Source organism: Lemur catta, chromosome 3 (assembly GCF_020740605.2).
Source record: "Lemur catta isolate mLemCat1 chromosome 3, mLemCat1.pri, whole genome shotgun sequence".
NCBI classification, from domain to species: domain Eukaryota; kingdom Metazoa; phylum Chordata; class Mammalia; order Primates; family Lemuridae; genus Lemur; species Lemur catta.
In genome coordinates, this window is record NC_059130.1 from 59,541,571 (window position 1) to 59,595,201 (window position 53,631).

Consider the following 53,631-nt stretch of genomic DNA (forward strand, 5'->3'; position numbering starts at 1 on the left):
TTGAAAAGGGGCTTATCTAAAAGCTTCTGTGGTTGTTAAGGGGATGCATATATTTTGCCTTTAAAGTATTTAATTGTAGCTTGTCCTATTAAAATCTGACAATGTTTTCAGGATGCAGTTTTGCATTGAGGTTTAATACGAATAGATTTATAGTTAAACAGGAATATAGGATTTAGTTCTAACAGCCCTGAAGGGGACTGCACTGAGCATTCAAATGTTCAACAAGCAGCTTCCCAATGTTCAACTACATTTCACAAAAGCTCATAAAATATTAAACTCTTTTCTGAAAGGTGACCAACTAAATAATTTATAAAAATGAAGGTTCAAGTCAGTGCAAGGACTATTATATCAAGTGTCTAGTCTCTTTTTCTAGTCAAGGAAATGCTACAAGTGTGTAGTGTCTTTGGAATTAGATAGAGATTTGAATGGCCCTTCACTTATTATGGTGAGCTTGAGCAAGTTACTCTATAAATCCCCAATATATATTAAGAGAAACTGAAATATCTGTGAATATTCTAAGACATTATACATTTCTAAGACATTATACATTTCTAAGACATTACAAAATACACGTGGTTTTATTTTTAGCAAGTCTTTTTCTTATTACTTTGGTTGGGAGGGGATGAGGTAAGGAATGTTGCAAATTGCTCCATGTTGTTAATCACGAAACAGTAAAAAAATGCTATATTGAGAACATGCCATCTTTGCTTCTCAGGGCAGTGGTAGTGTGGTCAGCTTTAGGCTGAAGTACTTTTTACTCAATACTGATGGAGCTGCATGGCAGACCAGGTTGGTCTCCACCAGAGGATCCCTGTGAGGCAGTTTAGGGAGAGAGAACTGGGCAAATGTCAGAGCTAAATTTGCCTTTGGTTCCACTAGACTATGCATAATGGACAACTGAGCACCAGTGAGACAGAAATGCACTCCAAATTGACTAGAAAATAACCATAACACACCCAAACACTTCCCTTCTGTTACTGTTAAACCTAGCCCTCTGCCTTAAACTGCCTGCTTTTTCCCTCCTCCCAGACTGAGTCAGTACTACCCCAGCCCTGGTTTGGCTCCCTGCCTTACTGGAGCTCTATCATCTCACAGTTGTTATATCTTTTGTGACAGTGCCAGCACACATAGTTGTTAATTCTTGGGGCATCAGAATGATTTCCAAGTCACTGAGAAACAAGTACAAACACTGAAAAATGTATTCCCACCCCCTAATTTTCATGGGAATCTGTCAATTAGAAAGATATGGAAATTGAGATAAGTGAAGGAATGGAGTATAAATTATTTAAAAAGATTTTACAAATTATAGCTTATGTTCATGTCTTGTCATTGTCTTAGTTATATCATGTATAACGTAAGTTCCACGGGCACTGTCTCCTTAGAATTTCAGTACACATTAGTTTTCTTGATGTGCACCGCACATACAGAGAAGTGGGATTTACATTTTTAAGGCCTTTAAGTAGTGTCACATGGCCATGACTGCCTTATTAATTTATGTTGTGAGCCAAAACATGTTTAAAATTGTGAATTCAGGTGATAGAACATTCTCAACTTTAGAGTAGCATTAGGTTCAGTTGTGGTGTGCTGCATCAGACTTAGTTCTGAATAATGACTAGAACAATGCACAGTATTGTATATTGGTCAATGTGTTTTACAAATCAACAAGTTGACAAGTTGAATTAAAGATGAAATTCAACCTAGACCTTCAAGGTCATATTTTTCTATTCACATATAAATGTACATATATATATATATATATATATACACACACACAAAACTTATAGTGTTCTTAACAACTATGTTAACTACAAAGAGTAAAATGATTTTGCAACAGAGTTGGAATGGAAACAATTTCTGAGATAGCGATCAAATTGTGTTTATAGAACCATTATTGGCAGCTTTGCTATCAGTCATTTCCTGTGGGAATATTTCACTGGGAATAATTTTATGCTTTGACTATTCATTAAATAGCCTTGGGTCCATGGAATGAAATATTTTAGAACTATAAATATTAATATATGTAAATTAGCATAACATTTCATAGTATTTTCCTAGATAAGAATTAAGATTATTTAACAAACTATGTTTCTTATTCATCATTGAAAGAATTTTAAAACAACACTAACATACTGTGGTCTAGTGGAAAGTTAGATAATAGACTGGAAATTAAAGCCATTTTTTCCTCTAAATTACAATTGATATTAATTCAAAAATACTTATCATGTACAGTATATAAGATGCTATACTTATACTATGTGGAGAATACATAGGTCAATTATATTAATAAACAGTCTCTGCCCTTAGGGAGTTTATGAATTTTCTTGTAAGTGGGATAGGGCGTGTATACAAATTTATTGTATAAAACAACAAATACACTATGAGTGGGCAGGAATAATGTATTATTGGAGTTTAAAAGAACTTGAGATTATGCCCATCTGGGAGATCAGAAGTGATTTCATAGAGAAGACAGCTGAGAAGAGTTTTAAAGAATGGGTAAGATTTCTGCAAATACAGATGCAGGTACAATTATTCCAGGAGAGACTAGGTACTAATAAAACGCAGTATGAATCAAAGCATATTTAGAGATTGGAGCCTTTGGTGCACACAACAACAAAACAACTACCACAGGAACATATACTATAGTTGGAAATAAAGGAAGTTAAATTATTTTTTTTATTCAGTAATGCAAGCACTTATTTATCCAGCAAATATTTCCTGAGTACTTGAGTACCAACTATATGCAGGTACTGTGCTGTTAGCACATTTATATATAACTCAAAGGCTCTTCCTAATATGTAAACACTAAAATATGTAACTTTGAAATCAGGGATAATGGCAAAACTGATTCTTATCAATCACTGATTGGTCAATTAATTTGTGGCAACAAGAGGTACTTTAGTTTACAACTGCTACCTAGAACACACGATTAAATGTTTTGGGGAGTTGGTATTTCCAGATTACATTGTTTCTCAGCTTCAATCAGTTGCTTTTGAACCCACTGCTTAAATTAATATGAAGTTTGTTAATTTTTTTATATTCAAAACCTGCAAGCATGTATTTTTATATGGTAGTCTTGTAAGCCAGGTGATGAGGGCCACTATGATATTCAGGGCTCCATTTTACAAATTTTGATTGATGTAAGAATTAATTTTGTTAATACACTTTAATTGAAAAGAAAAAAGAAGGAAAAATAGTTTTAAAAGAGAGACACCGGCGTTGCTTTTCTGGATAAAAGGATTCTTCCTTATTGAAGAGGAATTGCTGCAGATCTCCTTTACACAGCCAGCTCTGTGCAATTAAAATGATCGAAACATTTCTGTGACACATGCACTGAGATACACCTGCACTAATACTTCGTCCGTCAAAACAATCTTTGTTTTCTCTCAAGCTAGGACTTGCTATATCTAAGACATGCCTCGAGCAGGGGTGGCAACGGGGAGGAGAGTGGTGAAGGCGCTGGGGTGACAGCCTGGAGGGCACTTTCCCTTTCTCTGGCTCCTTAACCAAAATTTCGCAGCCCCTAGCCCAGACTTAACTTTCTCGCTCGTTCTTCCTCCTCCCCCCCCCCCGCCCCCCCGCCTCAACTCTCACTGCATCCCTCGCGCTCAATCCCGCTTGAGTCTGCCCACTTCGGCTAACCTGCTGTCCGCCCGCCTCCCGGCGCCCTCCGCCTCTACCTGCGCCGCCTGCCCACCTGCGAACGCAGCTCGGCGGGCGGCTGCCCTGGAGCCCCGTCGTGGCGCGCGGCTCCGGGGCATGCGCGCTGCGGCGCCACCGCCCTCCCCCGCGCCTTCCCGCGGCAGAGTTATGCCAAGTATGTGAGGAGCCGGCGAGGGCCAGCGCCGGTCATGGGGAGCCGCCGCCGCCGCCGCCGCCTGCGCGGCTTTCTCTGCAACCCGGCTCCGACCTCTCCCCGCGGCGGGGGCGAGCCTGGTTGCTGAGGCAGAGGGGATGGCTGACCCTCTGAGGAGGACGCTGTCCAAACTCCGGGGAAGGCGGGCTTCCCGCGGCGCCGGGGGGCTCGGGCTCCGGACGGCTGCTGCAGCTACGGTGGCGACTTCTTCGGTGGCTGAGGGAGACGCCCGGGGTGGTGCGGACTCCCCCCGACGCGAGCACTGCAGGGAAGCCCAGCCGAGCCTAACGCCGCCCCCGCCGTCGCCTGAGGTGTGGAGCCCCGAGGCGCGGGTCCCCGGAGGGAGCCCGGGGCAGGCGGGGGCGCTCGGGCCTCGGCCGCGCGGCGGGCAGAAGGCCGTCCCCCGGGGCCGCGGACTCGTTTGCGCCTCTTTGCACGCCCCGCCGGGCTCCCGGGGCAGCGGAGAGGAGGAGGAGGAGGAGGAGGAGGAGGAGGAGGAGGAGGAGGAGGAGGAGGACGCCGGGGACTACAACGCCGACTACTATGAGAACCTGCCCGGCGGCTCTCCGCCGGCGCCCGAGCCTGAGGGGGCGGAGGCGGAGCGACGGCCCCCGCCTCTCCCGGCGGCGGGCTCCTCCCCGGGGGCGGAGGGCGGCCGCCTGGAGACGGGCAGGCTGCAGACCCAGTTGCGAGAGGCCTATTATCTGCTGATCCAGGCCATGCACGACCTGCCCCCTGACTCTGGCGCGCGGCGGGGTGGCGGGGGCTTGGCGGATCACGGCTGCCCTGCGGGAGCCCGGGCTCCGGGCCAGCCGCCTTCCCCCAGCGGGCCTGCGGACCGACGAGCCTGCCCCCGGGACTGGGAGCGGGGAGGCGGCGACCGCCCTGGGCAGCAGGTGTCCCCGCCCCGGTCGCCTCCTAGGGAGTCGGGGGGAGGCCGGCTGCAGACTCCTCGGATGCGGCTGCCGTGCAGCAGAAGCCTCGAGAGCCTCCGGGTGTATGCCAAGCCGCCTCCCTTCCAGCGGTGGCCGAGCGACAGCTGGATCAGGTGCGGCGCGCGCGGGGACTGGGACGAGCCCCCGCCACGTGGAGGCAGGATGGACGGCTGGCGCGGGGGCAGTGCCCGGACTGTGACGCCCGCCGGCCGCCTGCCTCTGGGCTCCAAGGACCCCGGCCGCTCCCCGGGAACCCCTTTCAGGGATCCATCAGGGTCTTCTGTGTTACGCAGCGGCAAAGGAGACCGCCCGGAGGGGCCCCCCTTCCTCAAGCCGCCTGCGGTGACAGTCAAGAAGTTGCAAAAGTGGATGTACAAAGGGCGCCTGCTGTCCCTGGGAATGAAGGGTCGCGCCCGTGGGACGCCCTCCAAACTCACGGGAGCGCAGGCTTCCTCCCCAAATCTGGGTGCTTTGAACATGCGTGAAAACCGAGTCCTCTCAGTGCCTCCAGACCAAAGAATTACGCTCACAGGTATGATACTATGCAATCAAAATGCTAACACCGCGAGCCTTAATGTTTACCAACTGGGTTTCTGACTTAAGAGCCAAGAATAAAAGATATGCTTTTACAGACAGGTACGTTACGTGTGCCAAAGTAAGTGTCATGTAGAGTGGCAGCTTAAAGCGATTTCAAGGTTAGTTACTATAATGCGTTTACTTGTTTTGCCTTTTTTTTTTTTAAGACATGGCATGAAGAATTGGGGCTTTTGTGTTTTCTTTTCTAAGAACTGTATGCCTACTCCTTAAGTACAACAGTGAGCAAAGGTTAAGTTCACCACACATTTTAGAAGGTTTAGGAATGCGCGGTGCTGCCTTAATTTTTATCCTGTAGCTCTAGGCAAATCCATAGACTTTTGTGGAGTTTGTGAATTTGAACTTGAACCAAGATAGATTTTATAGGCGTCATAAACTGTCATTTTACTCATTACAACTTTTTTCTCTTTCTCTTAGGCGTGTGCACACACAGATACACACACAACCAAAAGCCAAAATAGACCAAACCAAGAAACCTACCATAAGTAAAACTTCTTTTTAGGCAGGTATAATTTCACATACTCCTTCTCTCCACCTGCTCCCCCTTCCCCAAGTACTAATCTTTTTATTGTGGAAAGTCAAGAACACTAGTATTTTACTCAAAAGAAAAATGTCCTTCATGGGCTTTTGGAAAAAAAAGTGCAGACACTCAAAGTCATTTGTAAACTTAAAGAAACTCTATTTATATTAGAAGTAAATTAGTTTTTAAAAAAATACATTCCTCCTTAGTCCTTATAATAGGATTATGCTTCCTTTTTGGTATGTGGATGATTTTTAATTGTCAGGAAAGTTTAGGTTATCAATTCTAGAAATCTCTTAATTATGTTGTAAATATAAAAAATTCTTTTCTGAAAGGAGTTTAATACCTTAAAAGTGAGCCAAAACAACATGGCCTTTTGAACTACGCTCTTAAATATAAAGACTTGTTAGTGATCATAAAGACTTAAATGTCAGTAATACTTTTAAGAACATAAATGCTGAAATGTAAAAGGTATTTACAGCACTTGGCACTTTCTCTGGTAAGAAGTACAAATCCTGCAGGACTGGGTTTGTACACATTAACTTTGTTTAACCAATAAGCACACAACGTTGGGGAGAAATAAAGTTCACAAAACTTCTAATCAAACAATGAGGACAACTCAAATTATTCATTTAAAGTGTGTGCCAACTTGAAAAGTGTTTTTGGATTTATCAATCTCTGATACATACCTGTCAAATTTTATCTTCAAATTTAAATATTCCATTTCACTTGAACTAAAGGATAGAATATAATTTTTTTGTGGAGAGAGATGTACTTTATACTAAATTCATATTAACCATGTGCATTTCCAGGAGTAATTTATAATCATTTGTTATATTTAATTGTCACAATATCTTTACCTCCTGTGATTTGGGTTCAGTTAACTCTTTCTATGATAGTTGAATTTCAGCCATAACAAAAATCTGTATAATAGTCAAATTTTTTTTACTCTTTTGTTGCAAAGGTAAAACATTTACCATTTGATGGCTTTTAATGCCCTCAGAAGTAAACAGTCAAGAATTTAAAAAGTAATAAGTGTAGTTCCTCTAAGAATGAATTTATTTTTCCATTAAGAAACTAATTGAATGAAGCTGCTAACTTTAAAAGAAATTAAAAGGAAACAGAATTACTAATGTTTTATATATTTTATAAGAACTCTAAGCCAAAGCTACTGTAATCTCTGGTTTAAACAACTTTCTCAGATGTTACTTCCTTTCAAATCACTAATTTGTCTTTTAGGAAAGATGAAAATAATTTGTGCAATGTTTACGTATCTGGTATAGATTTGGAGAGGTTTTTTTTTAAACTATTTTTCATGAGTTAGTTGGTCTTATTAAGACCATTCTGGATACTTTATGTGGTTCTCATATAATCTTTATTACCCCACCCCCACACATACAACGCTATTGTGATATGAGAGCTGTTATTTAACAACAGCAGAAAGAACAGAGGGATTAAGTAGTTTGCCCAGGGTTACTCAGCTGGTACCTGTATATGGATTCAAACATTTATGTGGATTCAAACTCAGATCTTCATGATTCCCAAGCCTCTGTTTATATAAGGTAAGAGAGACTCTCAAGTTCTTGAGGTTTGATTCAGTTAATTCTATTAAGTTGCTTAGACTGAGGAGATGGATGGAATTTCAACAAGGTTTAGAGGGGTAAGTAACTTACTTCTTCTAAATTGCAAAGAAGAGGGGACAATCTTAGAATAGGCTTTAAGACATTTTTAAGTAATCACTGTATCTATTTTAAATTGTTACCTTTAAGTGTTTACTTCTGATTGTTAATTGGATTCTATTAACACTTTTAAATCATATTTTCTAAAAAGTTATTTGGAGCAGTCTAAAATAAAGCAGTACATTCCTGATTGATAAAGACATTCAATATCCCAAAAGGTTTATATCACATTTTTCTGTACAATATTATTCATGAGGATATTTTCTTTCAAAATAAAATTATATTTAGAATTTATAGTACAGGATAACTATATAATGGGATAGAGAGACATAATCTACATAGGTATTTTGAAAAGTTTTGAGACTATGACAGATAGAAACCAAAATGATTTTCTATTTTGATTTCTGTCTCCTGCTAAGAACTTTTGATGGTATTATAATGCCAATGATTTGATGCAGTTATAGTATTCACAGATTGGCCAATTTGTTCTTAATTGAGGTGATTATTTAAGAAATTTAAAGTCATTACACATAGTAAATATTGTCAAGTTTCTGCAAGCCTTAAGATTAGGAAGGAATCTTAATCTATTTGCTAACTATACTTCATTATAAGTCTTTAAAAATAAGTCTTTTAATTAACATATAGTTCTCAGAAATAAATTCAAAAGCATCAGGTTGAGCTATTTCAGCCTTTTATTGTTTTAAAAAATAATTAGCCTACTTTGACTCCACTTTTTCTGATGCATGATCTCCGAAAGAAAAAATTTAGGCTGTATAACTTGTTAATATTTTGTCTAAAAATTTTAGACATTCCTTTTAAGGTAGTATTAGCTGGTATGATCTTCACCATCTTAAAGTGAAGTTGACACTGATTATGATTCCCATATACTTTTCTTTTCTCAAGTATTTGTATATCTGATTTCTCATCTTTATGAGCTATTAATCTTTATGAATTTTCCCAAGTTCTTTCTGCACTGGCCTCTTCAAGATTAGTAACAATAGGTATATAGTTTTTGATAGTCTTCTACCTTTAAATCCTTCTTTGAGAGATTCTGCCATTGTGGCACTAGAAGCAAGTGCAGTTGCTTTTTTATATTTTGGAAGAGTGCCATGGAACATTGGAGTTGCTGGTGGCTGGAAAACTTTGAGAATTACAAATTCAGCAGAAAACAGTGTTGTTGATTTAAAAGTCCTACATTTCTAGATCAATGATTTCCAAAGGATGTCTGGTATTTATTTTTTGAGAATCATGAAGGCTGTTTTCTAAACCTTTGCCATTCAAAGTGTGGTTCACTGTTTTGGAGCAGTGCTTTTCAAATGTAATATGCATATGAATTCCCTGGAAATCATGTTAAAATGTGGATTTAAGAGGTGTGAGGTAGGACCTGAGATTCTGCATTTTAACAACCTCCCAGTGTAGATGCTGCCCTTTGGTGGACCACACTTTTGAGTAGTAAGGTTCTAGAGTTCTCAGGTCCCCAAAGTTTTAAAAAAGCATTTTACCTTGTTCTGATACTTGATACTTAAGATAACAGCTATTAGAGCAAAGCACTTGAGCTCTTTTTGCTTCAGTTTTATATGTATGAATTAATACTCATTGCTCATTTGTGTTGACTTTGAGTAGTTCCCTCCACATTGGACTCATTTTGCACCAATAAATATTAGTGAGATTTTGTAATCTATGAGAGAGGAAGCCATATAATATAATGGTTAACAGAACAGAGATTTTGGGTTTCTGGTCAGATTCCATCACTTACCAGGCTTGTGACCTTGTATAAGTTACTTAACCTCCTGTAGCCTCAGTCCTCAGGTTGCTGTGAGGATGAAAAAAGATAATTCATTTGGTACTGTGCCGGGTGCTTAGTTAGCTGTTATTGAGAGGGAGGCAAGCACGCTTTGTGAGAGTGCTGCTTTGCCCCAGATCATTAGGATTCTGGATAGAGAGTGAAAAGATCAGAGTTGAGGAGTGCTGCCTTGAGGAGCATTGGGAATTGAGCTAGAGTACACCTTTTTAGGGGTACTTACTTATTCTACTCATCTTTTCTTTTGTGCTTATTTCTCTTGCTTCTCCCCGTTACTTTTGTGGAACTGAAAACAGTCTCAAAGTTTTCTTTTCTACTTTCCTGTCTCAAAAACTAGGACATAGCTTTCTTTTTTACGGGTTCTTATTATTGCTAGTCACAAGAGAAGAAAAATAAAAGAGAAAGTGGATTCTTTCCTTTTCATTCTACTTCTTTCCCCCTTTTAGATTTATCTAGGAAAGATAAATATGCACACATAAACACACATACACCCAGAAATCTAAGGCTTAAGTTTATTCTAGTCATTTTATCTGGGCTGCCAGGCTTGACTCTGTAAGCAGGGGATGGTTATATGTATTTAGATGTAAGATTTTAATAAATATTAAAATGTTTAATGCTGTTAAAACATAGATTTAAATATCTGGTACAGTGTTCGTAAGAATTCTTTTATTTAGTATTTTTAAAGAGAGGTGGGAAAAGCAACAGTTGGTTTCTGCAGTAGAATTTTTTTTTCAACATGAATTTTAGGGAGAAAACCCCAAGAAACAACAAAAAAAGAAATTTTCAAAAGATATATGTTGATACTACACATATTCAATGAGGGTTGAAATACATACTTTCTTAGAAAATTTGCTGATGCTTTTGAAGTGGGGGCACTAGTTAAATGTTCAGTAATAGTAAGTCATCTAGATTTATTATGAAGTAATAGTTGAGAAAACGAAATTGGCTTGAGTAGTTGACCACTGTGTGGAATGTTTTTCTGAGTGAAAAACTTCTAATTACTACTTCTGTATTCTCTTACAAATTTTCAAAGTAAAATGACTTTAATTAGAATCTGAAAATTATACCATACATGTATAGTTGCAAGAGAATAAGGATTTTTTTTGCCTTGTAACTTTGCATACTTATTTTCATATTTTTACTTGTACCTTCTTTCAGCATATATCTGAAGCTAAAAGTAACTCTTCAATTTATGCTAATAGAGTTAAACATTAATTTTAGCATAAAATGAGAGGGAAGATTGTAAATAGCTTTCCATTTCTGTAAATTTACATTCATATGCATCCATTTAATTGAGATAAAAATGAAATGTTTTAAATTATTTATAAATAATTGCTCAAGTAATCTTTATTGCCTTGAATAATGTGTTACTTAATTGAATTTTAATAACTGAATAAATTGGCCTTTATCAAAAATTATGATCATGTAGCATTTATCTATAAATTTAAACTTCAGCATCATGTGTTTTGAAATATTTGGCAATAGCAATCACACTATATAGTCTCAAGCTTTTATAGTTTGTTGTTTCATTGAAAATAGTTGTAGTGTGCCTCACAGTGTAATTATTCCTTTTAGTATTACACTTTCATTAAATGCTTATATCAATGGAAGTAACAATTTGCTTAAATCTGGGATGCTAGCAGCTTTATTTTTCTGATTGCTTCCTTGGAATGTAATAGAAGTGTGTTTAAGGAATCACTTATAGTATATGTCAAAAAACTCCAATAGGACTCAAAATAATAGCTGGGCACGGTGGCTCAATCCTGTAATCCTAATGACTTGGTAGGCTGAGGTGAAAGAACCGCTTGAGGCCAGAAGTTTGAGACGAGCCTGGGCAACATGGTGAGACACCCATTTCTAAAAAAACAAAAATTAGCTGAGTGTGGTGGTACATGCCTGTAATCCCAGCTACTCAGGAGGCTGAGGGGGGAGGATCACTTGAGCCCAGGAGTTCAAGGCTGAAGTGGACTGTGATCGCACCACTGTACTCTAGCCTGGACAATAGAGTGAGACCCTGTATCTTAAAAAAAGAAAAAGAAAAAAAAGGACTCAAGATAACGTGTCTAGCTATATAAAATTTTGGATGTTGTAAAAGATGTGTGGCTAATAGCTACCATGAGTTATATAATTTTATACTTTTTGCTTCAAATTTAAATTGTGTCAAACTATATGTAATATCCTGTGAAGGGCTGAAATGTTATTAAATAATATGAGATGTGGATTTAAATATGAAATAGATCTAAATTTCTGTGTACTTGGCAAAAGCATGTGATCACTGGAAACCCAAAAGCCCCAGTGATTCCTCAGTATGTGTTGATTATCAGTTCTTGATTTTAAGGGTAATGGAGATAGAACCAAAGATAGACTCTTGAATCTTCAGGTTTTCATTAGTTAAATTAAACTAAATCAATTCAAGCTATATATTGAATATTTGTTCTATGTTTGCATGTTAAGTCCTGGAGGGTGGAGGTAGATATCCCTTGGTGTATTACTAGAATAGGTGTACTACTATTGACACAAACTTTGGAGTCAGAACAGTTGGAGTGCTGCCTCGTCTATTTACCAACTAGGTGGTCTTGAGCAAGTTACTTGACTTTTTCAAGTACTACTTAATAGTTTTCAAAGTATTTTGAACATTATCTCACTTAATCCTTACCAGCAGCCACTTTATAAGATAAACTGGGATGATATTATCTCCATGTTCAGAGAGGGTTGCCTACTTTTGTTATGTTTATGGGTAGCATCGTATGGAGAAGGAGGGCTAAGAACATGGGTTTTAGGGTTAGACAAGCTTAAATTTGAATCCCAGGGCTAGCAACTGGACCATTTTTCTCTTATTCTTTGAGGCTCATGATGATAACAAAAGATTGTTATAGAGGTTGAATGAGGTAGGGGGCCTCCTTACTGCTTTATCTCTTGTGCCTGGCACATAATAGTCACTCATTTGTGGAGTAAATAAATGTCTGGCACAGTAGGTCTTCATGGGAGTGTCCTTCCCTTCTGATTCCTGGTGTAATTCCTGCATCTGGTATTGAACTTGAACCCTAATTTGTGTTTAAGTAGATTTTTGTTTCTCTTTGGTTGGTTTTTATTTTGTATTAATCTGCTTGGTTGGGTACATGTTTAAGATTTTTTTAAAAATACAAATTTACATTTTAAAAGGATATTTTTCAGTAGAAAGGAGATTACTGAAAGCCTTGATTATGTCTGAATCTAATTTTTCTGATTGTTATTAAGCTTCTCATGGCTTAGTGTGTTTTATCAGTTTATTATTAGACCATTATTTTTTACTTGCTATAACACTAAGATTAATCAATCATAATTCCATAATTTATAAACCTGACATGATCTTAGATTTTTACAAAGGTGGTTTTAATTATCTATGTGCAGTGAATTATTATGATAGTTATATATTTAGCTTGTTGATTGTCATTGAAGTCTGCTTTATGCACCTTTTTGGAAGCATAAAAAATTTTCTTCTTTAGATCAAATTAATGTTATATATGTATTTTTAGAATCTTATCACATTACATTAAGATATGCACGTATCTAAGTATTTGAGGTTTCCCACTGGACTTTCTTAAGAGAAAGGGCTATTTTGTTCATTCTTATTTCCCTTCTGCTTAAGTTTATGGCAATAATAATAACTGTGTTGTACTCTCTGTAAGGCAGCATATCTGGTTCTAATCTGAGGCCTTCTTAAGAGATTTTTATTGGTATTTTTGCCCTAGATATTTAGAACCTAAACCCTACTTAAGGTGCTACTATTCTATATGGTTAGGAAACCAATGTTATGTTGAAATTTTAATAATCAGTAAGGCACATTTTTTTTGTTAGGTTATTGAAACAATTTTTGTTTGAAAGGGTAGGAGTATTACTTGTATTTTCTAAAGACTTCTGGTCCCTGTAATTGTTTAAATTTATTCAAATATTAATTAAAGCCATACTATATACAAAAAATTCTATATAAGCTTTTTCTAAAGTATGTTTTACTTAAGATAAGGCTTTGTTAGCAGTATAGTTTTTATAAAGAGAGTCTCAGAGTTTATCTTTTAGAATTCTTGGACACTTATACTATCAGTCTGATTTGTAAATCATAGAAACCATATTTAGATAGAAAATTCAAAATTTTTCTAGTTCAATTTTAGTCTCTGAATGTAATTAATAATACTTCTCTTTTTTTTTTCTTTTTAAAGATTTTAATAACTGGTCTGAAGGTGACATGTCTTTCCTGATATGCCAGGCTTTATATTCTACCTTCTGTTCTTCTTTGAAACAGATTTATTTGAAAATGTCTATGAGTCTTCAATGAAGAGAAGAGAACTTGAAGATCTGAAGGATAATATTGAATTCAGAGGCCATAAGTCACTTAACAGCATCACTGTTTCAAAGAAGCGCAATTGGCTATATCAGAGTACTCTGAGATCTCTTAATATAGAAGAAGAAAATAAGAAATGCCAAGATAGAAGCCAGTTATCCATCTCACCTGTATCTCTACCTAAACATCAGCTATCGCAACCTTTCCTCAAATCGTCTGAAGAATACTGTACATATATGGTGTGTAATGCTACAAACTCTTCATTATCAAGAAACTGTTCTTTAGACTTTAATGAGGAAAATGATGCAGATGATGAAGGAGAAATATGGTACAACCCCATTCCTGAGGATGATGATCTTGGTTTATCGAGTGCCTTGAGTTTTGGTGAGGTAAACTCTGCTGTTCTGAAGCTTCCTGCTGTCAGTTTGAGCATGTTGTCTGGTAGTGACCTGATGAAAGCAGAGCAGCATACTGAAGACTTGCTGTGCTCTTCTGAACACACAAGTGATGTTCAAGCCATGCCGTCAAATGTAATGAATCCTATAGATTCCGTCCATTCCACAGAATTTGTGCAGCAGTACAAGCAAAGGATAGGACACAAGACACAAGAAGCTATAATGGTGGAGGATAGTCCCATGTTAAAATCTCCTTTTGCAGGTAAAAATGTTTATATATTTGCCTTTTCTTTCTTATTTCATTTTTCAATTCAATTGATAGATAAAACTGTAGAAGTCTGTTATGTTTATGTACTTTTTCTTACAAAATGAATATATTTTCATGACAATAAAACTCAAAAAGATTTATATACATTTTTATATACATGTTGGTTTAATTATTTCTATCACAGATTTGATTTTATAATCTGGTATGCTTTAGTATGTTGATCCTTTGAGACAGTAATTACTTTTCTCTTAGTTGAAAGAATGGAACCATGGGGAGTAGAAGAAAAAGATATTGTCTTTACGTAAATCTTATTTTATTTCATTCATTCATTCATTCGTTCACAGCTGGCCTAGCCTCAGCTGGAAAGTTGTATTTTCAGTGTACCAGTGATCATTAGTTTGTGTTTTTATGCCTAAGTTTCCTTATGAGCTAAGGAAAGGGAGAAGAGGAAAAGAAATGAAAAGTAGAAGTAAAGACTTTGCAGATAGGGCTATTATAGTTATGGAACTGAAAAAGGAAATAATTGAGGTTGAACTATATGAAATTGCTGATATTCAACAGTTTTTTGATCTGCAAAAGAAAGCATTTCATATAGTTAAACTTAATGGTTTTATTCTTCCTTGATTGCGTTCAATTTTCTGATGTGTTTCTTTTAGTCTCAGGTACACTACCAAGGATGTAGAGCATAGGGCACGTTTGATTGCAAATACCAAATATAGAAAGAATAGAAAGCAATTCTGACTTACATCAAGTCATTTTAATTTATACAGTTCAAGTGATGCAGAATATTTAAAGATGTGGGTCATAGCAGATGCCGTCAGTACCTTGCCCCATATCCCTTGGGTTTTACTGCTTTACTTACTATTTAAATGGGGGAAGCCTATTTCCAGCCACCAGTATCTGCATCTCTGATTGAGGACTCTGAAGTCTTAGGAAATTTCTGTGCAGGGCAGCCTGGGAGTACCTCGCAACCAGTGGCTGATAAGAGCTGGTATATAACCGACTACCCCAGCTCCCTCACTCATTGGGAGGGATAATTCTGAATCCATATTTTACGTTGTTTCTCAGAGTTTTCTCATGAGGTTAAGCTCCAGTTGCCCATAGTGGTAGCAGGCTTGATAACTCACCTTGAATTTCCCCCTGAATTTTCTCGCTTCCTCACTGGTGTTTCTGTACTTTGCAAATAAGCTATTTACATTTGAAACCTTTTCTCAGGGACATGAGGAGGTGGAGTAAATGTTATAGTAAAAGAATGAGTTCCAAAACAGTGTGTACTATGTGATGGCAGTTTAGAAAGAAACGCTGAAAGCTATACTGAAACTTTAAGTGTTTTTTTGTTTTTTTCCCCAGGTGTTGGAGTTGAAAGTAATTAAAATTTTTTGCTTTGTGCATTTCTAATTGTAGACTAATTCTCCAGAGTGAATGTGTGTTTCTTTTGTAATCTGAATGGAGAGAAAAACAAACACTATATAAAATGATACTTTGGAATGCAGGTTGTGGTCTGGGTAGAGTGCTAGGGAAGGCTATAGTATCACACAGGGATGAGTGTGGAATGGTGCAGAGAAGGCAAGAGGGTATGTAAGGATAAGAGCAAAGTTAGAAAGCCGGTGTCTGTTAAGTGACACATATTTTAAGTTACTGTCCTTAACCTTATTTTTTTATGTTTGTAGCAAATTATAAACTTGGAAAGACAGACATTTAAAAAAAATAAAACTTAAAAGTGTGATATGGATGTCATTTATGTTTCCTTTCTTACTGTCATTCTTCTGTAAAACATGTAATTAAAATATAATAAGCACAATCCTAAATTTACCAAGGGAAATATTTAGACAGTTTATTTATATGCTATCTTTTTTTGTTTTATATTGATAGAAAGTTTACCTAAAGTGATATGTTTTTCTTGGCAATATTGGCAGAAAGTTGTTGAGAAGTTGGCAAAAAGAACGTTTGAATTTCAAAATAATTTTTTGATTAGAAAACCAAAAAGCTAATTTATAAGTATTTTGAATATGAACAAAAATTTTTTTTTTTTTTTGAGACAGAGTCTCGCTTTGTTGCCCAGGCTAAAGTGAGTGCCGTGGCGTCAGCCTAGCTCACAGCAACCTCAAACTCCTGGGCTTAAGGATCCTACTGCCTCAGCCTCCCAAGTAGCTGGGACTACAGGCATATGCCACCATGCCCGGCTAATTTTTTCTATATATATTTTTAGTTGGCCATATAATTTCTTTCTATTTTCAGTAGAGACGGGGTCTCACTCTTGCTCAGGCTCGTCTCGAACTCCTGACCTTGAGTGATCCACCCGCTTCGGCCTCCCAGAGTGCTAGGATTACAGGCGTGAGCCACCGCGCCCGGCCTGAATATGAACAAAAATTTAAAAAATCATCCTAACATAATTATGCCTTGTGTTTTGCTTATTAACTTCTCAACGTATATGTATCTTTTATCTAGTTGCAATCATTAGTGGATTTTGTTGCTGTTTTCATTTAGTATGTTCATCTTTCATTGTTACATGTGGATTAACATGATTGTTTTTCAAGCTTTATAGTATAATATTTAATTGGGCCTATGTGCCCTAATATTTGACCTGTTTCCCTAATATTGGGTGTTAATAGATTGTTTCCAGTGCTATTGCAGTGATCTTCATCATTGTATTTTTTGTTTCATTATTTTTTGGCTCAATTACTAGTATCATTACTTGGTCTTTATGGCTGGTTACTATTATTGGGAGTTCCTGTATTGTAGTTCCTAAAAGGTTTACCATTTACAGTTGGTTGGTTGATTAATTCATTTATTTACTAAATATTGAATTCCTGCTATCTGTCAGTTACTGTTCTAGGTGGTGAAGGAGCGTGCCAGTTTCACTTGACTCTAGCCTAGTTTATAAACTGTTATTTAAAGGTTTTCATTTTGTGCTTTCTTCTTAAAGCTAGTATATCATTTGATTAGTATAGTTGTAGTTTAATTTTAAGTGATTGTGGAATTTGGTAATATTTCAGCTCTTGGATTTTATAAAAACAAAACATTTTTGTTTTAATAAATTCTTGTCTACAGAAGTTGCTATTATGTACAGTATTTCATTTTAGTAATTAGTTAAGGACTTCAGTAGGAATTATTTACTGTCAATGTATAGAGTCAGAATGTTAAACTCAGTAATTTCATAAAATCTAGAACCATTCAATATATAGGATGGCTTTTCTAGGCTAGGGAAAAACAGATTAATGGTTGTAGACTAAACAGTACCCTGATTACTATACGATGTTTAGTAAGCCAGTGGAATTGTACTGTGATTAGCAGTACAAGGGGATGCTTTGTCCATTTTATTAAACACTCTATTTTTATTAGCTGCTTACCAGAAAAGCCCAGTGAGCATACTTAAAATAGTCCTCTCTCTATAAAGAAACTGCTTCTTTGTCATTAGGACACATCGAGAGGGATGGAGGGAGAATATTAATACTTTAAAGAAAGGTTATTTCATCTATCGATTTTTTTAAATGAATAAATACTTTTTCTCATTTTACTTGTGAAATGCCATGTTACATAGATTAGCTTCTGCTATAATGGTTATTAGATCTTCCTCTATAAGGAATAGTTAGATGAAGTATGAAAAATGAATTTAAATTTTACATAATTGGGATAATATAGTATTCTCCCTGAAACCAGTCATGGAGTTTGACCTGAACATCTAACTAAATCTCCCCATTGAGATGAAACAAGGGAATAATTTCTGTCCATGTGAGGGCTTATTTAGTTGATGGTTTATAAAATAGGAAGAAAAGTAGAAGTCAAAACATATCACTTTATAATATCTTTTTTTTTCTTGTTTTTTAAAGGTCCTGGGATCCTAGCTGCTACAAGTAGGACTGAATTGGGAGTTATAGAACCGTCTTCTCCAAACCCTAGCCCTGTGAAAAAAGGCAGTTCAATTAATTGGTCTTTGCCAGATAAAATAAAATCTCCACGAACTGTGAGGAAACTTTCCATGAAAATGAAAAGATTGCCAGAATTTAGCCGAAAACTGAGTGTTAAGGGAACCCTGAATTACATAAACAGTCCAGATAATACTCCTTCTTTATCTAAATGTAACTATCAAGAAATTCATCATACTGTTATTCTACCTTCTGGGAACACAACCACAGCTGCTAGGAGGAATGTTATAAGCCGGTACCATCTTGATACCAGTGTATCTTCTCAGCACAGCTACCAGAAGAAAACCTCTGTGAGCTCTAAGTATTCCTGCAAAGGAGGTTACCTCAGTGATGGAGACTCACCCGAACTTATAACTAAATCTGGCAAACATGGATCTGAAAACAAATTTGGAAAAGGAAAAGAAATAATTTCTAATAGTTGTATCAAGAATGAAATAGATATTGACGCTTTTAGACATTACAGCTTTTCTGATCAACCTAAGTGTTCGCAGTATATATCTGGGCTCATGAGTGTGCATTTCTATGGTGCTGAGGATTTAAAACCACCCCGCATAGATTCAAAAGATGTCTTTTGTGCAATTCAGGTAGATTCGGTAAACAAAGCCAGAACAGCTTTGCTCACATGTCGGACAACATTTTTAGACATGGATCACACTTTCAACATAGAAATTGAAAATGCGCAACATTTGAAACTAGTAGTATTTAGTTGGGAACCCACGCCAAGAAAAAATAGAGTTTGTTGTCATGGAACTGTTGTTCTCCCCACATTATTCAGAGTGACAAAGACACATCAATTGGCTGTCAAACTTGAACCTAGAGGTCTTATTTATGTGAAAGTGACTCTTATGGAACAGTGGGAGAATTCTCTTCATGGGCTAGATATAAATAGAGAACCAGTAATATTTGGAGTTGATATTCGAAGAGTTGTAGAGAAAGAAAATATAGGATTGATGGTGCCACTCCTGATACAGAAATGTATTATGGAAATTGAAAAGAGAGGCTGTCAGGTATTATTATTTCACTATGTTTCTCTACTATCTCCTTTATTCACTGATTAATTAATTGATTGTAAGTCTTGGGGGAAGGAATTCAAAGTAAAGTAAAAAAAAAATCTAGACATTTTCCCATTCCTATTCTTTATTTTTATTCTATTACTGTTTTTTTTTTTTTTTGTGGGGAGACCCCAAAGTTCTTGAGAATTTTTTTTTTATTTCAGCTTATTATGGGGGTACAAAAGCTCAGTCTATTACTGTTTAGAGTATAATTCATACCTATGTTGTCAATGATTGAGAGCATGCTAGATGGTTCCACAATGTAAATTGTGACAAAGCACTGCATGGGTCTTATAATTAGAGGTCAGGATTGCTTTCTAATTGCACTTCCAGGAAATGCCAGAGCTGATAACATAGGTAAAGGCTAATTTAGCTATGAAATGTTTCTTCATATTTTGACATTCCTGTGAGAGAAAGTTCTAACAATGAATCCTGTAGCCCTGCTTCACTCCCAAAATTAACTCCCTGCCATTATTCCCTACACTCTCTCAGTTCCACTCTTTAGAAGGCACAAAATTATCTGTCTCTTTACTTTGGGATAGCAGGGAGGGTGAGGAGAGATCCTACTAACAGGAACACATCTCATTCTCTTTTAAATAAGAAGGCAAAAAAGGCAATCCATTAAAACAAACAAAAAATCTGATGTTATTTGTAACAAGATATGTAAATGTTAATTAATAGACCTTATCTCTATTTTTCTTAATACTTGTGGACTATGACAATAAGAAACAGCATATCATTGAAGATATTATTCTGAGGTATAAGTATTAACAATAGTTTATACTAGTTTTCGTGATACATGTTAAAACTAAAAGTCATTATGTTCTAAGTTATTTCTGCTTCAGTGCTATTGGAATTTACAACATTGGTTAAAAAGATAAAAGACAATGAGGGTAAATATCACAAAATCTGAAATATGACTTCTTTATTTAATAAACTCACTTTGAACTTAACATGGAAACTATAGAAACAGCACAAGTTAGTGAAGTTTTGCATTAAGATGCAGAAGACCTGGATTCTGGTTTCTCCTCCATTATTATTTAACTGTGTGACCTTGGGCAAGTCACTTAATCTCTGTGGGTTTTATTTGCTTATATCTATAAAAATAGATAACAGTAGTTTCCTGAGGCTAAGAGGAATCATCTGAGCTTTTGAGACTTCTTGTAACTCAGATACATGATTCTATCTCTAGTTCATGTTGGTTATGTGGGAGTGAGGCCTTTACTTTCCAATCCAACTTTTGGTCACTTATTTTTCTTTCTTAAGGTTCTCTGTTTTTTCCTTCATTTTTTTCTTTTTTCAGGCAATGTGTAGAGAGTTCAGAGATTAGGTAGACTTTAAAGCTAATTATTAAGCAGAAACTTTTGTAGTTGAATATTAAAATAAGTAATTCAAATGGCACTGTACTTTTACAGTCTATTTTCTGAAATATTTATAAAGAGCAGGTGTATAAAGACTGTTAACACTTATTTTAAGTGCCCCAAAAGACCATTTTTAGCAATGCTTTTATTTCTATACTTAAAGTTTAGAAAGATTTATTTTAATAAAGATTTCCTGTGAACTAAAAAGTAAGTTTTAACTGTTGTGCATTTGTACTTTTTAAAGACCTTTTTTGTTTTGTCTCTTTTGCTTCTTCCTTTCCCCACCTACACACACACACACACACACACACACACACACACACATTTACACATACACACACATAGAAAGAGGCTTATTGTGCCTACATTTTACAGGCTGGCATACTACTTAAATTTTGAGTACCAGCTAGGCATAGTGGCTCATGCCTGTAATCCCAGCACTCTGGGAGCCTGAGACAGGAGGATTGTTTGAGGCCAGGAGTTTGAGACCCAGCCTGGGCAACAGAGCAAGACTCCATCTCTACAGAAAAATAGAAAAATTAACTAGGCATGGTGGTATGCATCTGTAGTCCCAGCTACTCTGGAGACTGAGGGCAGGAGGATTGCTTGAGCCCAGGAATTTGAGGTTGCAGTGAGCTATGATTATGCCACTGCATTCCAGCCTGGGTGACAGAGTGAGACCCTGTCTTAATTAAAAACAAAGAAATTTTGAATATTTTTTATTCAGTTAATTATTGTTTGTTCACCATGTAAATAGGTTTTGATAGTCATACAAAAATAGTTGGTAGCATGGGTCTTTGCATCTTCCAAATGTTTTGAATGCCACTGCTATCCATGTCCTGCTTCCTATGGAAAAATTACTACAGTAATCACACTTATGGTCCACTCAGTACAGATTCTGTCTCTGATAGAGGCATCGAGTGTGTACTTCAAGGGTTTGATTCAAGATGTCAGCATCTGAAGTTAGGGATATATCCTTACATATCTTTTCCTTAAAATATCTATGTTAGATCTTTCTTTATTCATCTTTTTAAAAAATTATATTTGTAGTTTTAGCTTTTTAGGATAAAATGTTCCATTAATTTACTGCCTACTATTTAACTAGTACTTCCTTTAATTTGTTCTTGGTGCATTTCCTTCTTAAGTTCAAGGTGATCCTTATTATGGGATTTTATGACACTTAAATGTGCCCACACCAAAAGGGCTATAATCAACTTAGTTTCTTTCATTGTGGTAGCATTTCCTTTGATCCATTTATTTATTTATTTATTTAGAGACAGAGTCTCACTCTATTGCCCTGGCTAGAATGCTGTGGCGTCAGCCTAGCTCACAGCAACCTCAAACCCCTGGGCTCAAGCAATCCTTCTGCGTCAGCCTCCCGAGTAGCTGGGACTACAGGCATGCATCACCATGCTCAGCTAATTTTTTCTATATATATTTTTAGCTGTCCATATAATTTCTTTCTATTTTTTAGTAGAGACAGAGTCTCGCTCTTGCTCAGGCTGGTCTCGAACTCCTGAATTCAAACAATCCACCCGCCTCTGCCTCCCAGAGTGCTAGGATTACAGGCATGAGCCACTGCGCCCAGCCCTTTGATCCCATTTAATATTTTAGTTTCATTCTCTGGGCCATCTACATTTTTACCATGTCTTTTTTCAGATGATAACATACAGTTCTCAGTGTGGATGCATCATGAATGTGGGTAAGAGTAGGAAATTTGAATTTTCTTCTTAGTAGAATCCTTGGTTTCCCATATTATGTTGATACATTTGAATGTAGGAGAATAATATACGTTATTGTCTTTTAGAAATAGTTTTAGGTTCTTTACTATTTTTCAATTAATACTTACATCTTATCATCTCAGATATTTTGGATAACATTTCCCTGTGTCCATTACTGACAGTTTCTCATAGTGAGACCTACCTTCTATAGTATATTCTATCAGTTCTTTAATAAATCAGAAGAAATTAGTGTCATAAGAAAATCTGGAAATTTCATGTGTGTTCTGCTTCCTCTAGATCATTTATAACAGTTTACAGTGATTCCTAGTTCAAATCCTTGAGGATTGTTTTTACTTTATTTCTGTCTTGAAATCATGTCTTTTTCCATAATTTTCCCTTCAATTCAAGGTGGTTGAATTGTCTATATAGTCTTTGATGTGGAAGTGTAGGTGACAACCACTCATTCTTCTTAATTTTTTTAAAGGTTTATTCTTTCAAAGAACTGTGATAGCTTGATCAGGCATGTTTTCTCTATACAGAGACCACGTTGAATTCCTCACAGTGAATTTATAGTGAATATCTTGAGACTTGATATTTTAGAATGTATATAGATTAACAGTGTTTAAAAACCAAATCTTTTCAATGCAGGTTGGTGGGATGGTAGTGTCTGCATCTTATATAAATTTTGAACTGGAGGTTTTATTTTATCTTTAATATATTATTTTAAATTTCCTTCATCCCTTTACAATCTGTTACTTTGACAAGTTAAAAAAAAAAACCTAGGTTTACTTTTATTTCTTTCTAAGAATCTTTCTTTCTTTTTTTTTTTTTCTTAAGAAGCTTTATACAAGTAGTATACTGGAACCTTATTTCAGTCATGTACTAATTTTAAAGATACAGAAACTGAGTTTTAAAGAGATTAAATAACTTGCCCAAATTCACCAAGGAAAGAGTGAAAGAGTGGGGCAAAATCCTTGTTCAGCCTCTGTGCTGTAGTACTTCAGTGTCTAACAAAGATGTGAAAGGGCACATGCTTGGAGCGTGGAGATATTGACTGAGCATATAAAAACTAAAGAGAAGGGATTGTATCTTTGCTTTGTAGTGATAGCCAACACTACAGAAATCACAGTGTATTGTTTGAATATAAATGAAAAAGGATATTTTTATTAAATGAATCATTGCCAAGTTCATGTGATTTTATACTGTACTGTTATATTTTCCCTTTATCAAATTTACCATAATATGGCCATAATTTTTTTCTAGGTAGTAGGCCTGTATCGATTATGTGGTTCGGCAGCAGTCAAGAAAGAACTTCGAGAGGCTTTTGAGAGGGATAGCAAAGCTGTTGGTCTGTGTGAAAACCAGTACCCAGATATAAATGTAATAACAGGTAATAAATAGATTTTATTTTATGTATTCATTCTGGAAAGACTACATCTGCAAGAAAGAGAATTGAAATACTGTTTGTAGCCTAAACTTTATTGGTTTTATTCTGAAGTCTTTTCTTTCATCACAAACACTACTTACTGTGTTATTTTCTGTGGGGAGATATGAAGCTATTGTCCCTTACCCTCAAACAGTCAACAAGTGGTAGGGGAAGTAAGACCTACTTTAAATTAGCTGTAGTAGCTAGCAGAAAGGAAAGGGTATTTTCACAGAGGAGTAGATAAAATACCATGGCAGTTGAGTTTGACTGGAGCTTAGGGCATTGACTATCTGATTAGAGAATTTGGATTTATTTACTAGCCAGAGGGGATCCATGAAATATTTTTGAGTAGAGGAATAAAATTATTAGAGATTGTTTTCAGGAATATTAATTTGGCAACTCTGTGATGGACTGATATTAGAAGAGGCGAGAGGCAAGAAAATCAGTTAGAAAGCCTTGGCAGTAGTCCAAGAAAAGAGGTGATAAGAGCTAAGGGAGGCTTGTAGCAGGAGAAATAGGAAGGAGTAGAATCAAAAGGATGTGAAGAAATAGAGGGCTCAGACAAATATGACTTTGCGACCTAGTTGATTGGGTACCGTTAGCAGAAATGAGACTTCAAGGAGAGCTCCTGCTCTTGGTCGGGAAATGTTAACAGAGATTATGAATTGGGTTTTGAATATATTGAATTTGGAGTATCCAAGTTTGACATCCAAATGGATATATCAAAGTTGAAAGTGTTCATTTGTAGCTAAGGAGAGAATGCAATAAAATTTGAGGGGTCTTTTGTTTGCCCAGGTGATGATTATAATCCAGTATATAGCATTGGAAATATACTTCAAATATCACTGAGAGATGGGGTGGGGGAGTGGGGAATGGCAATTTGGGGGTTACTGGCATATAGGTGTAATGAAAGCCTTGCAATTGTCCATGAAGTTTGAAAAGACAAAAACTTTGAGAATCTCCAAACTTTGGAGGCAGGCAAAGAAAGAAGAAATACCTAAAGAGTTTGAGGAGAAAGGAGTCAAGTTTGGGAAATAAGAAACAACAGAGTTTAAGGAAAGGTATAATGCAGTGTCATTCTGTGGAGAGATTACATAAAATGAAAATAGAAAAAAAGGCCTTTTAATTTGGCCGTTAGGAGATTGTTCATAACCTTGTTGATAACCTTCAGGGCTACTGGCTAATAATTCAATATTTGCTTTTGTTGTTATTTTATTTTTTTATTATCAAAGTTTTATGGGAAAGTAGAATAAATGATAAATACTCTTTGTCACCTGGTTTCCATGATATCAGCATATAACCAAACTTGTCTTATTCATACCGCTGCCATTTCATCCTCCCCAGCCTTAGATTATTTTTGAACCAAATCCCAGACATCATATCCTTTTTTTTTTAAATTTATTTCAGGATATTATGAGGATACAAACGTTTTGGTTACATTTTATGTCTTTGCTTCACCCAAGTGAGGTTTAGAGGCATGCCCTTCCCCTCTACAATACACACTGTGTCCGTTAGTTGTGAGTTTCCACCCCCAACCCCCTAATCCCTGGAGAATATTACTACTATGCGAGCACCATAGTGTTGATCAGTTAGTGCCAATTTGATGGTGAGTACATGTGGAAGCTGTTCCTCTGATCTTGTGATACCTCACTGTGGATAATGGGCTCAAGCTGAATCCAGGAAAATATAAGAGGTGCAAGATCACTGTTGTTTCTTATAATTGAGTAATATTCCATTGTATACATATACCAAATTTTAATAATCCACTCATGAATTGACGGGCACTTGGGTTGTTTCCACATCCTTGCAATAGTGAATTGTGCTGCCATAAACATTCAGGTACAGATGTCTTTATTATAAAATGTCTTTTGCTCTTTTGGGTAGATGCCTAATAGTGCTATTGTTGGATCGTACGGTATTTCTATTTTTAACTCTTTGAGGTATCTCCAAATTCTTTTCCACAGAGGTTGCACCAATTTGTAGTCCCACCAGCAGTGTAAGAGTGTTCCCATCTCTCCATATCCTCACCAGCATTTGTTGTTTTGGGATTTTTTGATAGAGGCCAATCTCACTGGAGTTAGGTGATATCTCATTGTGGTTTTGATTTGCATTTCTCTAATGATTAGAGATGTTGAGCATTGTTTTATATGTTTGCTGGCCATTATTCTGTCTTCTTTTGAAAAGTTTCTATTCATTTATTTTTCCTTTGCCCATTTATTGATGGGGTTGTTTGATTTTTTCTTGTTGATTTTTTTAAGTTCTAGATAGATTCTTATTATCAGCCCTTTATCGGATGTGTAGAGAGCAAATATTTTCTCTCATTCTGTAGGCTGTCTGTTCGCTCTAATGATAGTTTCCTTGGCTGTGCAAAAGCTTTTTAATTTGATCATATCCCTTTTGTTTATTTTTGTTGCTACGGTGATTGCTTTGGGAGTCTTCTTCAAAAATTCTTTGCCTAGGCTGAGGGTCTTCTTTAAAAACTCTTTGCCTAGGCCGATGTCTAAAAGGGTCTTCCCAACATCTTCTTCTAGAATTCTTAAGGTTTCATGTCTTAGGTTTAAGTCTGTTATCCATCTTGAATTGATTTTTGTGAGAGGTGAGAGGTGGGGATCTAGTTTCAATCTTCTGCATGTAGCTATCCAGTTTTCCCAGCACCATTTATTGAAAAGAGATTCTTTTCCCCAGTGTATATTTTTGTCTGCTCTGTCAAAGATTAGATTACCATATGCGGGTGGTTTCATTTACGGATTCTCAGTCCTGTTCCAAAGGTCTATGTCTCTATTTTTGTGCCAGTACCATGCTGTTTTAGTTGCTATAGCCTTGTAGTACAACTTGAAGTCTGGTAGACTGATACCTCCCAGTTTGTTCTTTCTACTTAAGATTGCTTTGGCTATATGAGGTCTTCTTTGGTTCCATACAAAGCATAGAATTATTTTTTCTAGATCTGTAAAGAATGATGATGGTACTTTGATAGGGATTGCATTAATTCTGTAGATCACTTTAGGTAGTATGGAATGGACATTTTAATGATATTGATTCTACCAAGCCATGAGCAGGGTAGATTTCTCCATCTATTTACCTCTTCTACAGTTTCTTTTCTTAGTGTCTCGTAGTTCTCCCTATATATGTCTCTCACATCTTTCATTAAATATATTCCTAGATATTTAATTTTCTTTAAGGCTATTTTAAAAGGTATTGCACTTTTGATTTGAAACTCGGCTTGACTGTTACTGGTGTGTATGAATGCCTCTGATTTGTGTGTATTTATTTTGTATCCTGAGACTTTACTAAATTCATTTATCAATTCTAGGAGTCTCTTGGTTGAGTCCTTGGGGTTTTCTAGATATAATATCATAGCATCAGCAAAGAGTGAGAGTTTGAGCTTATCTGCCCCCATTTGGATACCCTTAATACCCCTTTCTTGTCTAATTGCTCTAGCAAGGACTTCCAGCACTATGTTGAATAGAAGTGGAGATAGTGGGCAACCTTGTCTGGTTCTGGTTCTTAGTGGGAATGGTTTCAATTTTTCCCCATTCAATATGATATTGGCCGTGGGTTCATATCCTTTCATCTATAGATGGCTTCAGTATGTATCTCGAGATCTTCTGTGTATTTTGATAGTTCTCTTCTCCCTACTATCAACTGCTGTTTTTTCTCGCTATAATGGTGTTTATCTCTTCTAATTTGCTTTCTTATTTTACACACAATTAATTGTCTGGATGAGAATTTAAAGAAGGTTCACCTTGCACATATTAAAGAATTTTTTTGTTGTTGAAATCCTTAAAGCTTACTTTTAGGATTGAGGCTTTCTAAATAGTTGAGATTCCCACTCTGAACGCTGAATGACTGTATTTTCATAGAATATTAAATATATACTGTTGGATAACCAAAGCATTTAATATTAAATACTAAGAGAAAACAAACCAAGGCACTTTTTCTTTCTTATGTATTTTAGCAAATCTGAAATAATAGGTTTTTTTAAATAGAGGAAGAGGCTTATTTCTACCAAAATATGGGCTGTCTTAACACATAGAATGTTCTTTCTTTGTTAATATGTCATTTTAAAAAAGTCAGCAAAGGACATATTTTATGAATTCATGAAAGAGAAATTTTATAAATACCAATTTCCAGAAAAGTATACACTATAAGTAAAAGTAGATTTTGTCTTGGGAAAGCCTTCTCTTAGAAATAAAAATTATGTTAAACATATATAGTTTAAAAAGATGAAGAGAGGGTCCTTAGCTTTGGAAATTTGCTGCATATGCAGAACATATGAATAGGTCAATGAATGTTAGATTTATAGCATTCCTTTCTAAAATTGTGAGTTTCTGTAATTTGTAAATTGAGTATTTCTTGGCTCCATTCTTTGTACTATTCCTTTTCAGTAAAGCTATTTTTCAGAAGAATTTAGAGTTATTTTCTTTCTTGATAAAAAGCCAATGAAGTGATTTAAGATTTGTCTGAGAAATATCACTGGAATTTCATGATACAAAGTCATTGTGGCTCAAAGTAAAGGATATTGTTGATTTGGGAAATTGGCTGGTAGTGGTGTTGTCCCATGTGTTTGTTCCACATGAACTCACATTTCTGAGCAAACATTGAAATATTATTAATAGTTCAGTAGGTCTAAAAAAATGAGAAATTAATGAGGTGAGTGATAGAGTTTGTTCACAGTTTAATGTATTTTTGTTAGTTTGGTTTGTCTGGATCCAACACAGAATGAAATACTCCAGACAAATCAGGTTTTTTTCATCACGTACTAAATTTAAGGTATGAAGCCTACTCATAATTGTTTATGGGGCTTAATTACCAAAGATAACAAGAGGAGAATGTAGAAAAGTCAAAATACTTATTATTTAGGGATTACTAAAAACGAATTAAGTCTTCTGAGGAGAAAATTTATTTTAATTTTTTTCTAATTTTAATTTTTAGTTATTTTTATTCTTCATTCCTTTTATTTTTTAAATTTATATTTTATCTTTCTTTTTCTTCTGCCAGTGACTGCAAGTGGGATGAGGAGGAAATTCAGTTTAAATGTGTTCAGTAAAATAGATTTCATGTCAGTGCAACACAATCAGTATCCAGGTTTAGTACTTAAAAATTCATTTGGCCATGCCTTTTTCTGATTTAATCCTACTTTAATCGTTTTTATCCTGCCTGCCTTCAAGAGAAAACATGATCAGAAATAAACCAGAAATTATCTTTTAAACATTAACATTTTTCTTCCTTTTTACATATTAAATATACATTTCCTATCATACATATTATATTTTCTCTGAGCTCTGGCATATTAGCTTCCAAATTATTTCTGTTTTCCTTTACCTGGATTGAACATAGATGTTGAAACTGTATAAAACACCAAGGAATGTGAAAAGCTAAGGAATGGTCATATATTTAGCAACCCAAATCTACTGAGGTTGTTTATGAGAGCCATTTGGTCTGAGTAACATGTATAGAGCATGACTAAGTTAAATGATAAGGTCAGAAAGAGTAAGTGAGGTGAAGTAAGGTAGGTCAGGTTAATAGAGTGTAAAAATTAATTCGTAGTTCTAACTTCAGAAAATGTCAATGATTTAACATTCAAATCTACCTACTCTAAATGTATCTTTTTACTGCGTATATAAGTTTTACCTGTAAAAGAATGATTTTCATGGTTGTGATTGTGCATTTTCAGTGTTCTGGATCCAGTGTGTTAATTTTTTGTCATGCTAGATGCCTGTAGAGGATAAGGTCACTTTCCTAGGAGACAGAGTCTCACTTGAAGAATGAAGTTATTTAACATATTAATCTTCATAGTCCTGGTAGGAAGGATGCTGGTAGGAAGATGATATCCATCTATCTAGTCAGTATATATTGAGTGTTTACTATATGCTAGGTATTTTGCTAAGGCATTTGGAACACAGTGATTCATAAGAGGTCATCTCCACCTTCAAGAGTATTAGTCTCAAGGGAAAGACAGACTCAGAAACAGCTAATTATAAAATGTGAGAAGGAGCACCTAACTTATCCTGGGAAAATTAGGGTAAACTTCCTGGAAGAGGTGACTTCTCAGCTAACCTCTGAAGTGTGAGCTGGACTTAGCCAGGCGAAGGTAGAAGGAGGGCAATCTATTGGCAAACACTTTGAGATGAGAAACTACATGAAATAGCTCTTGCTAAAAAGTAAAGCACCAGGCAGGTGAGAATGGTGAGCTATAGCTGGAATGCTCTTTCAGATGGGAACCCAGGACTGACAGTGAGGCTCATTTGGAAAAATCAGGGCTAGAATATGATCATTTTTGTACTTTTCTTTTCTTTTTTTTTTTTCCATGAAGTTAATTGGGTAAGTTTCCATGTAGTAGGTGATAGACTAGGACTAGCATTGAGACATACAGGTAGCTAGGAGGACTGAAAGAATAGTAAGGAGATGGTAATGTGCCTACTCTTTGAGGTGAATGTTTGTAATTCTGTGATTTTTTTTTTTTTGGTATTCCTGTGTATTTAGTTAAAAAAACTTTAAAAAATTATCCACTTATGTTGTAGCGCTAAAAAATATTTGTTTTGGTTTTTTTTTCTCCAAATCAGAACTGGTATTTTTAACCCTAGCACTGTATATTCCTGGGGTTCTAGCATGATGGTGGTAGTAGGAATCAAAGTAAGAATCCCGCAGGAAAAGGGGAGTCTGATTATATTTCTAACCCAAGTCCTGCCATAATCCTAGGTGACTTTATTTTACAAATGAGGAGTTCAGAACCCTAGATTATCAGTTCCTCAGATCAGTTATAAAGATATCCAGTGACCTTTACATCAACTCTACTGTAGTGACCGACCTACTCCTAAGATCACAACTCGGTTCTTATCACCTAGAATTGTTTTGGCTCTCAAACTATGAATTCATTTCATTCTAGAGCTATAGTTTCCTATCCCTCAAGTTTTTTCCTACTGCTTTTCACTTCATTAGTTATCCTTTGATATATTTTTGCTTCCTCAGTTCCCCTCTCTTATCATTTCCTGCTCTAGTTGTATTAGATTTCATGTTTCTTCATTCCAGCCACTCTCATGCAAATGTCCTCAATTTCCTTGCCCTATTGTCCTTATTTCCCACCTACCTGGCAAAACCTTTGTAGTTAGGGAACACACTTCACAGGTCTTAAATGCTTTTGTATTTATTTGGGCTTATTTTAACACCCAGAATATGGTTTTCTTGTGGTAAATGTTCCGTTTGAGCTATTGAAAAGGATGTGTATTCTGGTGGCTTTGGATGGACTGTGCTATAACTATCAGTAAAGTCAAGTTGGTTAATAATGTTGTTCCAGTCTTCTATATCTTTCTTTTCTTTCTACTTGCTAATAGGATTGTTAAAATCTCTAACCATAAGTGTGGTTTTGTCTGTTTTTTTCAAATTATTTTTGTTTCTACCCTACTATCCCCCTCCCCACCACTTCCTCTACTTTGAAAATTATTATACAATTACACATATATTTGGCCCTTGAAGTTATTACACAGCTCACTGATAATCCTATTTTTTAAATTTTTTTCCCCCCTATTTCATTTTGGATTGTTTCTGTTGTTGTGTTTTCAAGTCACTAGTCTCTTCTGATATTAATCTCATTCATTGCATTTTTTAGTCTCAGACGTCCTAGTTTTCACTACTAGAAGTTTGACTTGGGTTTTTTTTTTTTTTAATATTTTCCATGTCTGTACGTAACACATTCAATCTTTATTCTAGCTCCTTGAACATATGAAAAACTGTTATAATAACTGTGTTCGTGTATTTTTCTATTAATTCTATCGTCTGTATCTTTTCTGGATTGGCTTCAGTTGATTTTTCTCATTATAGGTCATATTTGCCTTATTCTTTATATGCCTGGTACTTTTTAATGGACTGCAAATGTAAATTTTACCTTCTTGGGTGCTGGATATTTTTATATTCCTCCTTTATTCCCTATTTCAAGTAATGTCACTAGTTTCCACCTAGATGCTCAAGTTCCAAATGTAGGAAAAAAGCATGCTTTTTCCTCAGAATTACAAATGCATTTTTGACTTAGCAGTTCATAACTGCATACATACAAAGTGATGATGTACAAGGTCATTCATTATAGCATGTTTTGGAATAACAAAAGATTAGCAATAATCCAAGTATCCATCTGTAGGGGACTGAACAGATAAAACTGTGGGACATCCATACCTTGGAATAATAATGATGTCACTTTAAAAATGATTGAGGAAGCTCTCTATATATTGAAAAGATCTCAAGGATATGATGTTAAATGAAAAAGCAAAACAAACCAGGATGTACACATTGAGTATCACTTATCTGAAAAGCTTGGGACGAGAAGGGTTTTGGATTTCAAATTTTTTTGGATTTTGGAATATTTGCATTATAATTATTAGTTTAGCATCTCTAATCTAAAAATCCAACATCCAGAATGTTCCAAAATCTAAAACTTTTTGAGTACGAACATGATTCTCAAAGGAAATATTCATTGAAGTATTTCAGATGTTGGATTTTTGGGTTAGGGATACCAACCTATGTATGTTATCTTTTGTGTAATAAAGGGAGACAAATAATATTTATATTTGCATAAAAAACCACTAGAAGGATGCATAAGAAACTAATGAACCATGTTACTATTTAATTTTTAAAAATTATCTGATGGGAAGCTTCCTACCTAATCATGTTTAAGTTCCAGCTAAGCTTTCAAACTAGGTTCTTGGCTAAGCTGAGAACATGTTCTGAATCAATATTGTATATACTTAGGTTTTTGGCATCATGAATAACTCTTGTTTCCCTTGTGATCACATTCCAGGCTTTAGCTTATTTACCTTACTTATATATAACAACCACTATTCTGTCCAATTTTCTCTGCTGTAGGTAATATCTCTTAGTTCAAAAGCACTTGTGGTGTGTTTGGAATTGACTTCCCTCACTACTATTATAGTGACAAGTCTTATGTTTTCTGTTCTTGACTTTTGGTTTCCTTTGTTTGGTTTTAGAAATAGTTTTTTTTCTTTTATATGATAGTGTAGCATTAGAGATTATCCAACCATCTAGTATATCTATTTAAGACACATCTCCAGTATTAAAAAGGAAATATGTTTATATTATTTGCAAGGGCTTTGGACTATTGGTACTTTTTCACTATCAATTAAAAATCTAGAAACTCAAAATTCATGTAATTGGAATAATTTGCAATTAACGTAAGTATGCCTTGCTTTCTTAACTTCTATTTTACATACATTTAGAGGAGCTTTTTACAGGCAGGCAGGCAGGCAAGATCAATAAGGGTATATTTATCAAGAATAACTTATTTATGTTTAACAAACCTAATATGTATGGTAACTATATATTATTATGTGTATTTTTAGCATGCCTTCAAAACAAAAGGTCAGTTATGGAGGCAACTTAAAAGAATACAAAATGCTAATGTTTTGTTCTAATACTTTCTTTTTACATTGTTGCTTTTATTGTTTTCAAAATATTAAAAGTTGGCTATAATAATACTTACATTTAAAAAAATTCACCATGGTTCTTTATTTCATTCTGAAGTTCAACCACCAACTGTTTGATTTGTTTGTTTTCTAAAGGTGTTCTCAAGGATTATTTAAGAGAACTTCCTTCTCCTCTAATAACAAAACAGCTTTATGAGGCTGTATTAGATGCAATGGCAAAAAATCCTTTGAAAATGTCATCAAATGGTTGTGAAAATGACCCAAGTGATTCCCAGTTTGCTGTTGACCTGCTAGATTGTCTGCCAGAGATTGAGAAGGTAGGCATAATTGGTATATATTTTTTCTGAAAGCCAGCTAATGATTTATAAACTTAGCTCCAGAGCTACAAATAATCTTTTAGGTATTTGACAGTGTGGCATTTATGGATTTAGGCTCTGCCTTTACTGCTTTTAAACAGTATAAATCTAGACATGCTTCTTAAACAGAATAAATCTAGAAAAGTTTCATCTTTTCTGTTAATGATTTTAGCCTAGGCATGAATAAATGCTCCCTATAAGTTTTTAAAGTGTATTGTTATCATATTATTACAATAATATATGTTCATTATAGAAAAACTGGGACTATATAGAAAAGAAGAATGTAAAATTGCAATTATCAATATCTAAAGGCAACTACAATTAACATTTTGGTGTGTTTCCTTTTAGTATGTTTTACATGTGGTAACTGTTTTTGCGTACATGGTTTAGCCTGAAGACTTAAGCAATACCATCATCCCTTGTTTTTTTCCTCCTTACCTTCTTCCCATTTGCTCCCTCCCCCAAATCTAAATCTTGGGACCAGCATCCTCAGGTATTGCTATAGGAGAGAAATAGGAGGATGGCTGTGTCTACAGAACCAGCCTTAGCTAACTTTAGCTGTTGTTCCTTGAACAGAAGGGGTAAAAATAGAAAGACATGGGCTTGTCCAGATGAGACCAGTTTTGCCTACATTTCTTATCATGTGGGGGCAGAAAGTGCAAGAATGAGTGGGTAGAAACTTTAAGCCATGTAACTATTCACTAGTTTACTGTGGTTTCCTGAATGTGCTCTAGTTTCTTTAAGGATTAAAAAAATAGATATTTTTTCAATGAAATTTTCTTTCATTTCTAACTGTATTATTCTTCCCATTGCTAAGGTTTGTCTACTTAAAATATTTATTAGTTAAGAAGCACGTTCGCCTTTCAAAAATATCTTTTATAATCTGGATCATTATAGAACCTGACCCTGTTCTGAAATGGTTAACTTCCTAAATTTAAGTGTGATAGCCCCCACTTACAAATACAGGACTTACCTGTACTTAAAAATGAACCCTCCTACCCTAATCCCCTTTCTCATCACAGCCTTTGCTGTTGCCATTTTAGAAGAGAGAAGAGAAGAAAGAGTTGATGATGCATTTTAACTCCAGCTGAAATTTGGAACGCATTCAAAAGCATTTTATAAAAAGTGTGTATTTTAACTATTTAATGGATTAAATTGTGTTGTTGGAACATAATTTAGGCCCTGTGCAATGTTTCTATGAGAAAATATGTTTCAGGCTCCAAATATCCAACTTATAAGCAAACCTTTGTAAAACCCTTTTAAAAGTGTCAGGATACCCATCTATATTTTCTGCTATAAATTGTGTTCTTGAATTTGTCCTTGTATGACCATATTAAGCGAAATTTAATTTAATTTAGGAAACCCTGAAGATGTTGTTGAATCATTTGAAATTGGTGGCTTCTTATCACGAAGTAAATAAGATGACCTGCCAGAATTTGGCTGTGTGCTTTGGACCAGTATTATTAAGTCAGAGGCAAGAGACTTCCACCCATAACAACAGAGTCTTTACTGATTCAGAAGAACTTGCAAGTGCTTTGGATTTTAAAAAACATATAGAAGTTCTTCATTATTTACTCCAACTCTGGCCAGGTAAATGATTCTATCAAAATAGTTTTGTCTTTCAATGATAAGGTGTTTGATTTAGCTAATCATTAAATATGTCCATATGTGATTGAATAAAATCTTCTCTAGATTTTACTTTTCCAAATAGTTATGGATGAATACCTGCCCTTTAGATTTTTTTCATTCAAATTTTCTGCATTTGCTAATAATATCGTAGACATGTAGCTCAATGTACACACATTTAGGTTTGGTCAGATCTGGTTTTAAATCCTGGTTGTGCCACTTATTAGCGATATGATCTTGGACAAGTTCTTTAATGTCTTAGAGCCTCAGTATCATTTTTTGTCATATGGATTTAATAATATATTTATAGACTTTATATGAGGATTAAATAAAAATTATGTATATAAGGTGCTCAGCACAGCTCTTGACATGTAACAGATACTCAGTAAATACTAACTTCTTTAGTCTTCTCATTTTTAGTTCAACAAGTATGAAACAGAATTCATTTTTCTCCTTGAATCAGTTCTTTCTGACACATCTTTACTGTATTCATGGTCATTTTTCGAATTATCCCAGGTTGAACTGGCAGTTATCCTTGACCTTTCCATCTTTTTTATCTGTTTATTTCAGTCAATAACCTAACTGAATAGTTATTTTCCTAATATATCTCTTACATAGTTTCAGAGCTAAAAGAAATATGTATTCAATTACATGTTCTATAAAGAATCCTGTATTTAAGTTCCAAAATTTTGTTATCCTATAGTAACCCCCACTGCCCTTGCTCCACACCACATAAGACCAGATGTGAAAGTACTTCGGTGCTTAGCATAGAGCACAGTGGTAAAAGTGCTTGGCCCTGGAGTCGGGCTTGGCTTCGCTGGGGCACTTGCCAGTAGGGTGGGCTCAGGCAAAGACTGACTTCTTCAACCTCAGTTTGCTTCTCTGTAAATAGTGCCTACCTCAGCGTTGTTGTGAAGATTGAGATGCATCCAAGGCAGTGAGTGAAGTATTTAACACGAAGTAAGCCCTCAGTGAATGTTCTCTGTTACTCACTTATTGATACATATGAGAAGGAAAGTCCAAAGTACAAAGAAATGCTTGATTTAGTCTTTTAAAATATATCTGATTAATTTTAAAAAGTGAATTAAAAAATAAATTAATAAAATGTTCAATTTTTAAATTTGGAAAGTTAAAATTTTTACTTTGTTTTAAATGCAGGTTTAAAAATTATTCTAATTTATATTTTAACTGAATTAGAATGTATTTTAATTATTTAAAACTCTCGACTCAAGATTCTCAGGGTAATTGGGATGATTTCAGCAGTTGATGCCTAACATAAGGGATCTCTCAGAGTTTTAAATATGTGTTTCCTTTCTCTAGAACAGCTTAATTCTAATAAACATCAGGAATTTGGGAGAAAGCCATCTTATCATTGTAGTCACAAATGAAAACTTGCTTTCCTGGAGACACCATTAAGTTTACCATCAGTAAACTCAGTTCTTTGTCATTAATTCTGTATCAGAGGTTAATGTCATTTTATCATTTTGTAATAGCTACCTTAGTTTTGGGTTTGGGAGCAGAAACTTAATTTATATCCTGTATTATAGAAAAAGCAGGTTCAGATTTCATATTCACCATATTTTAAAGACAACCTTAAACAACTGTCTCCTAGTGTATAGCACCTTATTCCAAAGGTTTGTGTTGTTGGTCTTAAAAATAACTGCTCTTTTTTCTATAACCTGTTATTTTTGTTTAATTGTAGTGCCTTAGACAAAAGACAGACCAGGGCAAAAGGATGAGAGGAAGCAACAGTTAGTTTTGCCCTCTAAATCACCTGCTTTTAGATTCAGGAAAAGGCAGAAATCAAGTTGATGTGTGGCCAGAGAAAATTGATGGTAACATAGAGAATGTGGCAAAGACTGGGCCATAGCATATTAATTCAGTGAATGTCCATCTCCATGCATTCAATAGAATGTTTTGACTTTCCTTGCTGTGCATATCTTACTTTTCCATTTGGAAGTTCTTCAACTCCAGAGTTAAAAGGAGTTGCCCCTACTCCCTGCTTCTTTTTTACTTTCTAAACTTTTTGTTTTGTTTTTTTAATTTTGGGCAAAAAAATAATTTGCTTTGAGATTTCTATTTGAAAAATCATGTCTTCAGATTAATCCATTAGAACCCTAACATATCAGCACTAGAAGGTAAAAATTATCCTGCCAATAATTTTTCAGATTATCTTCTATCAAGCTCTGAGGTTCTTTGGAGGTGGCTTTGGGGACAGGTTGGCAGGTGGGGGAGAACAAAATGGAAACACACTTCAGTTCAGATAAAAAGAAGGCTGTTCTTTTTATCTGTCTTATGTATTAAGTTTCTATAAAACTTTTTGTTTTAAAAATGAGTTTGCTGTTTTAAGAATACTGAAAATTGGCCGGGCGCGGTGGCTCACGCCTGTAATCCTAGCACTCTGGGAGGTCGAGGCGGGTGGATCACTCGAGGTCAGGAGTTTGAGACCAGCCTGAGCAAGAGTGAGACCCCATCTCTACTAAAAATAGAAAGAAATTATCTGGCCAACTAAAATATATATAGAAAAAATTAGCCGGGCATGGTGGCGCATGCCTGTAGTCCCAGCTACTCGGGAGGCTGAGGCAGTAGGATTGCTTAAGCCCAGGAGTTTGAGGTTGCTGTGAGCTAGGCTGATGCCACGGCACTCACTCTAGCCAGGGCAACAAAGTGACACTCTGTCTCAAAAAAAAAAAAAAAAAAAAAAGAATACTGAAAATTGCTTATAGGCTACCCTGTCACATTACAGATGGGGAAATAGATTTAGAGAGAGTATAACTCCTAGATCTTTGCTATACTGCATTTTCTATGATGTGTAAATTTGGGGCAAGGTTTTTGGAAATGGTATCAATTTTTCTCTAATTCTTTTTATTTCATTTTTCTTACTAAACTGTAAGTTTTGTGAGGTCAGGGATTATGGTGTTTTTTTTGTTTTTTTTTTTTGAGACAGAGTCTCACTCTGTTGCCCGGGCTAGAGTGCCGTGGCATCAGCCTAGCTCACAGCAACCTCAAACTCCTGGGCTCGAGCAATCCTCTTGCCTCAGCCTCTCGAGTAGCTGGGACTACAGGCATGTACCACCATGCCCGGCTAATTTATATATATATATATGTTTTTAGCTGTCCGTATAATTTCTTTTCTATTTTTAGTAGAGACGGGGTCTCGCTCTTGTTCAGGCTGGTCTTGAACTCCTGAGCTCAAACAATCCGCCCACCTCGGCCTCCCAGAGTGCTAGGATTACAGGCGTGAGCCACTGCTCCCGGCCGGGATTATGTTTTTGTTTAACCTTATATTCCCAGGTCTTAGCAGAATACTTGGCACGAACTAGACATGCAATATATTTCTGTTAAATAAGGTATAATTATACTGTAGATAAAATGCTAATAAAGTTGCAATTAAAAGCAAATCTATTGATAAGATAAGGAAAAATTAAGTTTCTTAGTAGTTATCATTACATTTTGAAATTTTTTCAGCAACATCGTCGACCACATTTTTTATTTTATTCTGTTGAAGGTGGGTAGTCGATGGTGATGGAAAAACCAGGAGTTTTCTTTTGAAGTTAAAATTAGCCATTTTTTCTGCATATTTAGTGGGAAAGCATTCCAGGATCAGTAGTCTTAAAAGCCAGTGATGTTGATTTTTCAGAAATTGAATGTTTAGTCTAAAAGATATAAAATATCAATTTAGTTGTTTTCTTAAATATTTTCTAAGATAATATGTAAAAATAATATTTAAATAGGGTCTTAGACAACTTTAAGCAACTGGCAACAAAATGAATCTGGATTTACAGGCAAATGTCAGAAAATGCAGACACAATATGACAAGTTTAAGACAGCATCAAAAGATACAGGGGTTAGATTAGACTAGATGATCTCAGGGTTAGCAGAGTACTGTAATTGGTTGGTGAAAACAACAGGCATGACAGTTAAGCACTAATAGAATAGTAGGAATAACACAGAGAATGAGAAGAGAAAAGCAAGATGGTGGCAATAAGCTGCTAGAGGAGAAAAAAGAATTGGATAATTAAACAGTGGAACAATTCAGATGTCCATTCTGCAATTATATCAGTTTATGGCATGGAACATTCTGTATTATATCTTAACTTACAGTAAAGATCAATTTAAAGTAAATATCTGACTTTTATTTTCTAGGAAATTTTTTTTTTTTTTTTTTTTTGAGACAGACTCTCACTCTGTTGCCAGGGCTAGAGTGCCGTGGAGTCAGCCTAGCTCATAGCAACCTCAAACTCCTGGGCTCAAGCAATCCTACTGCCTCAGCCTCCCGAGTAGCTGGGACTACAGGCATGTGCCACCATGCCCGGCTAATTTTTTCTATATATATTTTTAGTTGGCCAGATAATTTGTTTCTATTTTTAGTAGAGACAGGGTCTCGCTCTTGCTCAGGCTGATCTCGAACTCCCGACCTCGAGCGATCCACCCCCCTCGGCCTCCCAGAGTGCTAGGATTACAGGCGTGAGCCACCGCGCCCAGCCTTTAGGAAATTTTAAATCAAGAACTTTTAGCTATCTAAAATGATATATAATAACCATCATAAAAATGTAATGGCAGAAATGTTAAAAACATACCTATATAATAGTTATCAAGTATTCCAGTAAAATCTAAGTGAAAAAATTTATGTGGTCTCTGAAAATTTTTATGAATATCACTGTAAGTCTGAAAAACTAGAACCATATACATGTTTATATAGTTTTTCAGTTGTATTTTGTACAACAGGAAACAAGCATTCATTGTATGTTGGGGAGTGTAAAATTGATGTTATCACTGATTTATGTTCCCTTTATCTTAGTGAAGGGAAATATAAATGGAGAGACACTTATGAACAGAATAAACAAGCAGAAAGAGAAAGGTATTGTGGGTAATCTTTAACAGCTATGTCTCAGCATTTTAAATTAAGTCCGTTTTATATACAGAAGAGCCTTAGATAGATATTTTGTCCAATATACACAAAAGAGTAAGCAGTAAAGCCTTGGTTTGTAATGAAATAATGTGTGTCTCTGTGATAATCTTCTATATGGCGAGCTCTCAGAAGGAATTAGTCTTAATATGGGGAATGTTACTTGGGATTGTTAAATACCTAACCAGAATGGGAAAATAAAATATCTGTGCTATTTCCAGGCAATAAATGAAGACTATTAGTAGATAATGCTGTATAATCAAACTCAGGTAACAGTGGCCAAAACTGGTATTCATGCATTTTATCAAAGTGAAATTTGGGCTGCTTAGTAAAGTAAATTATGACACTGCTGCTAATAGAATTGCAAAAAAGCCCACAAAGGTCAGAACTTTTAGAGTGATCACTTTAAATGCCTTTGCCTCATTTAGATGTTTGCAGATGAAGGAACTTTTTATGTTTTGTTTGTACACCAACATGCCTTGCCTGCTTTTTGCTGTAGCTTTTAATTTAGGAGAAGCTTCCAGCTTAGCTACTGTTTGAATTATAGCTGGATAATAATTAACTTGCACAGAACATTGGAAATTTGATTTGTTTTGGGATGTTATGATATAGCATGAATTAGCACCACTGAACATTCTACTAGCTTTTCTATCCCTAATCTTGAGTATGTCTGGTGATAGAAAAAATAATTATGGAATGCTTTCTTATGATAGTATGCATGGTTTTATTTTAATGCATGTTTGTAGTTGATTATTAAATGGCTTATCTTTAGCTCTGTTTTTTTAAGGTCAGTTGGCTTACTATCACTAAAACAAAGTTATTGTTCATTTTTAGTGCAACGTTTAACTGTCAAAGAATCAACAGACAATTTGTTCCCAGAGCAGAAGTCTTCTCTGAATTGTTTGAGGCGGAAGAAAGAACGACCTTACATGTTAGATCTGAGTGGTATCGATTCATCAGGAGTGCTTAGGCCAAGACAAACCAGATTAGACAGTCCACTTAGCAATCGTTATGCAGGAGACTGGAGCAGCTGTGGAGAAAACTACTTTTTAAATACAAAAGAAAATTTAAATGACGTGGATTATGATGATGTCCCTTCAGAAGATAGAGAAAGTGGAGAAAATTATAGCAAAATGGATGGACCAGAAATAATGATCGAACGGCCAATTCCCATCTCCAAAGAGTGCACATTTCAGACATATTTGACAATGCAGACAATTGAATCTACAGTGGATAGAAAAGTCAATCTCAAAGATCTACAAGAAAGTATTGATACTTTGATTGGAAATCTGGAACGTGAGCTCAACAAAAATAAGTTGAATATGAGTATTTGAGATTGAGGGTTTTTGTTTGGTTTTTCATAATGCCTTAAAGTTTCAAATCTGTCTTTCTCACTTTCTTTTCTTACTTATACCTCCCACAGTGATGTTTTTATTTTTTTACTCTTGAAATTTCCAGTTAATTTCTAATAAGTTTGTGATTCAATTAAAAACACTATTCACTAATATAATTTTTACTTATTAGAAAACATGTCTGGGGGTAAAGATAACTTGGACTTGTTGGAATATTTTAATAAATCTTGCCAACTCTATGGAAATAACTTTCACATGCATTTAGAAGGTTCAGATAAGTTATTAGCCACTCAAGGTTTTGGTACTTCATAGGAACTGCTCTTCTGTAGCTGAGACAGAAGTTTCTTTAGACGAACGTCACCGCTTCTCAGTCTGATTTGCAGTATGAGTCCTGGTACACTGCAACATCATTTGGTCACATTTCATTTGTAATGTAAATGCTGCTATAAGAAAACCATTTTATAAATAAAAGTAAAATTATATAAGTATTAATGTATTCTGTATTAACATTCAGTAATTATTTAAGCTTAAAGAAATTATTTTTATAACCCTGAAATTGTGTATATATTTATAAATGCATATATATGTTAAGCATTAGAATGGAGGGAGGGGTTGCCTGTAGAATCACATGTATTTTTAAAGCATATATGTCATGAGGCCAAAATTATTAGCTTACAAATGTCTTTTTCAGGGAAAGGACATGTAAGTTAAAGGAGTTACATAAAAACACTTGAACAAAAACACTCTAGAAGCATCTGAATAGAAATAATTGACTTTTTTTTTTGATTCACAGAAAGTCACAATATCCCCTGTGAAAAGTCATCTTTGAAATCTTCTAACTCCTTGAGTGATTAAGTGCCCAGATTTCTGCATTGGTGACTTAGATTAAAAAAATCTTTACCTATTTTATGCATTTTTGTATTCTGCTTTAAGTATTTATTTGTAGCAGTACATTTATAACACTGACTTTTTAATTACCTCCATTTGTTTCTAAAGAAATCAGCTTGTCAGCATACATAACATGTTATTTTTAAAAATTAACTTATTTTAGCTAAGTATATCCAAAAGGTAGTCATTATAGCAATCACAGCAGTGTCTGAAAATGTAAATTTAGAAGCTTTTTTATTAAATCAAGATGTATTTTTTTAAACTTTTATACCTAAAGAATGTATAATTTTAAAATTATAAATAAAATTTAAATTACCAACTTTTAAGATATAGCAGCCATTAAAAAACCAAATTCCTGATGTTTTCCTAAATATTATTTAACTATTTCTATGCAATATACATTGGTAAACAGAATACCTTTGTTATTTAATTTGAAAATCCATTGTTAAAAAAATAGATAACTATTTTTATATGAAATTTTCTTTTTTTAAAGCTTTGTGTAACAATTCAGAAGAATACCAAAAGAACATATATATTGAGTAAACAGCCAAAAGAAAGTACTTTTAAATGTTATGTAGGAAGACTGCCATAATTTTCTTCCTTTTGTTTGCTATTTATGTATATTGTATGAATTGAATAAGTTGTTCCAGAAATGTAAAAATTTTATTAAAATACTATAACCGTGGTGTCATGCTATTAATTATCATAATGATTTTAAGGATCACTTATTTTAATATTCTTTTTAAACAAAAGTGTTAAAGTATTGGACCATCATGTATTATCCATAAATATATGTAATAACATTTATTTGTCTAAAATTTAATTTTCCAGGGTCTGAAATACTTAAGGGCCATGCTTATATTACTTTATTATTATATTATTTTGGATGGGAATAGTTTTAAAGTTAATCTCTGCCATCTTAAATAGAGAATTCTAAACATTTTTTTGTCTAATCCTTGAGTCATAACTATAAACCTCTCTTACTGTTGTACTAGAAGTGTTGAATAAGTTTAAATGCCTTTATTTTAAATGGCCTTTTATTTCAAATATTTTTTGAGTTTTTATACCTGCTTTTTATAATTTCCTGGGATCTTTCTATACTGTCAGCTGTCATTCCTTTATGAGCCTGCCAGCTTTCATGTCTTTTAGAATTAAAAACAATTTTAATTTTCTAACATGTACCTGAATAAAAATTTTATTTAAACAGTTCATACTGATAGAATATAAAAAGTATTTCTCCCTGCCATCCACACCAGTTTCACTTCTCAGAGGTAACAGCATGTTTATTGCTGCTGTTTCTTAATTATAAATGATAAGCAATTTATCTCAGTCCATTCCTTCTTACCATTTTTGTTATATTTTTAGTTCTTCATTTGTTTTCTTTCATAACTTAATTAATAATCTTTATTTTTCTGATCCATTGATTTTTAAATAGTCTCCCTTGAGGAAATGACCAACTCTGTACTTCTCTTCCAACTCATTATTGCCCTTACCTCCTAACTTCTGTAAGTTATACTACTAGTTTATATAATCAATGTTCATAGATGTATATTACTTCGGGGAACTATATTTATGTTTTTCTTTTATATAGTATTTTTATTCCAAAATTACAAATCAATAACTAGCGGTCACACTAGATTATATGAAAGTATTCACAGATAAACCAGGTGATTTATTTTTTTCTACATATCTAATCTTATATCCTTAAACCTGTGCAGATTTAAGTAGACTGTTCCAAGCAGAAGTCAAATGGATTCTTTTTTCTCATAGCCATCAACTTCTCCAAATCATATCATGTGTCATGTGCTTCATAATTGGGTTATGGCTTTTGCAGATTATTATTTTTCCTGGAGTATGTAATTGCTTTTTTTTCTTGACAGAAGAAAAATGCTTCCCTTATTATAACACTTCCTTTAATCATACTGTTGAATTGCCAAATTGTTCAGAGTGCTTTTAGCTCTCATCCTGGGATTCCTGAAGTATATTCTTGTTTTTATTTATTTTTCTTCTTATATCTTCTTCACTATAACCCTGAGATCATTTTATGCTTCCTAATCAACTTTATCAAATTTGGACAATGTGGGCCGGACGTGGTGGCTCACGCCTTTAATCCTAGCACTCTGGGAGGCCGAGGCCAGTGGATTGCTCCAGGTCAGGAGTTCAAGACCAGCCTGAGCAAGAGCGCGACCCTGTCTCTACTAAAAAAAGAAAGAAATTATCTGGCCAACTAAAACTATATATAGAAAAAATCAGCAGGGCATGGTGGCGCATGCCTGTAGTCCCAGCTACTCAGGAGGCTGAGGCAGTAGGATCGCTTAAGCCTAGGAGTTTGAGGTTGCTGTGAGCTAGGCTGACGCCACAGCACTCACTCTAGCCCAGGCAACAGAGTGAGACTCTGTCTCAAAAAAAAAAAAAAAAAAAAATCGGACAATGTGATTTTTAGCTATCATCCTGAGATGTACTTTTTTTGTACTCTTATGCTAGTTCTTTTTCTGAATCCCACTCTTTCTTGAATTTGTTTTTTCTGTTTGTCTGCTGAAGTATATAAATAAAGCGCCTTTTTATCCCCAGAAACGGTACCTGGGAGATAAACTCTAAGTCCTTGCATATATTTGACAAGGTGTTTAATTTTTCCTCACAATTTATTTTTATTGGCTCTGCAATTCAATGTTTAAACCCATTTTCCTTTAGAACTTTGAAGGCATTTCACTATTATTGTCAAGCATCCAGTTTTGCAGTAATCTAGGCTAGAAAGAGGGTAATTCAGATCAGGATAGAAAAAATAGAGATGGTGAGAAATGGTTGGATTCTGGATGCACTTTGAAGTAGGAGCTAAAACAATCTGCCAGTGGACTGGGAAAGGAGTAGGGCCTGAGCAGCTAGCTGAAGGATGGAGTTGCCATCAAGTGAGACTGAAATGATTCCATATTCTTTAAATGAGTTCCTTGCATTGGATGTGGGTATTATTAATATAGTAGTTATTAAAAAGTTATAACATCCTGTTAACTATTAGTATTAATGCTTCTGTACCTGGTGCTGATGCTCATAGAGTCACTGCTAGAATAAGAAAGCAAGAAGAATTCATATATATCTAAGAAAAATCCCACATAATATCTGTCTTCGGAAAATTTCAGGTTGTGTAGCTTTATTTTATATCTCAGGGACCCTAAAGAAAAAGGGTTGGATACTGGTATGGTTCCTGAAAGGAATTTGGTTTCCAGACCACAGATTGATTTTGACAGTTAGGATTTAATAAATTAAAAACCAATTTTTAGGTACTGGTTATGATAAAGTTGTATTATGTTTGATAATAACAAGTCCTAATTTGAGTCTTACTGACCTGAGGACTTTGGTACGAAGAGAAATGCTCTTTTGCTCTTTTTCCTGACCAGTTTTCATTTCGAATTCAATAAGACTCATATTTGATAAACTTGAAGTTCCACAGGTCAGAGTTCTTGGTTGTATTCTGCCTCAGCCAAAAACTAGCTAACCCCAGCAGATGTTGAATTTATTGAAAAAATAATGTATCAGAGGGAAGGCTGTTTTTGGGTGCTGAAAATCTTATGTCTTGATCTAAGTGGTGGTTCACAGGTATTTACATACCAAGTTTCATACTTAAGATTTGTGCTTTTTATATAAATCATGCCTAAATTTTTTAAAGTAAATTATTTTTTTTAAAAAATGGGCAAGCTGGAGAATTAGACTTGGAAAATTAGCAGAAACTAAGAGAGGCTGGGTTGTGAGAATGACAGCAATCAAGGATATGCCTGGTTATGGTGCTGCTGTTGCCGCCCCCACCACTAGACAGCCCATGTACACCACTGGAATTAGTTATGACATCCCTCCGGCTCTGCATCATTGCTGACTCACACAGTTCCTGACAGAAGCATCAGATTGTACCGTAGCTTCCAGGAGTTAGAGAAATTGGCTTTCATCCTTTCCCCAAAACTTATACATTCTTTGACTACAAGGAAGGGAATTTGGAAGCTGAGCAGGCAAAACAGGGACAAATGTACAAATACCTAATCTTCATCAGAACCCAGTTGTCCCCAAATTGGAGTCTTTCTTACCCTTCCCAACATGTCCTCGCCATCAGCAGGTCTGAGTGCTATATTTCCTGAAACTAATAAACTTAAGTTTATCACTGCCAACACCCTAGTCCAAGCCACCATCATCCCTTAATCTCTTCCTATTTCACCTCTGCTATCACACTTTCTCTCCACACCCACAATCCAGTCTATTCACAGAAGCTAGTCATAAAAAGATAAACCACATCATTTCCTAGGCTTTCTCCCTTGTTCCTTGTGCGCTTGCAACTGGGACCTCATTCCCGTCTGAGGATCTTTGCACTTGCCATTCTGTCTGTCTGGAAAGCTCTTTACCCAAGATCTTACTTAGATAGTTCCTTTTTGTCATTGACTTCTCTGCTCAAATGTCACTTCGAAGAGGCTGCCTCTAGAAAGCCTGCTTCAAGAATTGGGGGAATAAAGAGGTGGAGATTTCTGTTTTCTGTAACAAATATTAAATAGTTATGGTACTATTTGATTAAACTGTAGATGTTTATAACTTTGGTAAATGTTTACATTTAAACCAAATTTAAGAAGAAAAACTTTAAAAAACTATATCCACGCTGTCACTGTCATATCACCCTGGCTTATTTTCATCAGGCATTTATCACTATCTGAAATTATTTATTTGCTTATTTATTTGTTTATTTTCTATGTCCACCTCTCTAGAATGTAATGTCTATGGCAGTAGGGACCTTGTATATCTAGTTCATTGCCATGTGCCTAGGGACTATAACATAGAAGATGTTCAGTTAATTGTTAATAAATTAATGACTTTAAAGGGATACTTGGAGAATGGTTGTCTTTTTGTCAGAAAAAGATTAAGGACTATAAAATGCATTGTCTATGTAATTTTAAAAGTATATACTCCTGAGCAATAAATTATTACTGGTTAAGAAAGTAATGTTATCTCTTTTAAAAAATGATCTTTCTTTTGGAATTAGAGTGGTCTTGGGAAAAGAAGTGACTACAAGTTACTGGGTTGGTAAATTTGGGGTAATTTTTTGTAGTGATTTTTTGCTACAGAGTACAGTATAAAAGTTATTTAAATAATGTGTATAAAAAGGTACATCCCACCTTAAGAAAGGAAGGTTAAAAGAATTTGTTAAAATCTTACTTCTTTACAGAAATTATAAGCAAAATATGTCCTCTTAATTTTGGCCTGATTCACTTTAGTATGTACTTTTTTTAGAACTAGAAAAACCTATTTTTCATTTAATTAGAGTATTTTAATAAACTTGAATGAAGCTTATACATATAACTCTTCCTTATTAGAAAGAATAGCAGAGAAACCACTTTGGGGGACACACACTACATTTAGTGTTTTTATTTTTCTCAATGTCAAGCATTTGTTTTAAGCAAATGAGAAAAATGCCTAACTGTTGCCTTTGGGTTAGGTTAACTTCATCCTTATTTGTTTGATAAGGCCACTTGACATGTTTTTAAGTCATTTGGATTAATCTTGCTTTTTTGCTTAATGGAGGTATAGATGTGGGGAAAACTTGGTGTTGCCCTGTATATTCCATATGCTTCTTTGACTGGAAATTCTACTCTTCAAAATACTCTTACAAGGAGAGTTTAAAATTCCGACTTTAGAAAAGTGTAATGGATATTAAATCAAGAAAAGGGAAAGCCCCTGGCATTCAAGACGCTTCTTGTGAAGGTGATGCGACAGCCTGCCTGGAGCTCACATTTTTTTTTTTTTCACAGCTGCAGATATTGAACAGTGACCCCTTGTTCTTGACCTTTGTTTGAGAAACGAAATGCAGGTCGCCGGCGTGTTTGTGCCTGTTCCTGCCTAACTTTGTTCCCCCTGTAGCCATTGTAAAACCCACTTTTTAACCTAAGAGCAAGTTTGAATCATTACGTAAGTGAAAACTGCTTGTCTAAACTGGTAGATAAGAAATGTCAAAGCAGTGCCATCGTCTAAGGTTATGAATCTGTGTTTGATCTGTACTCTGTATCAAAACTCACCTGTAAAGCCAAGCAAAAATACATGAAAGAAGCCACATTTAGTGTCTTTTCCCACAGCATTTTTAAATAAACGCTTTTAAATATAAAGTTTAAAATTGTAAAGTGAACACCCATAGATCTATCACCTAGATTCTATAATTGTAAGCTTTTTGCTATATTTGCTTGATCACATATCTATTCCATTATCTGTCTTAATTTTCTGGTGCATTTCAAAGTAAGTTGCAGGCATCAGTACACTTCTCACAGTAAGTGTCATTTTGGAAGCCAAAAAAATAGACTTGGGGATGAACTTTGTGTGATTATAATTAACCTCTAAAAGATTTGTGGTATTAATTCCCCATAAATCTTAGGATTCATCACTGTTAGAAAGATCCAACATTCCTATTAATATCCTCTATAAAATAATGAGTATTTTGAGTATCCTGTAATCCTTTCCACATTCCTTTTAGCTATCCTAGTCTTCCATCATTCACAGACAACCCTCACAATTTCTACCATATTCAAGTACCACATATAATATTATTTTCTCTAAAAAATCTTGTCAATTAAATATGGGTAAAACTACATATTGGTGACATAAATGGAAAACCAGTTATCATTTGTCATAAACAAATTAAGAGTAGTTGTTTTTCTATAGACTAAATGAATTCATAGCTATTAAGATAATCAAGATGTGTGTTCTACATACAGTTAAGCATACCACACATTGGAAAATACTGAGTTATAGTCTCTGCTATGGTTTGAGTATGGTTTGTTTCTCCCCACCAAATCTCATGTGAAATTAAATCCCCATTGTGGCAGTGTTGTGAGGTGGGGCCTAGTGGGAAATATTTGGGTCATGGGGGCAGATCCCTCATGAATAGATTAATGCTCTCCCTGCTGGGAAGTGGGGTGAGTGAGTTCTCACTCTATTAGTTCTGGTAGAGCTGGTTGTTAAAATGAGCCTGGCACCTCCCACTTCTTGCTTCCTCTCTTGCCATGTGATCTCTGCACAAACCGGCTTGGCTTCCCTTCGCCTCCTGCCATGAGTGGAAGCAGCCTGCGGCACTCACCAGACGCCCAATCTTGAACTTTCCAGCTGTCAGAGTTGTGAGCCAAATAAACCTTTTTTTCTTTATAAATTACTCAGCCTCAGGTATTCCTTTAAAGCAACACAGAATGGATTCAGACAGTCTCCATCCTTCCCATCACAAATATTGGGGCATAAGAAAAGTCAAAGCTGCATTGAAAGTTGGACACATAGATAACACCAGGCTATTTGTTCTCTTTTTAAGGGACAAAAGCATCTTGTCCAGGTAAAATACTTGGCTAAGTCCCCTCTGGAGCTGACGAAGGAGAGGGGTGAAGGGTCTCCTACAGCAAGGTTAGGGAGGGTCTGTCTGCAACCTGTCTGGGGTCATGTCCCAAGAGGGACCCATTCTTCACAAGCCCTGGAAGCCTCACACAGCAGGGATAGAGCTGAGGCTCATCCTTGCAGCCTAAATTTCTGCCTTGGGGACTTCTCAGTGCTATTGCCCTGACCACATTTTTTTTTTCCATTTTGTTTCCTTTCACATCTTTAACTCTCTCTCAGCAGCATCTTTTCCCTGGACTCCATCCCCTATGTTAATGTAGGGGTGGTAGGAGACCAACAATTATCTCCTCCTCCTAGGATTGGAGCCAGGACATAGGAGCCAGACATATGGAGATCAAAGTACCAAATTTACTACAATAAAGGTAATATGGAGAATATGGCTTGGGTCTATGGCCAAGTATGCTTCTTCATACACCTCCTGTGATCTGATCATTCCCACCCAGTCACTGGCAGAGTCAGAGAAAACAGGCCTTTCTGGGGCAGTGCCCATCAGCACTATAAAAAACATATTACCCACAGGCTAGTGTGTGGAGAGAGAATGCAGAAGGCACCCAGCCAAGCATGCTCAAGTCTTTTTCAATTCACCGCTCACATGAGTCATTCCTTGTGATGTGGGGAACAGTAAACGAGGGGCAGAGAGAAGCTGGAAATGATCCTCCCATACTCTTCCCTCTTGAGAAGTGGAGAAGAAATTCCCTCCCTTTTATGGAAACACAAGAAGTACAGGATGTTATGCCCTAACAATTACCTCCTATTGTTTCCTCCTATAGTGATCAAATGTCACAATATGAACTTTGGGACCCTTCTACAAATGGAACAGGAAATAGAAATGCTACACTACATATTGGAAGCCAAAACCAACATAGAAAGATTTTCCAGTTAATCGCTAGGCAAATTGCTGCCATGGGGGACCCCAGTTAATTTGCAAAGTGGCCAAAACTGGGCGTATTCTCACCTCTCTCAATAAACCTTTCCCCCTAAGGCCCCGTGGCCATGTGCCCACTATGGCTGCCCTGAGCCTTAGATGTCCCAGTCAGTCTTGCCTTTCCTTTCTGTGCCCAACAGAACCTGCCTCCTCCTTCTCCACCTCCAGGGAAAACTTGCCTTCCCTTTGGTTCTACAGTCTTACCTAGAAGAATACGGTCTCATTGCCTGATTAAAATACTGGAGTACGAATGATGGATAGGGTTTATTTGCATTTTATTTTAAAATGGGAGCTTATTGAATCTCCTTTAAAGACTATTCCTAAGAAAGTATCAGAGGAACTCCTTAGTGTCTCTTGGTTCTTTCTGATAACTGTGGGATCCCTCCATGCTGCTGCTGCAGTTCCATGTTGTGTTCACTTCTGAAGGACTGTTGGCTTTTGTATTAGCCATCCGAACTTCCCACATCCACTTACATCCTCAGCCATCAAGGAACAGTACTTAAGCCATTATCTTCTATATCCTTAATGTATTTACACAGGGCCCAGGTCACAAAGGAGTTTTTGGGCTTCTAACAAATCATCTAGTGGAAATTTTATGAAAGTCAGAATTGCACATGTAAATTAAAATAAATATACATATGAAGTACTAATCAAAACAACTTTGAAAAAGAACAAAATTAGAGGACCAATACTATCTGATTTTAACATGATTTATAAAGTGACAGTAATCAAGACAATATGGTATTGGCATCAAGATGATAGAGAAATATATCAATAGAACAAAATAGTTCAGAAATAGACTCATGTATATGGACAATTTTGACAAAGGCAATTCAGTGGAGAAAGAACAGTCTTTTCAACAAATAGTGCTTCAACAACTGGATATTCATATTCAAAAAAACTCTTTGACCCATATCTCATACGATATGTAAAAATTAGCTCCAAATGGATCATAGACCTAAATGTAAAGCCTAAAAATATAAAACTTCTAGGAGAAAACCTTGGGTTATGCAAAGATTTCTCAGATAGGTCACCAAAAACATGATTCATTAAAAAAATTGATTAACTAAACTTTATCAAAATTAAAAACTCTGCCCTTTGGAAAACACTGTTAAGAGAATGAGAATATAAACCACAGATTGGGAGTAAATGTTTGCATATATCTGATAAGGACTTGTATCCAGGATATATAAAGAACTCTCAAATCTCTATAATAAAAAACAACCCCCCCACAATGAGCAAAATATGTGAAGAAACACTTCATGAAAGAGGATATATAAATGGCAAATAAACAGATGAAAATAAACTCAAAATCATTAGCCATTAGGAAAAAAGCAAATTAAAACCACAAAGAGATACCACCATACATCAATTAGAATGGCTAAATTTTAAAAGACCAATAACATTAACACTGGCAGGAATGTGGAGGAGCTGGCACTCTCATGCACTGCAGGTGGGAATTTAAAATGGCACAATCACTTGGGAGAACATTTGGCAATATCTTTAAAAGTTAAACATATACACACCATATGATCAGACATTCTACTTCTAGATATTTATCCTAAAGAAGAGAAAGCAGATGTCCATTTAAAAAAAAACTTGTACAGAAATTATTGTAGCAGACTAATTTTTTTTTTTGAGACAGAGTCTCACCCTATTGCCCTAAGAAGAGGACCATGGCGTCAGCCTAGCTCACAGCAACCTCAAACTCCTGGGCTTAAGTGATCCTCCTGCCTCAGCCTCCCAAGTAGCTGGGACTACAGGCATGCGCCACCATGCCCGGCTAATTTTTTCTATATATTTTTTGTTGTCCAGCTAAATTCTTTCTATTTTTAGTAGAGACGGGGGTCTCGTGCTTGCTCAGGCTGGTCTCGAACTCCTGATCTTGAGCGATCCTCCCACCTCAGCCTCCCAGAGTGCTAGGATTACAGGTGTGAGCCACCATGCCAGGCCATAGCAGACTAATTTGTAATAGCACTAAATTGGAAACAACTCAAATGTTCATCAAACAAATTGTGATATATCCATGCAATGGCATACAACTCAGCAATAAATAGTAATGAACTGTATTGATAAACACAATAACATGGATGGACCTCAAAAGTAACAGAAGACAGACAAAAATGAGTACCTACCATATGATTCCACTTATGTAAAATTCTACACAATGCAAGCTTTCTGACAGGATGGAAAGCAGATCAGTGATTGCCTGGGAATTAGGGGCGGTGGGGTTTGGGAGAGAGAAGCACAGAAGGGACCTAGGAAAAGGGGTTATGAGGAAACTGGGGGTGATGGATATGTTTATGTCCTGGTTTTGGTGATACCTTCATGTTTGTATACATATGTCAAACTCACCCAGTTGTATACTTTAAATATATAGTGTATTTTGCATAAATCACACTTCAGTAACACTATTAAAAGTGCGTGTGTGTGTGTGTGTGTGTGTGTGTGTGTATTATACATATGAGATTTACGTAGGAGCATAATATTGTGGGTGAGAACATGGACACTGAGGCCAAACGGCCTTGGTTTGTCCCCTGCTGTGTAACTTAATGGCATTATAATCTTGGGCGAGTAACTTAATTTTTTTGTGCCTCAGTTTTCTTACCTGAAAATGAGGATAACCATAGTACCCACTACCTGATAGAACTGTTGAGGGAATTAAATGAGTTAACATATTTAAAGCATTTAAAATAGTGCCTGACAGTGCAGTAAGGGCTCATGAAGTGTCAGCTCTTGCTATCAGTAGTGTGGCGTCTGTTAACAGTTTTCAGCAGTAAACACGAACACTGTCAAGTCATAAAGGCCTATTATAAAAATACTCGAGTAATGCAGAGCTACTAAAAGTATTGCCTTTGCTTCAAAATAACCTGGAGTGAGGGGTATAGATTACAGAAGAT

At 35.8% G+C, this 53,631-nt stretch overlaps 2 protein-coding genes across 3 annotated transcripts; one reads left to right on the forward strand and one right to left on the reverse strand.

Moving 5' to 3' along the window:
* Positions 1-2,638: 2,638 nt before the first annotated feature.
* LOC123634840 (formin-like protein 5) lies at positions 2,639-4,574 on the reverse strand. The gene is made up of 4 exons (XM_045546540.1): positions 4,562-4,574; positions 4,409-4,512; positions 3,695-4,301; positions 2,639-3,288 (listed from the first exon to the last, which is right to left on the reverse strand). The coding sequence occupies exons 1-4, from the start codon at positions 4,572-4,574 to the stop codon at positions 3,275-3,277; spliced, it is 738 nt and encodes a 245-aa protein (XP_045402496.1). The 3' UTR covers positions 2,639-3,274.
* Positions 4,565-43,967, forward strand: SYDE2 (synapse defective Rho GTPase homolog 2). 2 transcript variants are annotated; one of them, XM_045547627.1, is made up of 8 exons: positions 4,565-5,320; positions 13,662-14,357; positions 18,194-19,296; positions 23,687-23,813; positions 33,416-33,597; positions 34,995-35,226; positions 40,393-40,440; positions 41,006-41,089. In XM_045547627.1, the coding sequence occupies exons 1-7, from the start codon at positions 4,573-4,575 to the stop codon at positions 40,401-40,403; spliced, it is 3,099 nt and encodes a 1,032-aa protein (XP_045403583.1). In that variant the 5' UTR covers positions 4,565-4,572; the 3' UTR covers positions 40,404-40,440; positions 41,006-41,089. The 2 variants fall into 2 exon arrangements, with proteins under 2 accessions (XP_045403583.1, XP_045403582.1); XM_045547626.1 differs by lacking the exon at positions 40,393-40,440 and having other exon boundaries at positions 41,006-43,967.
* The last annotated feature ends 9,664 nt before the right edge of the window (positions 43,968-53,631 follow it).

Excerpts from the sequence above, each read along its gene's own strand:
- SYDE2 (XM_045547626.1), top strand. The coding sequence starts at position 4,573 with ATGCACGACCTGCCCCCTGACTCTGGCGCGCGGCGGGGTGGCGGGGGC. Across the intron at positions 14,358-18,193 it reads GTTAAAATCTCCTTTTGCAG|GTCCTGGGATCCTAGCTGCT; the intron begins GTAAAAATGTTT and ends TGTTTTTTAAAG. Across the intron at positions 33,598-34,994 it reads GTCTGCCAGAGATTGAGAAG|GAAACCCTGAAGATGTTGTT; the intron begins GTAGGCATAATT and ends AATTTAATTTAG.
- LOC123634840 (XM_045546540.1), bottom strand. Across the intron at positions 4,302-4,408 it reads CGCCGGCGGAGAGCCGCCGG|CCCGGCGGGGCGTGCAAAGA; the intron begins GCAGGTTCTCAT and ends CTGCCCCGGGAG.